The following is a 72089-nucleotide window of genomic DNA, read 5'->3' on the forward strand; positions in this document are numbered from 1 at the left end:
AGAGATATTTACAAAATATACCTCTGTAACAGCTGGACAGCTGCACAGCCATTTACTTCCTGTTTGCTTATTTGCTTCTCTTTTATTGAAACTACGCTTTTTCTTCATGTATTATATCTTGATTATGTTTTCCCTCTCCCCTCTCCTTCCATCAGTATCTATCCCCTTTCTATTTCTCATTAGAAAGCAAACAGGCATCTAAGGAATTAACATAATATAATATATTACAAAACAACCACATAGGAAAAGTACAAAACAAACAGGAGAAAAGATCACAAGAGAAGGCACAAGAAACAGAGAACCAGGTCTCATTTGTACATACAGGAATGCCATTTAAAAATCAAAACTACTGAAATGGAAGTTGTAATATACACACAAAAGATCTGTGGAATTAAAAGTTGATATAAATGAAATAAAATAAAGCATAATAAGATACAACTTTTTTAAAAGGAAAAGCCCCTTACAATTGTATAAGACAAGGGTCCTCCATTTTCTACTGGCCATGTACTGCTGGGTATGTAGCTTCCCCTTAAGAATAGGTTGTTTCCAGATATGGTGGGTTCATTTTACTCTGACAATATTTCTTGAAACAAGAAACAGCAAAGATATGCAGAGTCAGTTTCTATCTATTTTTTATAAGACGAAGCAAAAGAATGTAATTCACCTTTCAAAACATCAACCAAAGTCACATCTGAATCTCTAACAATTTTCCATATGATTATGTGTAAATATCATTGATAATCAGAGGCAGCAATTAAACTACTAGAGTTCTCTAGAGTCATAGAACTTATGGAATGTCTCAATATATTAAGGGAATTTATTGTAATGACTTAGTCTGTAGTCCAACTAACCCAACAATGGGCAGCTGTGAATGGGAAGTCTAAGAATCTAGTAGTTCCTCAGTCCCATGGGGCTAGTCTCCTCCAGCTCTTTTAGCTGCTCTCCTGTGGAAGTAGGTTCCAACAGATGTGCTGGCAAATAGGTGCAAGCAGGCAAAGAAGAGTGAACCTCCTTCTTCCAATGTCCTAATGTAGATCTCCAGCAGAATGTGTGCACCAGATTAAAGATGTGAACAACCATGTCTGGATCTGAAACTTGCTTTGTCCAAGCTGAACTTAAACTCAGAGATCTGCTTATATCAGTCTCGTGGAGTTAAAGGTGTGTACTATCTTGCCTGAGCCTAAGATGTTGATGGCTGCTATGCCTCAAGATCTTCATATCAATATCCAGGTTAGAAACCTGTCTTCCAGCTTCAACATCTGGATCACAGGTGTGCCCTGCATGTCTAGATTGTAGTTCATTACAGATGTAATCAAGTTGACAACCAGAAATAGCCATCGCAGTTAGTGTAATCAGAACACAAAGTCCCCTTTAGAACCTATTGTATATTTAAAAGTTTTATGTCATAAACGGTCATCAGTGAATTTCAGCCTGGTTGTTTGCAGCTATTAGCATTACTACAGTTCTATACTACTTCCATTGTTATCCATTAAAACATTATGTGTACTCTTTCCTCTCCTGAGGATGACTAATCTACTTTTCAATCAACAACTTTCCTATGCTAAATATCGAAAGCATTTAAGTCGTAAAAAATAATACTGTACTTTGGAATTACTTCTTTATTTTTTTTTCAGTTCTTTTAACATGCTTGATACATTTTTTTTTTAGAAAGACATATCCTGTAGGAGATACTGAATGGTTAGGTAGATAGGCAGACAGACAGATGATATGAAAAGGTATGATTTTGACAATTATAAAACCCAAGTCATCCTATAATAAGCAATCTGCAATTTGAAGGTGCAGGGATGCAACCTAAGGACCGTGGGACAAAAGAAGCCAATAATGCTACTCTTCATTGAGGATGAAGACTTGAGAGCAATGACTGTAAGTTCAGCAACACAACAAGGAGAAGATATGTGAGTTTTCATATCTAAATGAAGGGAAAAAATCTCTTTGTTCTACCTAGACTTATTCAGTTGATTTTTTTTTTTTTTGGAACCTTGTAACTTTCATGGTGAATCCTCTCCATTCAATCCATTAAGTCACACGCTAATCTCCAGAAAATTACCATCACAGAGCTACTTGAAAAAAATGATTTAGTATTTGTCTATGTACATTGTAATCAAGTAAAAACTGAAAAACATCACTGATTATTGGAAGTTTTTAATCTAGTAAGACTGACAGATGAGTCAGGTAAAGTGGTACAAGCCTTTATTACTAGTATTCAGGAGGCACAGGCAGGTGCATCTCTCTGAGTTCAAGGCCAGTCTGGTCTAGAGAGTGATTTTCTGGGATATCCACAGCTATAGAGAGAGAACCTGTCTTTAAAAAAATCTAAAAACATCTAATATACTGGCATCATCTTATTCTATTAATGGTGATGATTTTTGACTTACGTATAAGCCATTCTATTGGGGTCATTTTCTGCCTTCTCATTATTTTATTAGAACTCCATATCTATTAAATATTATGTGTAAATTTCAGAATTCAGACAATTTATTTTGCTCTGTCAATTCATTTTTTTATTTTTGTTGTAATCAAATTTGTTTTATTCTGTAATTTTTCTGAGCCAAAATTCTAAGTTTGGTTTTGTGCTCTGCTTAATGTTTTTATACAAGGAATTAGAAGAATTCTTAAATATCTTGGACCGGAAATAGATTGAGAGTCAGTTACATGTTGTTTTAAAGGTTTAGCATTTATCAAGACAGTTGACAACTAACTTAGCTTCTAGTACCTGGTGATGGGAAAGCTTCAGATAAGATGTAAAACCAACTTGTAAAATGCAGAGATCTTTCAGAATTTACTTACCCCATATACTTTCATGGTTTTCTGATTTTCTAGGAATATACTTTATGTTAGTGCAGAGGACCATAGACATTTCAATCTCCAATTTTTCATTGTGTGTTTTCTTTTCTGAGCTTGTTGCTTTTCACAACTGAAATAGTCACAACAGAGAGTTACCATTTTAAACAATTTGTCCTGTTCATTGCACAAAGCACGACGGGAATACAGCTATTTGTACTAAACAAGGTCATAATTAAAATCAAAGATGAGCTTACAAATGATTTCATCGAGGATCTCACAGTTATTTCAAATTATGCCAGTTTTCTGTATATGTGATTTTAGACGCAGCATTCAGGTAATTCCACCATTTACATTGAATGCTAATTTTATTTCCTAAACATTCATAATTCTAAAACTGTTGATTTTTAGGACTACAAATGGAAAAAGAGAATTGGCACAGGGAAATTTTTTAAACTTCCCTGAAGTTCCCTGCTTGTTATAGTTGTAATCCAATTTTCTTTTGTGAGTAGTTATACTTCAGACTATGTGATTTTTAAATCAGAAGTTACCTTTAATTTAATTGCTCTCATTCTCTTCTTATAAAACATTAATTATCAGAGATCTTTATTTCATCAGGTATACTCTACTAACATTCACTCTAAATTGTGCTTTCTCATCTATTTTTAAGGTTTAAAAATTTTTTAGACAATCTTATCAAGTTTATGTGCTAAGGACTTAATTCTTTTAAGGCTTGAGGAGGTTTAGTCATAATTTGTGGCATAGTAAAAGAATACTAAAGTTATGTACTTAGAAAATAAAAGCAATTTTATATGACATGTGTATATTAAGTATACTCTTCAATAGAAGGAATGCATGCTGAAATGCCACTAAGAAAGTCTCCTGTTATCTTTCACACCTTGTTTTCATGTCATTGTGTTGTCTACAGCCATTGGGTCACTTCAGTTGATGAATAACCTGGACTTATTGATATCTCATCAAGAAATCAATTTAGTAAAACTAGTTTTATGTCATTTCTGAAATTTTGTTCAAAATGACTGACACTCCTTCCTTGAAAATGTTCCTCACTCTTCTTGCACCATTGTTGAACTTTCAGGGAGCTACCACAACCTAGGACAATCATTTGCAGTGACTCACATGTAAGGGAATAAATCCTGACCAAAATGTCAAGTGAGTCAGTTGCAAGGTAAATGTTCTTTCTCTCATCAAAATTTGCAGTGATCCTGACCTCTTTATATACTCCTTGTTCACAATCTAATGACATGCATTGAGCCAAAGACACTTGAGTAATCTGCCAGATTCCTAGCTCTGACAAACAAGGACATAATAGTTTGCTTCAAACAACTAATTTTAAATTCACTTATAACACAGGAATAGATAACATTCTAGACAGATGACTTTCTGAATATCTATGGCAGCCCTGAATAAAAACTAGTTAAAATTATTTTTCAAATACTGTTATGTTAACTGGCAAGGGAAAAAACATATTTTACTTATGTTTTTTTATTCAGAGTTCTGTTTTGATAACTTCAGCATAACTTTAGAAAAAGTAGAAAGGTATATCTTGAATGTCTGGTGAATGGAAAACATCTCATGCTTCAAACTTGAGTTGGACCACCATTGCCAGCATGTATTTTACTTAAAAGCTCTGATAGATGGAATAGCAAATATATATGTTGAAAAACCAATATATAATATCAGGAAAATTGGTGATAGAAACCATCAAGGTGTAATTAGACTTTGAGGAGGTCATAGGTGAAAGGTTCATGTGACTAAATCAGCCTTTTTATTTTCTGAAATATGAAGAAACTCTAGTACTCTTTATCTATCAGTGCAATCATGATTTTTTAAAAAAAGGCCATTACTTGTTAGACAGGAAGAAAGGCCTCACCTAGAACCAAATCTACCATCTTCCACCTCTTCGCCTTCATGTCATCCGTAATGGTGAGAAAGAAATAATGTAGCTCTTTTCAGCCACCCAGTGATTTGTATTTTGTTAAAGCAGTTAAAACTGATTAGGGTAAGAATCTTCCATAAGTGGGAGTGGTATTACATATTTAAGCAATTTTATTTTGCTTTGAGTTACTAAGCACTGAACCCGGGGCAACTGTACTGTCACTTAACTACTTCCTTAACCTTAAGCTAATTTGAAACATGCATCTGTTCTATCCATATATGAAAATCAAAAAGCAAAGTGTCTGACTCAATACATCTTATAATGGGAATATGAAAATCAAGGAGTATTGACTAAATATAAAGCAGCTCAACTAGTAATAATACCTAGCTTCATTTCACAGAGCTGTCCACCAATGATGGAAATTTTGTCTCAAAGAATAAAATTTTAACTTCTAAATCACATATAGTTAATAATATAACCTGGTCATTGCCTAGTATATGGATCTAATCTTCATTCTAACAAGTCATCGATTCTGCTTTACATATTGGGAAACAAATACAGAATCCCTTAACTTTGCCTATAAAATGGTCTTAAATGAAAATATCTTCAAACTGATTTATTCATAAAAGTAAGCAAGTAAGAATAATATATTACAAAACATGCTAATAATATAAAAGGGTAGTTATCTTTCTGGAGTTTTATTTGGTTTTGGAAGAAAGCATAATTTAAAAGACTTGAAATCATTGCTCTACATTGGTAAATAGATGTATTATTATATTTCTTAAAATTAGAAATTAAATTGTTTTCTCTAATTTACTATGTAACACTATTGAACTGATGATTAAAGAAAATATCATCTGAAAGAAGCCCTACTATATTTTTGAAGACTATCTACCATACTTTCACAACAGCACTACTTGGCTAATCATGATTGCCTTTTTAGTTTGTTTAAAAGTAACAGAAAAAAATATAGCATAATGAACTGTTTAAACAGCACAATGCCATTTTCCCTATATTTAATCACCATGACATCAACTAGACTAAAACTATTAATGTACTGATATGTTCTAATAATTTCTTAAGAAGAATTCTCAGTGGAATATTTCAGGGTTTTTCTGGTTTCCTTCATCACTGGGTTGTTTTGGAAATAATGATACAGAGAGATTAAGGGAGAAAAGCCTCACTGTGGAAGGGCCTCCATATTCATTTGCTCCTAGATAAATCTTTCCTTGTTAATTTACATATACTCCCATTCTATTGTCTTCATTTACTGTTTCCTTCATCTGATTGTTTTTCTCTGTGTAGTTAAATTCCCAGATGTTATTGTAGAAATCCCATAAGATTTTTTTAAAATAACGACAAATAAAGGTAGACTGTAAGGCTCCACACAAAGACTATATCTGCTAAATGAGGGAGCTTCTGTATCTCATAAATTCTAAGTATATTTGTTTTTTTATTACAAGATTCTTTCATTGGCATATGCTCTAATTGCTGTTTATATTTTATATGAATTTGTTTGATATTGTTCTCCAAAAACTATAAGTACACTGGCTTTTCACCTTAAAAGTCAAGATGATTTGCAAATGAAGAAAAAACGTCATTACTTATGCTGACCAGCAGAGAGGTAGCTGAAAGTTTGGGAAAATGTTAAGACCCCTAGGATCATAGTTTTCAATATACAGTGAAGGATTACAGTTAGATGCCCTTTAAGAGAATGTGCTGTCCTAGCTGTAGAACCATTCGGAAATGATGAGAAGAAAATTTATTAGAATACCTGAGCAATTTATATCTTGCTACCATATTCCAGTCTGTACAGAGGGCATAAATCAAATGGAAATGGATCTCAGAGGTGCAAAGATCCAATTTCATTTTATAGATCAGTTTTCCTTTTTCATAGGCATCAAAAAAGGAAATATGAGCTCTCTACTAGGAACAGAGAAGTCTTATGATATTTTTATTGGCTGGAAATTCTTATCTCTATCCAACGTATCCCCGAGCTCTAATAGTTTCACCAGTTCCTGAGTAGGACCAGAGCAGCTTGCACTAGAAAGCCTGCACACATGTGATACCACTATCAGTCCTTATCTTTTCTATTGAAAAAGAGCCCAGCCTCTTGAGACCATTGGCTATGTGACATTAATTTGTGAATAGCATTCAATTTCTTGCCACACACTCTTGAGTCAGCTCTTTTACAGGCAACTGACAAATTTACATTCGCTGGATGACAAAATGATGTCAATGAGCAACAAATACCTGAGAAAACCATTTCATTTGCACCTATGTGCAGTCCCCAGATTTATGACAATTTACATGGTTGACCACAGTGTTAGCATGTTTTCCAGTTGAACTTGACTACAATTTAATAATACTTAATAATTCAGGTTTCTAAACAGCTGTTAATATTAAACTTCTTTTCAATTCTTGGTTAAGGCATATTTTTGTAACTATGACAAAACCATATAAAGTACTAGATATCATATGAGCATGTTCAAATGCAATAATTATTACTGTTACCAATGTCTCCTGCCATGACTGAGTCATGTACCATATGTTATCTAATTAACATCAACACGTAATAATAATAATATATATAAAATGTATAAAAGTGTGGGACTAAATATGTTATTAAAAACTCCCAGTGGAAGTAAGTTCTTTCAGTGTGATTGTCTTTCAATAGAGGATAAGCATGAGCTGTTTACATTGTTTCAACTGTCAATTCCAATATCTCTATTAATGAATCTTGACTTTATTATTCTAGAATACATTGAAAATAACTGAGCTACCTAAAACAATTAAGATAATTAAGATCTTAAAGTATATATATATATATTTTTTGATAAGCACAAATATTTTATGGTGCATGTAAAGGTGGGAAGAGCAGGGACAATATTGTAAAATGTTTATTATGGTAATATATTGGTGGTGTAGATAAAGCAGAGTTAATAAAACAGAGCCCTGACCTTAGATCTAAAGTGAAAAGAACACATGGGCACATGTAGTACCACTTGGAATGTGCCAAACCTAAGTTCTAAGTAAGGAAAAACACTGAGAGCAGATTGATTATCTGTCATGGGGAAATGGACATCTTAGGGAAAATGTGAATAATGTTCAGAGTCCTGGAAAATGAGTTTTGCATGACAGGGGAGGAGATGGAAATTCAAGCACACAAAAGAGCAAATTAATAGAAATAGAATCAACAGCCTGGCAAGATGACAGGCGATGCTTTACACTGACTGTATGAACTGCAGGGTAGAGTCTAGGTAGGAAAAAAGGTGAGTGTGCACCTGGAGAGGAAGTCTGACTAAGGAAAACCTCATTTGCCAAGCTGAGTAAACTGCACGTAACTGTGTAAGGAATACAGTAGCAAGACAGAGGAAATACAGTGTAGACTACAGGGTAAACTGATCAGTTCCATTCATACAATCCATTCAGTGGAATATGGTAGGAGGGAAAGCTGCAGCCCACATAGTTCTCAGGTATAATGCATAGTTCCTGTTTCTAGCAAGAGCAAAAGGTCTCTTTTCTTAGTCAAGGAAAATGTGAATGTCAATGTTGAAGTCAATAACATTTATACTTTGTACTTTCATCACATCAATGACAAATAATGATTAGGAAGACAAATGTATTAGGCTTCTTGCTTGCAGAACTACTGATTGGCTTTGAGGGCTCCCGTGACTATATTTTCAGTCTACATGAGAGGATTGCCAGCACCATCAAATTTCATATAAAAAGTACTTTCCCCACCCAACTTGATCTTTATTTCCTCCAAAGATTAATAGGAAGCTTGTCATTGTGTATTTAGAGAGTGTCTTAATTTATTTTTTCTGATGCTGTGATAAAAGATTGTGACAAAGGCAATATAGAGGGAATGTTATTTGCTCATGCTATTCCAGTTTATGCTCTGTCACTATGGGGAAGATGCAGCAGCAGGAGCTTGTGACAGCTAGTCAAATGACATCCATAATATGAAAAAGAGAAATGAATTCATGCATAATTACTAATGCTGTGATTGTTGTGCCTATTTATAGATAGGTCAGGATCACCTGACTTAGATAAAGCTACCACCCATGATGAATAGGTGTTCTCACCCTAACTAACACAGTCCAGATAATGTCCACAGACATGCCTACGGGCCACTCTGTTTAGATAATCTCTCCTCTCTGGTGAGTCTGGATTATGCCAAATTGATATTTAAACTAACTGTGGCAACTCTAACTCTTGTTAACTTGACACACGAACATACCACCTCAGTCGTCTAATTTTGTGCCTTGTTCACAGTCTTATGCTCATCTCATAGTGTCAGAAACAGTTCAACTTTCAAATCCCTTATGGTCTTTAAGATTTCTGAAACTTTAGAAGTTGAAAGTCACTCCTGCTGTGAGCTCCTGTTAGAATTGAGACTATTGCCTATGTCCAGCCTGGCACAAAATAAACATTCTCGTTTTAAAATGGAAAAATTTGATGAATAGCAAAATGTAATAAACTCAAAATCCAGCGTGGCAAATATTAAATCCTAGAGTTCCATATCCACCATTTGGAGTTTCAAAAAATGGTTGAGATGACCATTTCTCTAGGCCTGCCAACTATGGTTCATGCAGCTTCTTTTTTAGGACAATTCTGCTCCATATTTGTAGTCCTTTTTAGTGGATATTCCAAAGTCCTGGGATCTCTAATACTCTGAGGTCTCTATTGCAACTGAAGCATAACTTGCACAGCTTCAGATAATGGGTCCTCATGGCCACTCCACTAAGACTGCAACCCTGCTACACATTGCCTGGTCTCAGCTGCTCTCCATGCCTCCCTCCATCTTTTATCTTTATGCCTATGAGCTCAGGGTCTTTGTGGAAATGTGGTAAAAGTTAGCAGGCAAGATGGAGGGATCCAAGGACAACCTACAAGAAGTCCTACAGCATAAACCCTGGGACCATGGGGTTCACACTTATATACTAATGTGTGTATAAGTCGAGCAACTTTGGCATTTCGGGTCCCTGTTTCAAGAGCTGTAACACAGTAAAACGTGCATAGAAGATCCTGTTGCGCGCGTGGAACTTCTTGCTGGTGGGACATTGGGCGTGACATACCCCCCACTGGAAGACAGTTACATGATTCTGTGTATTGAAACAAAAGGAAATCATTGCTTTTTTTGAATGCAGGGCACCCCTTCATTAGACTTTGTTCCTTTAAATGAGCGAGTCTTTATAAAATGACTTCTGGTAGACAGGGTTTTGTTCTAGGGACATCCTCCCTATTGTCCCGGGAGACCACAAGATGTCTCACAGTTATGCTTACTTCATTTAAAACCACAGAGAATGTCTCTGCAGAAGCCAGAATGCTCTCTTGTTCTGATAACCATCCCATCTCTCTCAGTTCAACTTTTCGTAGGTTATCAGTACACAGGCAGAAAGAACTCACATTACTTGCCAACATATCACACTAATGGCCCCTAGCTTTCGCCTTTGAAACCACATGAGCTGTATGTATTTTTCTTGGCATTCTTATCTTCCAAGGTCCAAGAAGAATAGCTCATTAAGCTCTTCATATAACAGTCAGTGTTTTTTTTCCAGCCAAAAGTTACAAACTCTAATTCATTCCCCCCACAAACTAATTTGAAAGAATGAAAAACCAATGGTCAGGTTTTTCACAGTAACTAACTACTTCTTGGTACTGGTTTCGTTTTTAGTTTTGTTCCCAGTTACTGTATTAAAATTCCCTGTCAAAAGAAAGGGTTGGGTTCTTTTTTTTCTTTTATTCATTCTTTTTTTTTTAGTTTAATTTTGTTTTGTTTTGTTTTTTTCACAATTCTTTTTCATCACCGAGAAAAGAAATTAAAGCAACAGGAACATTTTATAGTAGGATTTTTGTTGTTGTTTTTCCTTGATATGTTCACATATGCATACAGTGTGCTTTTAACAAGTCTACCTTTATCCCTTTCAGTTCAGTCTATTTTCCTTCCACAACTACTTGGGGTGCTTCTTTGCCTAGATTTGTTTTAGATTGTTGTGGTTTGGGGAGGGGCAGGGAAAGTTGGATTAGTTTTGTTGTTATTGTTTTTATTTGTTTGTTTTTTCACAGAATCTGCTCATTGCTGCCAGTGTGTGTATGGTATGATCATCTGCTGGATCAAGGTTAACATTTCAGGAGCTGTATCTTGTAAAAAAAAAAATGATACTTTTCTCTCAGCATCGACCAACTGTCAGTATCTCTTCAGCTAAGAGTGGGATTTCATAATCAACTTTCTCCTTCATACTGTAGTTTTATCTGGATTGATTTTTTTCTGTTTGTCTAATACATTATGCCACAACCTTGGTGATGTCATATGTGCAACTTCTGGGAAAATTCTGTTGCTTTGTAGTCATCCCCATACTCTGTTAGAATCTTTCTGCTTATTTTTCTATGATGATTACTGAGCTTTTGGTAAAAGGTATAGGATAGATGTCTCACTTAGGATTAAACATTCAGGTGGTAGGACTTTAAACTAGTGAAATTACATAAATAAGAACACTATATTAGTGAATGCAAGTTTATGAGTGCTCAGCACATTTTCTCTACTCTTATACAGTCCAAGATCTCCTCTCAATCAATAGTGATGTCCACAATAGGCAGGTCTTCCCATCTCATTTAAGATAAACAAGATAATCCTCCATGGGTACAGCAAGCTTACAAGCAAACTTAATCTAAATAATCCTTCATTAAAGTTCTCTCCACAGGTAATGTATGTTAAATTGAGAATCAAACCTGACCATCACATAGGATTTAGCTTTCCGGTGTTATGATGAAACAGTTTTATTCATCCTATCCCTTACTGTGTCGAAAGAAAGAAAGAAAGAAAGAAAGAAAGAGAGAGAGAGAGAAAGAAAGAAAGGAAGGAAGAAAGAAAAGAAAACTTTGCACAGCTACTCTACAAAAAGATATGAGGGACTCTGTGTACAATACACCACTAAGCCAAATAACAGATTTCAGAATGTGTGCATTTGGCTACATTTATAGGCAGTGATTCAGACAACTGTGTCAATTGTTTAACTAAGTATTGTAATATAAAATGCAAACTACATTAATAACTATGAACCTAACACTTAACACTTCTTTTAATTATCTTTTATGCAATTACAATGAAAATAAAAATATGAATTTTAAAGGTATCACATAATGATGGTATTTCAGTTGGTGATTACTTACTTGGCAGTGAGAAAGAGATAACCTTGTCTACTGCCTATAAGATCTATGTGAATCTTTACACTGAAATTTTATTTGCAAACAATGCAAGAACTTGTTTAAAGTGCTTAAAATAGGTAAAGCCTCACTGTGGTTTCTTCTCCAAATATATCTCATATGTCTGTCTATAGATGTCTATAAATGTTGGCCATTATTACTAGGCACATTAATTAATATACACAAAATTCTTAAAGAATTTCTTCATTATATTTCTATTTTCATAACAAAAATACAAAGACCAAGAAAAGATAGAAGAAAGAGATAAAGGAAAGCAGTAAATTTGGGCTACCAACAGGTCTGAAGGGTAAGAATCCATGACTGTCATGGGAGGGATGGTGGTTGGCAGAGAAGCAAGGCATGGCTCTGGGACAGGACTGGAGAGTTTACATCTCTATCATTAGCAGGAGACAGAGAGGGCACAAAAATTAACTGAGAATAGCATGGGCTTTTGACAACTTAGAGCCAACTCACGGTGACAAAGCTCCTCTGACAAAAACACTTTCTAATTCTTCCCAGACATTTCCATCAACTAGGTATCACACAGTCAAACATAGGAGCTGATGGGGAGCCATTCCTATTCAAACCACCACAGAGACAATTTTGCAATGATCACGTGATTCTATCAGCATCATAAAACCACATGTGAATTTTTATATGCTTGATTGTGAATACATTATTACTCTTACACAGTTTAGAAAGGATAAAATTGAATTTACAAACATGTATAACAAATGGATATAAAATGGTTAGAATGCCTACCTGGCATATTCAAAGTTCTTCGTTCAATGAGTAGCACCTCTTAAACTGAGGCTGGTGGTATAATTCTGTAATCCAAGCATTTCAAAGGGAGATGCATGAAGATCAGAATTCAAAGGTCATCTTTGCTATACAGTAAATGGAAGGCCAGCCTGGGTCGTGTAAGCCTGTCTCAAAAAAAGACCTATAGAGAAAAGATACTACAATTACTAACCTATGTGCTTATAATTAAGAAGTGGAAAATGTATTTAAATTTATTCTAAGTCACTACACACACACACACACACACACACACACACACACACACACACGTGTGTGTGTGTGTGTGTGTGTGTGTGTTCATATATTGAAATAATATAGTATGATATTATGGAATTCATTATATCCATAACCCTTTTAATGAATCATAGAGGGTCTTGAAAATTACATTTTGGTGAAATAGTTCCCTTATAATGTAGAGAGCATTATTCTTGAATAAAATGTTACAAGTTGTGAGACTTTTTTTAAAGGTAGGGTACTTGACGTTGACATTTTGACAATTCGTAGACAGTGCACATTTTAAACAAAATGTGAATTTTTACATTCTTGAATATGCAAAAAGTCATTATAGAACTTAAAACTGTTTATACTACCTATCTCATTTTATTGTACAAAAATAAAAAGAAAACAAAATTGCATATGTATATACTGGCATATATATATATATATATATGAGAAATAAAAAGGCAATTAAAAGTAAACTGTAATTCTACATATACATATTGATTATATATGAAATGTTGCAAAAGTGAGGTCTCACCTGTGGGCGTAGGAGTGAGAGCATTCCTGGGAGACTAGCTCTCTCTGGGCAGGATTTGGGTATAGAGGGCTATGGGACAGACTTAGCTCCAGGAGCAGAGGCAGAACTGGAAGGATCCTGTCCCCAACTCCTCCGCAGTTCCTGTGCCCTGTGCACTCCTACTGGCCGGTCCCTCTTTAGCCAGTTATTGGAGCGAAAGTGATGGTCTCACCTGTGGACTTAGGAGATCCATCCCATATGCAGCCATCAAACACAGACACTATCGCCGATGCCAAGAAGTGCTTGCTGACAAGAGCCTGATGTGAATGTCTCCTGAGAGGCTCTGCCAGAGCATGACAAATATAGAGATGAATGCTCACAGCCAACCATTGAACTGAGAACAGGGTCGCTACTGGAGGAGTAGAGAAAGGATTGAAAGAGCTGAAGGAGTTTGCAACCCCGTAAGAACAATAACAACCAACCAGAGAGGTACCAGGGACTAAACCACCCTCCAAAAAGTACACATGGACAGACCCATGGTTCCAGTGGCATATGTAGTAGAGGATGTCATTGTCTGGCATCAATAGGAGGCGAAGCCCTTGTTCTTGTAAAGGCTCGATCCGCCAGTGTAGGGGAATGCCAAGGCAGTGAATTGGGAGTGGATGGGTGGGAGGAGGATCATCCTCATAGAAGCAGTGGGATAGGGAATGGGAGATGGGGAACTGGGGAAGGGGATAACATTTGAAATATAAATATTTAAAATATTCAATTAAAAAAAGAAATGTTGCACTGTGGTCTGAAAATTCATAAAAGTATGTACTTTTTGAAGTTAATTCATTTATTCTTAAAAATTACTTTCCTGTAATATTTATTTCTAATCTTCTCCTCTAAAGGACAATAGATCTTTTTTGCTACAAACATGATAGATCTGTGACTGATCCTAAACTATGATTCTGAAATATGCAATGTAATTCTTTGCTCTCATGAGCACTGACCATAAAAGGAGGGGGATGTGTGAAATCTTGAGTTCCTGAGTCAAGAAATGTGCCTAATAATAATTCTGTTTATGGCCACTTAGTATTCAAAGGGCAAGTTCATATGTGTAGAGACCACTTATAATTCCTGTCCCTTTCCTTTGCAATACTAGACTCTTGTCAACATTAAGAAAATTAATTGCAGATGTATTGACTTCATTTGTGAACTCGCTTAATGCACTGCTTAAGTTTAACTAATCAATCACATTTGAATTGGACACTTGGTAATGACAGCCATTAGGCACGGATCTAGGAAAAACCATGCAGCAAATGCATAGAGTGATGTAACAGGCACTTGTACTTTAAAAGTTTTTGATGTTACTAAGGGAAACTATGCCTAAGTACTGCAGTTGTACTCATACCCAACTATATATTGATGCTACATATTTAAAAATTATGTGAGCTCTTTATTTAAGAACATTTTACATTTCCTGTAAGATGTGATTTCACTTATGTGAACATAAAATATAATATTTCTAATGCATGCTTAATAATAATGCTAAACACACAGGAAATGTATACACACATACGAGAGAGAGAGAGAGAGAGAGAGAGAGAGAGAGAGAGAGAGAGAGAGAGAGAGACGCTTCATTTTTCTTGAAAAACAAAGCTGACTTCTAACAAAAACAATTTCTGGATGTGTAGTGGGGGGAAAACCAATATAATATTTCTTCTTTGAATTCTGTGTGTGGGTATTCAATAAGCAATGATGCTTATAAGGAAATTGCTTGTGAAAGATTTTTAATCTGGTATTAAAAGATGTCAATGTATGTCCCACCGAAATATAGAAAAACAGGAAATAAAAGAGAAACAGACTTCATTATGTATGCTGCTTTGTTTCCCAAGGCATTTTAATGTTTTCTTTTGGAGAAATGTTAATAATATCTGATAGACAGTACATAATACCCTTAGAAAATCTGAATACCATTATATTTCATTGAATGAAATGATCCAAACCAAGAAAAGAAACAAAAATGGTTTATACACAGTTACATACATACATATATGTACATATATATGCAATATGATAGAAAATTTTGATGGCATTTTTAGAAAATTCATAACTGTTATCATTACTATATTTTATTTTAGTTATGAAAGTAATTTACTATTTTAAGAAATTATCTTTCTGGTAATACAAGTAAAGTCTATTATGAAAATTAATGCTTTTTTGCTTTTAAATTTGATTTAGTTGAACAAATTTTATACATATATATAAGATATTGTGATTACTCTCACTCTACCATTTCAAATCTTCCACAACATGCCCAGTTCCTATCCACTCCATGCCTAACCACTATCAGATCATTTCCCAGGTTCATGACTTCGGTGTGTGTGTATATGTATATGTTAGGGGGCAGATTTGGCTTAAACAGGATGAGGCAGGTGTATAGAGGATTACAACTATACATTGGAGTCTTGTGGAACCATCAATGGGTATATAACAGAAAGCAATGTTTCCCCTTTGCCTCAATCTATCAGTAGCAAATATTTCGTCAGGGAGAGGTAGAACACTCAATTCTTTTCTTCTTCCATGCCTGACTATCGACAGGCCCACTCTTTAACAGACCTAGAACATGCATCAACAGATACTGAAAATTAGTGCTCATGGTGACTAGATTGTATCCAGAAGATGACAGTTTGTTGCTCTTTTAAAACATATATCTCTTATGTTCTTTCTGATAACATTTTAAGAATCTCAACTTTCCTCTTCTATAAATCCTCAGCTATCATTCAAAAAGGAATAAACATACAAACAAAACCCAAATCCTTACATTTACTTCATTGTGTTTTTTTCTAAAATTAAAAGAGAGCATTCATGGTTGGAATGTCTCAAATGTGAATAATATTTCAAAAATTAAAACCCTATAGCCTGTCTGTGTCTAGAGCAGTTTCCTATGACCAAATCATGAAAGCCAAGAACACTTAATGGAGTACTGAGTCCATTTACTGAAGTAAATGTCAACTGAAAATGGTTATAATGAAGCTTATGATTTACTTAATGTAGGAGAAAATTATACATGTAGAGTTAAATCTTCTATTCATATACTACTAAATCAGCTTGGTGGAAACAGCCATTTTCCATTTGCTTAGTCTAGATTTATCATGACAAAAAGAAAAAAAAGTTTGTCAAAGTAGTAAGTAGATCTTTTAGATACCTTAAAGGTAACTTTTGCAAAAAGGTTTGCTTCATTTTTGAATGTTTCATTTGTATACAAACAATCTTTTTTTTATCATTTCAACATCACCAATTTGAGTAAGTTAAATTGCTCAAGGTTTCTCCAAAACTCCCTAATGTGCAATGTCATTTAATGTCTTTTTAATAATAAGAGTATAGATAATTTTTCCAAACCTTATATTGTCCCAGACTTCTTACTAGACCTTAGACTATAACAGTGTCCTTAATACTTGATTGCATATACTTAAAGCATTTAAAAAAAAGAAATCTATTTCATGGGTCTCTTTAAAGGATGTGTATGTGTATAAATCATGTATAAATCAAAGCACTTTAAGTGGAGATGGGGGATACATAAGAGGTCCCATCTTGAGTTAGTTGTAAGATATTGAATAATGGTTCTTACAAAAATTAAATTCCTTTCAACTTCAAACGTATAAGCAAAATTTCTGAGATTTATAAGGTTTTAAATATTTGAAGACTGATATTAAGTATTTTGTAGTTTGTTCCCTGTAGACAAAGAGATGCAATTCTGTAATAAGTCTCCATGTTTTTTGTGTATTTTTATTTTGATGCACTTTATTAAAGTACAAATAAGGAAAACAATGATTTGTAGGGCAGTTTTCATAAGAATATATAAAAGCATGCAATTTAGAGTAAGACAATTCCAGTTGCCCATTATGGTCTGGGTCTTTCCTAACGTTGCTATGTGAGATAAAAATAAATAACTTGTATAGATGTTTTTAATGCCAAAATGTTGCAAGTATATCATAAAATCTGAGAGAGATACTACATTAGCATTTTAATGTTATTTTGCTTTAATAATTGTGATTTTTAAAATATTACTTTGATCCAGTACAGAAGTAGAATTATATCTGCTTACAGATGAAGACTCCAAAGTTCAGGAACCTCAGGTAATTTACAAGTAAAATTAATGAGTTTCATTGAGATTTGAAACAAAATTCTGTTCATAAGTCCTCTACTTCTCTTCCTATACCATGGTTCTCATTAGATGGATGATGCAATGTCATGTAAATGTATCACACGTATACATGGTCTTATTTCATGATCTCCTAATTTTAATAAGTTTTTATTAGTTCCATTGCCCATCATAGATCAGGTTAATTCAGTCATATTGAACATTGGCAGAGCTATAGGTCTCAATGACTAGCTTCAGTTGTAGACATACTTTAACAAGTATCTATACCTTTCAAGTTTATTGTAATACTTTCTAAAATCAAACATCACTTTGAGACATTTACCCTAAATCTCATTTGTAACACCTAAATATTATTGATTCTAGTCTTATGCTTGGGCAAAATGGAAAAGGTATCTAAATAAAGAAACCTTAGCTACTGAATAATATTCTGTAGTTATCACTTACTACATTATATTTACATTTACTTCTGTGAAAATCATTTACTGTTTGTTTTATCCATTATGCTATCAATCTACAACACATGTCCCCATGGAAGTGGGTAGATAATTAAGTACCATATGCAATGAAAGGATAAATTCGGCAAGGCTCCTCTCTTAAAAAGAATGTAAAAGAGTCTAAAGATTAAAAGAAAAGATCAAAAGGAGAATGATAGCTCTCAGGCACTAGAAAAAGGAGAATGCTCAATGAGTATGGGAAGTATAAAACAATTGAAAGATGAATAACTATGTTACTCGGGCTGTTGAGAGAAAGGGAACTCATAGAATGGATGCACATAGCAAAAGGCATGCACTGCATAGGATTCCAGAAACATCCAAGCGAAACACACCAACAATCTGTCTGCATGCTGTAGAGGCTAAGAACCTGATAGCTGTTTAGTACTTGAAGATGGTTTCCTCAACTTTTCTAATCTGATAATGAAATCCTGGAGAATCACAGGAGAGCTGCTTGGCTTTAACCCATGCTAGAAGGCTGTAGAAGCTAGGTTCCAATGCCAGCAAAATGCTCACAGCATCAACAATGGCTGCACTTGTATAGAAGCATTCACACAGAAGGAGCAAATGTGTGTGGGCCAAAGCAGCACTGCTTTTCCCTTTTCCCTAGGTGCTTTACACCTAGGCCATACTGTTGTTGGGGAAATAACCTCTCCAACCTTCCCATAACAAATGCTGCTTCATTGACCCCTGGTCTCATCAAGTTGACAAGCAAGATCAATAATCACATTAAATTTTAGAGATATGGTATAACACATAACCTATGATTAACAATAAGTGCGAATTGTTAGGGTGGATTTTAGGTCAAATTTTTTAAGATATATATTCATTAACTCACACACAGAGACAAAAAATATAGCAAAAGGAGAGGAACTTAAGACAGGTGAATACATAGGATTGCAGACTGGTACAACCATTCTGGAAATCAGTCTGGAGGTTCCTCAGAAAATTGGACATTGAACTGCCTGAGGATCCAGCTATACCTCTCTTTGGCATATACCCAAAAGATGCCCCAACATATAAAAAAGACACGTGCTCCACTATGTTCATCGCAGCCTTATTTATAATAGCCTGAAGCTGGAAAGAACCCAGATGTCCTTCAACAGAGGAATGGATACAGAAAATGTGGTACATCTACACAATGGAATATTACTCAGCTATCAAAAACAATGACTTTATGAAATTCGTAGGCAAATGGTTGGAACTGGAAAATATCACCCTGAGTGAGGTAACCCAATAACAGAAAAACACACATGGTATGTACTCATTGATAAGTGGCTATTAGCCCAAATGCTTGAATTACCCTAGATGCCTAGAACAAATGAAACTCCAGACGGATGATCAAAATGTGAATGCTTCACTCCTTCTTTAAAAGGGGAACAAGAATACCCTTGACAGGAATAGAGGGCAAGGACTTTGAAAAACACCCATTCACAGAAGGACAACACCCAATTACAAAGATCCAAAAGTGAGAGGACATGTAGACCCTGAGAATACAGCAAATACAGGAAGGCAAATGCCAGCAGCAAAACACTGAACTGAGAATAGGACCCCCGTTGAAGGAAGCAGAGAAAGAACGGGAAGAGCTTAAAGGGGCTCGAGACCCCATATGTACAACAATGTCAAGCAATCAGAGCACCGGGACTAAGCCACTATCAAAAGACTATGCATGGACTGACCCTGGAGCTCAACCTCATAGGTAGCGCGTAGATATCCCTGATAAAGAGCACCAGTGGAAGGGAAGCCCTGGGTCCTGCTAAACGAACCCCAGTGAACTAGATTGTTGGGGGGAGGGCGGCAATGGGGGAGGATGGGGAGGAACACCCATAAAGAAGGGGAGGGGGAGAGGATATTTGTCGGAAGCCAGAAGGAATAACACTACCGAAATGCATATAGAAATACTTTGTTAATAAAAAAAAAAAAAAAAGAAAAGAAAAGATGCCACTTGGATGGTACACACTGATGAGGAAGGATAAACTCAAAGAAATAATATATTTCTTTAGGATTTTAGTCCCAAAATGGAGTTTTACAATGTTAATTCATAATTTGCATTTTATCTGACTAGTAACATTTAAATACAATTATTACACTTGGGCTTAGGTAACAAACAATTGCAATAAAGCCTGACCCAATTATGAAAAACTATAAATAATAAAAGAACACTCAGATTGCTATATTAAAAATCCTTTAATATTTGAATCTTAAATTTTGTTTCTAAAAATTCATAAGCAATCATTAAAATATGTCTCTCTTGAAAAACAAAATCTTAACATAGTTATATTTAGGATCATTCAATAATCACTATCATTGTGAGCATATATTTAACTTTGACATAACCTAAATGGCTTTTGTTGTTGGTGTCAGAAGAGTCAAAGAAAAGCTAAGACTCTTCATATTCTTATTAGGACATCCTACCTTTTGTTCTCACTGACTCAAGAGTTGTCATGACGTTGCCTAAGAATATTGCACTGCGTGATGCATGAGTTTAAATAAATAGAGTAAAATTCGGTGGCAAAAATTAAAGCCTTCAGTATTTTCAAATTTGTTTTACTTTCTAACAAGATAAAAATATTATACCTAACAGGTGACATTCACAGAAGATTTCTACTTTTTAATGTGTTTACTTTTTTTCCATCTTTGTTAAATTGGGTATTTCTTATTTACATTTCGATTGTTATTCCCTTTCCTGGTTTCCAGGACAACATCCCCCTAACCACTCCCTCTCCCCTTCTATATGGGTGTTTCCCTACCGAACCTCCCCACATTAATGCCCTCCCCCTAACAATCAAATTCACTGGGGTTCAGTCTTTGCAGGACCAAGGTCTTTCCCTTTCACTGGTGCTCTTACTAGATTATTCATTGCTACCTATGCAGTAGGAGCCCAGGGTCAGTACATGTATAGTCTTTGGGTATTGGCTTAGTCCCTGGAAGCTCTGGTTGGTTGGCATTGTTGTTCATATGGGGTCTCAAGCCCCTTCAAGATCTTTCAGTCCTTTCTCTAATTCCTTCAATGGTGGTACCATTCTCAATTCAGTGGTTTGCTGCTGGCATTGACCTATGCATTTGCCATATTCTGGCTGTCTCTCAGGAGAGATCTACATCCGGTTCCTGCCAGCCTGCACTTCTTTGCTTCATCCATCTTATCTAGTTCTGTGGCTGTATATGTATGGGCCACATGTGGGGAAGGTTCTGAATGGGCATTCCTTCAGTCTCTGTCCTAAACTTTGCTTCCCTATATCCTCCCAAGGGTATTCTTGTTCCCCTTTTAAAGAAGGAGTGAAGCATCAGCATTTTGGTCATCCTTCTTGAGTTTCATGTGTTCTGTGCATCTAGGGCAATTCAAGCATTTGGGCTAATAGCCACTTATCAATGAGGGCATACCATGTGTGTTTTTCTGTGATTGGGTTACCTCACTCAGGATGATCTTTTCCAGTTCCATCCATTTGGCTATGAATTTCATAAAGTCATTATTTTTGATAGCTGAGTAGTATTCCATTGTGTAGATGTACCACATTTTCTGTATCCATTTCTCTGTTGAAGGGCATCTGGGTTCTTTCCAGCTTCTGGCTATTATAAATAAGGCTGCTATGAACATAGTGGAGCATGTGTCTTTTTTATATGTTGGGGCATCTTTTGGGTGTATGCCCAGGAGAGGTATAGCTGAATACTTAGATAGTGGAATGTCCAATTTTTTGAGGACCCTCCAGACTGATTTCCAGAGTGGTTATACCAGCTTGCAATCCTACCACCAACAGAGGAGTATTCCTTTAAACCACCCAATTTTTAGTCAGACTTTGAATATTATTGGATGATTTCATGGAATAAAATTAAAATTAACACTGAAGAAGGTAAGGAAAAATGAAGTATCAAATAAGTAAAAACACAGAGATATACCATCTTTTCTGTATTTACCTTCTGTCTTATATCACCTAGATTCTTAGGGATGCTCACCTTTAAATTATTTATTGAATCTATTTACTTTATATTTAGTTTTCCTGATGAAGAGTCTGTAAAGGATGAACAACAATATCCAACCAACCACAGTCCCCAAGGCTCCCAGGGATAAACCACCAACCAAAGAGTACACATGGAGTGACCCATGGCTCCATCCACATATGTCGCAGAGGATGGCCTTGTCAGACATCAATGGGAAGAGAAGCCCTTGGTCCTAGGAAGGGCTGTTGCCCCAGTGTAAGGGAATGCCAGGGTTGGCAGGCAGGAGTGGGTGGGTGGATGGTGGAGCACCCTCATATAAGCTGGAAGAGAGAGGATGGAATAGGGGGCTTCAGGAGAGGAAACAAGGAAAGTGGATAACATTTGAAATGTAAATAAATAAAATATCCAATGAAAAAATAATAATAATTAAAAAAAAAGAAATTTAAAGTCGTTGGACAGATGGCCTTTCCTTCAGTCTCTGCTCCATTTTTTGTCCCTGCCTTTCCTTTGGACAGTAACATGTCTGGGTTAAAAACTTTGAGATGGGTGCTTGGCTCCATCCCTAGGATGGAGAACTAGAGCCTAGGGGAGATGCATATCTACAGGAGATGGTCTCTAAAAACTCTATCTCCCCTTCACTCTCAGAAGAATTTAATGGAAGGGCCATCAGTGGACCACACCACCTGGGGATCCATCTTATTTGCAGATACCAAACTCCTCCAGCACTTGCTGTTGCCAAGAGGTACTTGCTGACAGGCACCAAGTATGGCTGTTCCCTGGGAAGTTCTGCCAGCAACTGACCAATGCAGATGTGGATGCTTGCATCCAACTGTCGAATCTGAACTTGGAACCCCTAGGTGGGAGATAGCGACAAAGACAGGGAGGGAACTGCAACCCCCATAGGAAGAAACAATATATGGGTGGGACCCACACAGTGCTTCAGGGATGGGCCGCCAACCCAGAGGTGTACAGGAAGATCTATGGCTCCAGATATAGGTAGCAGAGATGGCCTTGTCTGACATCAGTGGGAGGGGAGAGCCCCCTACCCCCAACGTCCTATGAAGGTTTGATGCCCCAGTGTAGGGATGCTGGAGCAGTCAGGGAGGAGTGTGGGTGAGTGGGGAAACATTCTCATAGAGGTGAAGGAGAGGGCAGATGGAATGTGGGTATTGTGGAGGGTTAACTGGGAAGGGATGTAGCATTTGAGATGTAAGCAAATATAATGATTAATTAAAAATAAAATATATTTAAGCTCTAAGCATTGTGGTTTTGAGCACAGAAAAAGAAATTACTCTATTGCCATAGAACAATTTAATTCTTTTAGGATAAATGAAGTCATTGAGGTAAAATCAGCAATAGTAGTTCTAATGATCAGATCAACATAATTAAGATTTTATAAGAGAGCTTTAGAAAGTTTGACAATGTCAGGCAGTGCTGATGTACACCCTTATTCCCAGGACTCAGGAGGCAGGGGCAGGCAGATCTTTGACTTTGATCCTAGACTGGTCTACAGAGTCAGTTTCAAGACAGCTAGGGCTACATAGAGAGACCCTGTCTCAAAATACAAACAAACGAACAAACAAAAATACTATAAAATTGTTTTCTTTAACTTTTCAATCTCCAAGAAACTGACTGAAGCTATATTTCATAAATTTCCTAAACATTCCTCCTTGTAGCATTGATTGACTTTTTAAGCAGCCTTATTGATATTTTATTGACATAGAATTAACTGTACCTACTTCAACATGATCACTTTAATAGAGAAGTATAGCTGTGACAAGAGTGAGCATATTTATCATTATGGCATGTCTCAAAATTAAAATGTGGGTTTTTTTCTTCTTTTTTTCCTTTCAGAGAGTCAATCACATTGTGCTTCTGTCAGTAGTTTCACTTTCCACAAATTGAAAATAAAAATGGCCTAAAGAGATAGGACAAGAAAATATAAGAAAGGAAAGATCCTCTAGGAAATTTTTCAGAGTTATGGTTTAATTTTCTCCTATACTGAAGATTAAACATGGCCACCTTGACTTGAAGAAATATTAGTTAAGATATCTGAAAGTCTAGACCAATGATTTTTTTCAGCCTTCTTAATGCTGCATCCCTTTACTATTGAGAGACCAACTCTTTTGGGTTCAGACTTAGAGAACTTAAGCTAAGGTTGAACTCAGGTTAACAGGCTGGTACCTATCACCAATTTCCAGGTCACTGCCCCCAACAGAACCTGCATCTAGCACTAGTTTCCTGGTTATTCACCAACAAACCTGCACCTCCAGGTTACAAGTCTCCCTGCCCCCCAATCCTTCATTTTCTAACAACCACCAATCAGGAGAAAATCAGAAGTTTGTGGTTTGGCTCCCAATACCTGCCAATTATAAAAATCATAATGGCCCACACACTCAGAACTGTATCAGGCTACATACCCCTTTCTTGCCTCTATAAATGCTTGCCTAAAACTAGGCTGGGGTTCTACCTTCCTGCTCTGTTAGGGTTGTCAGGGAGCCCAAGCTGGAACTTAAATAAAGAGACCCTAATGCAATTACATTGAAATTGAGTCCTTGATTGTGGTTTTGGTGTTCACGAATGTTTCCTGTCATAACACTATAGCTCTGAGTTTTCTGGTGACTCCAAGAATAAAATTATTTTTGTTTCTATATTGTAACTGTCATTTTGCTACTGTTATAAATTATAACCTAAATATCTGGTATACTAGATATCTGATATTCTACCCCTATGTGGGGGTCATCAATCACAGGTTGAGAACTACTGCTCTAGACTGTGGCAATTTGTAAGAGAATGAAAAATAAAATGCCAAACGAGGAAACCATAGATAATGGCTTAGAGAGAGTGCCCTTTCCCAACTGTGTGTACCAATGATGATAGCAAGGATAAAATATAGAAAATCAAGTGGTGTCAAATAAAAATAAACCCCTTTCTTCAGAACTTTTTCTCAAGCTTCCCCTTCTTCCTTGGTCTTGACAGAAGTCTGCTTTTCGGGGTTTCAAAATCTTCATATGACTTCCCACAGACAAGCACAGAATTTCACTGATGAAGACAAATTAGATTGGGTTGTGACTCTTCTCTATTTGGTGGAGTGTGAGTATATAAAAGGAGAGCAAAACCTTGTAGTAATACATCATTGAATTGAAGATGGGTAACACAATCAGGAAATTCTAGAGCCACAACAGTTGTTGATAACAAAGGATAAACAATAGAGGGTGGAAAATTAAGACTACTTGTGGATCTCGGTCAAGAGGAACTGGCAATATGAAGGTAGTCCATCCGTGCCCTTCCCTTCCTTATAGTACAACCACAACTGCTACCTACCTACTTTCTCTCTCTCTCTCTCTCTCTCTCTCTCTCTCTCTCTCTCTCTCTCTCTCTCTCTCTCTCTCTCTCTCTCTCTCTCTCTCTCTCTCACACACAACACACAAACACACACACAGACATGTATACACACATACATACATATATAATATATACATACATACACCTTCAAAATCCTGACACATATGTAGGAAAGGACCTTGATATTGTTATATGTGTATGTGTTCTAGGGATATATTAAAATGTGCAGAGATGCAATGGGTATAGGAAGGTAGGGACAAGTATAAAATGTGTAAATACTCCCATCTGAATTTATCCTTTACAGGGTTTATAAGATGCTACTTCATGCTGGAAGAAACTAAAGGCTTGGTGCAATACAGAAAAATCCATCCTTTTTGATAGTACTATATGAGAGTGCTGGAGGGCAGATGTGGGATGGGGTCTGGTAGAGGGGTAACTGGGAAGTAGGAATGTCATGGAATGGGGGGTTGGTGGAGGGGGTAACAGAGAAGTGGGATTTCAGGTGAGATGTAAACAAATGTAATAAAAATAATAAAAAAGTAATAGAAGGAAGTACTAAAATAATGATTTGGGGGGGTCACAAGCAAATGTTAATGAGACTGCTCTCCTGATAAATGAAAAAAATAAGTAAGATTAGTTCACTCAAGGTGGGGCAATGATCTATACTCCTCTCATAAATAAACAAAAACATTGTCTCCAGAGAAGTGTAATACAGGTAAAATCTGGCTTTTCACTAATAACCTGTCTTAGTTTTACTATTTCCTTCATACTCTAATGTTTTTGTTTCATCTCTGTTGCTCTGATAAAGCACTCTGACCAAAAGAAATTTAGGAGATAAAAGAATTTATGGAAAGACATTTCTACCTCATAGACATTGAGGGAAGTCAAGACCAAAATTCAAGCAGAAATGTAAACACTGTGAAGCAAGGTCATGGAGGACTGTTGCTTGCTGGCTTTCTTTAAGACCCATGTTCAGCTAGCTTTCTTACATAGATGAAGACCATTTGTCAAAAAGTGATACCTCCCACAGTAGAGTGTGGCTTCCTACACCAAACAACAATGAAAATAGCCTCCCACAGATCGGCACACAGTCCAATCAGCTCTCAGCAATGGAGACTTTCTTCTAAGATGACCCTAAGACATACTAAGTTGACAGTTAAAGCTAATTAGGACATCTACTGTTTTTTAACTGTCTGTGATAAAATACTCTGACTTGTTCACATTTTTCCAAATAGGTTCCTGTAATACCTGCACAAAACATAATTTAAAGAATAATTTCAAAATTACTGATTTCATGTTATGTTTCATGCTCTTAATGTCAGTACTAAGGAATACGAAGTTCAATGCCAGTCTTGTCTTCATTGAGCTCCATACCAAAATACTATTATCAAAATTGATATAATACAAAGTACAGAAGAGATGCAACTTAATCAGTTGGTGACAGACACTCCAAGAAAGACATGACTACAAGTAATGAACATATGTGTAATTACACAGAAGCTTCCTCCTGCCTTATCATAATCTTTGTCTTATGACTCACTCATTTCTTTTTACAAGTAACAACTCATTTGGTCTTTATCACTGTACAGTGGTTTGTATTTGGTAGTATTCCTATAAACAGCATCATATAGTATGCACGATATTTTATCTTTAAGTCAATACAGTGATTTGATAGTTAATTCATAATTCTATGTGTCAGCAATGCATTAATTTGGTGGTAAATTAAAAATCCATTATATAATTACAGCAATGGTTTATAGGATTTTGTCACCTACAAATAATATAAGTACTAGCATAGAATTCATGATGTAGACATAATATTTTTCCACTTGAAAATATATCTAGGTGTAAAATGACTGATTCATGTCTATTACTATGTTACCTTAAAAATTCTGTCAATTTTGCTATTTCTTTTTTTTTTCTTTTCTTTTTTTTTTTTATTATTAACTTGAATATTTCTTATATACATTTCGAGTGTTATTCCCTTTCGGTTTCCGGCAAACATCCCCTCCCCTCCCTTCCTTATGGGTGTTCCCTCCCCACCTCCCCTATTGCCGCCCCTCCCCCAGCTGTCTAGTTCACTGGGGTTCAGTCTTAGCAGGACCCAGGGCTTCCTCTTCCACTGGTGTCTTACTAGGATATTCATTGCTACCTATGAGGTCAGAGTCCAGGGTCAGTCCATGTATAGTCTTTTAGGTAGTGGCTTAGTCCCTGGAAGCTCTGGTTGCTTGGCATTGTTGTACATATGGGGTCCTTTGGCCCCTTCAAGCTCTTCCAGTTCTTTCTCTGATTCCTTCAACGGGGGTCCTATTCTCAGTTCAGTGGTTTGCTGCTGACATTCGCCTCTGTATTTGCTGTATTCTGGCTGTGTCTCTCAGGGCGATCTACACTTCTGCACTTCTTTTTGCTTCATCCATCTTATCTAATTGGGTGGCTGTATATATATGGGCCACATGGGGCAGGCTCTGAATGGGTGTCCTTCAGTCTCTGTTTTAATCTTTGCCTCTCTCTCCCTGCCAAGGGTATTCTTGTTCCCCCCTTTTAAAGAAGGAGTGAAGCATTCACATTTTGATCATCCGTCTTGAGTTTCATTTGTTCTAGGCATCTAGGGTAATTCAGGCATTTGGGCTAATAGCCACTTATCAATGAATGCATACCATGTATGTCTTTCTGTGATTGGGTTAGCTCACTCAGGATGATATTTTCCAGTTCCAACCATTTGCCTACGAATTTCATAAAGTCGTTGTTTTTTATAGCTGAGTAATATTCCATTGTGTAGATGTACCACATTTTCTGTATCCATTCCTCTGTTGAAGGGCATCTGGGTTCTTTCCAGCTTCTGGCTATTATAAATAAGGCTGCGATGAACATAGTGGAGCAATGTGTCTTTTTTATATGTTGGGGCATCTTTTGGGTATATGCCCAAGAGGTATAGCTGGATCCTCAGGCAGTTCAATGTCCAATTTTCTGAGGAACCTCAGACTGATTTCCAGAATAGTTGTACCAGTCTGCAATCCCACCAACAATGGAGGAGTGTTCCTCTTTCTCCACATCCTCGCCAGCATTTGCTGTCACCTGAGTTTTTGATCTTAGCCATTCTCACTGGTGTGAGGTGAAATCTCAGGGTTGTTTTGATTTGCATTTCCCTGATGACTAAAGATGTTGAACATTTCTTTAGGTGTTTCTCAGCCATTCGGCATTCCTCAGCTGTGAATTCTTTGTTTAGCTCTGAACCCCATTTTTTAATAGGGTTATTTGTCTCCCTGCGGTCTAACTTTTTGAGTTCTTTGTATATTTTGGATATAAGGCCTCTATCTGTTGTAGGATTGGTAAAGATCTTTTCCCAATCTGTTGGTTGCCGTTTTGTCCTAACCACAGTGTCCTTTGCCTTACAGAAGCTTTGCAGTTTTATGAGATCCCATTTGTCGATTCTTGATCTTAGAGCATAAGCCATTGGTGTTTTGTTCAGGAAATTTTTTCCAGCGCCCATGTGTTCCAGATGCTTCCCTAGTTTTTCTTCTATTAGTTTGAGTGTGTCTGGCTTGATGTGGAGGTCCTTGATCCACTTGGACTTAAGCTTTGTACAGGGTGATAAGCATGGATCGATCTGCATTCTTCTACATGTTGACCTCAGTTGAACCAGCACCATTTGCTGAAAATGCTATCTTTTTTCCATGGATGGATTTGGCTCCTTTGTCTAAAATCAAGTGACCATAGGTGTGTGGGTTCATTTCTGGGTCTTCAATTCTGTTCCATTGGTCTATCTGTCTATCTCTGTACCAATACCATGCAGTTTTTATCACTATTGCTCTGTAATACTGCTTGAGTTCAGGGATAGTGATTCCCCCTGAAGTCCTTTTATTGATGAGGATAGTTTTAGCTATCCTGGGTCTTTTGTTATTCCAGATGAATTTGCAAATTGTTCTGTCTAACTCTTTGAAGAATTGAATTGGTATTTTGATGGGGATTGCATTGAATCTGTAGATACGCTTTTTGGTAAAATGGCCATTTTACTATATTAATCCTGCCAATCCATGAGCATGGGGAGATCTTTCCACCTTCTGAGGTCTTCTTCAATTTCTTTCTTCAGTGTCTTGAAGTTCTTATTGTACAGATCTTTTACTTGCTTGGTTAAAGTCACACCGAGGTACTTTATATTATTTGGGTCTATTATGAAGGGTGTCATTAGTTTCCCTAATTTCTTTCTTGGCTTGTTTCTCTTTTGTGTAGAGGAAGGCTACTGATTTATTTGAGTTAATTTTATACCCAGCCACTTTGCTGAAGTAATTTTTATGCTTTGTTTCTACAGTGATGCTACCTAAAATTCATTAGCTCAGCATATTTGAAAATCATAACATTGAAATTAGTAGTTTCCATGCTGTACAGTAGATGTCTTAAGTAAACGTTGTCTGGCATCCTCCTTTTTTATTAATGTATTCTGTCATATATTATATCCTGACTACAGCTCCCTCTGCCTCTCTCTAGCCTCCTCTGACTCTCTAAAACTTTACTCCTGCCTATCCTTCTTCCTCGTCCAATGACAGGCCTCTTTCTATCCTGTGCCTGCCTTCACCTACATAATTACATCAACCTACAATTTCCCTTCTTCCTCTCCTCCCAGTTCATCCCGTTCCCCATCCCCATCCCCATCCACTCCTCTTCTATTTCCCTTCAGAAAAAGGCAGTCCTTCCAGGGATGTCAACCAAACATGGCATATGCAATAAAACTAATCACATGCCCTTATATTAAGACTGGACAAGGTAACTCAGGAGTAGAAAAGGGCACAAGAGTTAGAGTTAGCCTCTGTTCCCACTGTATGGGTCCCACAAAATTAACTTACATAACTATAGCATATATGCAGAGTGCCTACATTAGACACATGCATAAAAATTAAGATACTTTCCTTTTCTCATGAGTAGTGTATATAACTTCCAATGCACATATTGTTGACCATACTTACCTTGATAAGCCTTTGATTCTAAACATTTTAATAGATGCGGAATAGAGTCTTATTTACATTCTTATAAGGACTAGTGACAATCTATTATGGTGATATATCTTATTGAATCTCTTGAAAAGTTTTATATTTGGTTTCATTACTTCCTATTGATATTTGAGAGTATTTTGTATAAAAAATATTTTTATATACAAAAGTGAAAATATTTTATAACATTCCATTATAAAATAAAACATGTATTTATAAACATTCTTCATTTTATTGAAGATCATGGCTTTTTAATATAGTTTTGCAAGGAATTTAATATCTTAATTTGTACAATCAAATTTCCTATTTTCATTAATAAATTGATATTACATTTTTTCCTAATAACATATTGGCCAATGCAAGTAACAATAATAAAATCATACAGTTTACCAGAAATATTTTCAGGTTTCCTTTTTAGACTTACTAAATAGTTAAATTTTTATATATGTTATGAAGTGTCTATCAGTTTTTTGTCTTGCTTTGGCAGATGATAGTCAATGGTCATAGACTGATTATTAAGATGAATAATGATTCTCGTGTATTTTCTTTGCAAAATTATCTGAAATTAAATTTTCTTATGCCAACAAATCTCTTCTCACATTTTTTCTTGTTCTGTTGCTCTATTTCAATGCATTTAATCCAATTGCATGCTGTGTTAAATACTGTTCCTTTATAATAAATGAGTCTTGAAATAAGATAATGTTAATTCACCAAGGTTTCTCTTATTTAAAAATTGTTTTAATCTTTGCCTCTCTCTTCCCTGCCAAGGGTATTCTTTTTCCACATTTAAAGAAGGAGTGAAGCAGTCACATTTTGATCATCCGTCTTGAGTTTCATTTGTTCTAGGGATCTAGGGTAATTCAAGCATTTGGGCTAATAGCCACTTATCAATGAGTGCATACCATGTATGTCTTTCTGTGATTGGGTTAGCTCACTCAGGATGATATTTTCCAGTTCCAACCATTTGCCTACGAATTTCATAAAGTCATTGTTTTTGATAGCTGAGTAATATTCCATTGTGTAGATGTACCACATTTTCTGTATCCATTCCTCTGTTGAAGGGCATCTGGGTTCTTTCCAGCTTCTGGCTATTATCAGGGAAGAGAGAGGCAAAGATTAAAACAGAGACTGAAGGAACATCCATTCAGAGCCTGCCCCCATGTGGCCCATACATATACAGCCACCCAATTAGACAAGATGGATGAAGCAAAGAAGTGCAGACCGACAGGAGCCGGATGTAGATCGCTCCTGAGAGACACAGCCAGAATACAGCAAATACAGAGGCGAATGCCAGCAGCAAACCACTGAACTGAGAATAGGACCCCCGTAGAAAGAATCAGAGAAAGAACTGGAAGAGCTTGAAGGGCTCGAGACCCCATATGTACAACAATGCCAAGCAACCAGAGCTTCCAGGGACTAAGCCACTACCTAAAGACTATACATGGACTGACCCTGGACTCTGACCTCATAGGTAGCAATGAATATCCTAGTAAGAGCACCAGTGAAGGGAAGCCCTGGATCCTTATAAGACTGAACCCCAGTGAACTAGACTAGTGGGGGAGGCGGCAATGGGGAGGGTTGGGATGGGAACACCCATAAGGAAGGGGAGGAGGGAGGGGGATGTTTGCCCGGAAACCGGGAAAGGGAATAACACTCAAAATGTATATAAGAAATACTCAAGTTAATAAAAAAAGAAAAAAAAGGAAAAAAAATCACACAACTCCAAAAAATAAAAATAAAAATTGTTTTAGCTATTTTTAAGACAGTTTTTGAATTTCCATTTGAAAAATTTTAAGGTAGTTTTTCTACATAGCTCTTCATGTCCTGGAAGTCGATGATGTTAGGTTTAAAACCCAGGGCAAGTGGCTGAGGTGTATATTTAACTGATCAAACTAAATTGGTCACCAGGTTCTCCCTGAAATTCCTCCGTCTCTACCTGTTACAGGTACACCTTGGAAGGTACACCTGCCCCCTACCCTGCTCTCTAGCGCAGAAGGCTCTGCTGCTCTTCCTTATATAATCCAGACATTTTGGTTACAGCCCTCTCTTTGCACTGTTGAACCTTCTGCTTGCTTCTTCTAGTTCTCCTGTTTCCTTGCTCCCTAGCCCTCTCCATCTCCCCATAGGGCCAGCTCAGGCTGATCATTACCACTCTGGACTGTCCCAGATGTACCTGCCTTTACCTAAACTCTAACTTGATTTACAATAAACCGTCTTCTCCAACACAACTAGGGGCAGTTATGTTTTCCTTTTTACTTATTTATCTTTTCACTCATTTGGTGCTGAAACCTGGGACCAGTCATGGTTCCTTTCCTTTCTTTTATTATTATTTTTTTTCCAGTCAAATGTGAAACCCAGACCTCTGCCTCCTGAGTGAAGAGATTAAAGAAGTATGCCACATCTTTCAGCTCCATATGAATTTTTTTCCTTTTAAATTCTCCTTTAGAAAGTTGGTTTGATTTTAATCAGCATTCCATAAAATCCACAATAGGTGTTAAAATATCAATGAAAGATACCTGTTAATATGTCCAGATTGAGATTCTTTCTTCTCAGCATTACTTAATAGTTTTGAGGGAAGAGATATTCTTCATCTTTCCTAGACTGTATGATTATATATTTTACAGCTACAAGTAAAATTCTTCCATTCTTCCCAATATTTAAAATGTTTTTATGTTCAACACAATTTTATTTGATTTAATAAAATTTGTGTTGTATCCTGTGTCTTCCTATTATTGAATGGTTTCATTTAGAATGCATAAAAAGTTCTATTATATTGTTTCCATGCTACCCCTCAAGAACTCTCTTAGTGTTTCCTCCCACAATCCCCTCCCCTATCTCCTATTGCCTCAGGCTTTTCCACTCCTCCCCGATAAAAACTCAATATTATTCACAAATACCTAGGCCACAAACCTGCCTAGATCCCTGGCAAACTCTTGTTTTATTCCCTTTGTTCTAACCTGAGTTCAGCTACATCACTGGTTTCCTCTCTTCGTCTTCTTACATCTCAGTCCTCTGTGTTCCAGTCCAAAATTTCATCTCCCACCTGAATCTTCCAACTACAAGTCGCAACAGGATCCTGCCCTGCTTTATTGTCCATTAGACTTTTATTGACAGGTGATTCTTCCACACAGTACATATGAGATTGTCCCTATATCTCCTCCATTTAATCTAATAAGAGGCTCTTTCTCTAACATTAATAACCTATATACAATAAGAGAAATTATGAAAACTATCAGGTAAGAATTACATTCACAATGTCCAGTCCATGTGCATTTGGTAACCTTGGAGAATGTATTTTATTTCCTATCCTATCTTTTTGGATCTATAATTCTGTACCTAAAAATTTTTCTATCATAACTTACATCAACCTATAAATCTTTTTATGCCTTAAACGTTTTTTAAATTATAAACAACTTAAGATTAATTGTGAAACAGGATTGTATAAACACAAGAGGCTAATGGGGGCCAAACTTAGCCATAGCATGACGCAAAATATATTCAGTCCAGCTTCAAAAGTCCCTGTAGTCTGAACAAAGACAGGAAACATCAAGTCTAGTATTTAGGCAGAAGAAAAATTTACACAGCAAAAATATTGCCAGAATTATTTCTTAAGTGCAACAGTGTTACTGTTTTAAAATAGTTGTTACCTATAACCATCATGCCTATCTGGCAGAATTATGCTTTCCTTAAGGAGAGAACTTGGGGTTTTATGGAAGTCTAGGACTTAACTAAATCCACTTGTCCCAGAACTGCCTCCTTGAGTTGGCTGTTAGAGGTATGTTCTTAGGGGAAGGGCTGAGAAACTGGTGAATACTGCTGAACAAATTTATATTCTAGGATTGTAAATTGTGCTTATCTGTAACAGACCTAGTTTTATTTAAGGAACAGTGTTCCCTTAGCTAAATTCTAATTTGTGTGCGTTAATATATTCTAAGCAAATATATTTGTAAATCCTTGATAGCAAGAGCTCTATTACTTTGAATTTTTCTATATCACAAGGATATATCTCTTCCTTCTAGAATTAGGAAAGACAGAAATAAAGCACTAAAAAGTATTGCAAAAAAGAAAAATAATGATACACAGGTTTGTTTTTTTTTTTTTTTTTTTTTTTTACTGTGATTGACAGATTTGGTTTCAGAGTAATCCTTAACTTACAAACAAGAAACATTAACTCTCCTTCATGTTGATGGAATGATTATTCCTTAATTAAAGTGACTACATAGTTTGTTATTTAAATGAGTGTCACAGTCTATGTTACCTTTCTATTGTTGTGAAGAAAAATTAGAACCTGGGCAACTCTTGTAAAGAAAGCAATTAACTGGGTGCTTGCCTGCAGTTTCAGAGAGGTCATTATTATAATAATGGGGAGTCAGTCAGCAAACAAGAATGAATGATAGTGGAGCAGTAGTTGAGAGCTTTATATCCTGATTCCAATGTAGTGGGCAGAGGGGGGACAGGGGAGGGGAGGGAGGGACTATAGGAGGAAGGGAAGGAGGGGGACAGGGGGGAAGGATGAAGGAGGGAGGGAAGAAGACAGAGACAGACTAGATCTGGTATGAGGTTTTGAAATTTCAAAGCCTTCCCTCAGTAGCATACCTCCTCCAACAAAGTCACATCTATTTCAACAAGGCTACACCTCCTAATCCTTCCTCAACAGTCCACCTACTGAGGATCAAGGCTTTGAATACATGAACCTATGGAAATTGTTCTCATTTAAATCAACACAAAGTCCATAAGTGAGACCATATTGGCCTGTGCTTTGCTTTGTTAAAATGTATACCTCACTTTGTGGTACAGATAGGTACTGAGTCCCATTTTATTTCTTTTATTTTAAAAATTATTTTCTTTTTTGTATATGTATGTTATGCCTGCATATATGTCTGTACACTATACACTTGACTGAATTCTTGTATTCATGTAGATCTGAAGAGAGCAATGGATCCCTAAAACTAAAACAGATGGTTGTGAATTTCCAATTGTGAGCAAGAAATTGAACACAGGGCCTCTGCAAGAGCATGGAGGGCTCTAACCACTAAGAAATTTCTCCAGGTCACTTCCTCCAATTTTCAACACACACACAAAAGAGAAACTATTCTCATAGCATTGAAGGGAGCAAAGTGAAGAGGGAAATCTATAATTATATTTTAATTTCAGAAATTAAACAAATAAGGTCTCTGGCTTTTCCCTATTGATTTTGATTTCATATTATTGCTCTCCATTATAATCATATTCTCCATTTACTCTTTTCCTTGCTGTTGCTTCAGTCACTCTTATAGTTCTTCTTTCAGAGTTGAGATTGATTTGAGACCTTCTGTTCTTTCCTAATATAAAAACGTGGTGCCATAAACATCTTTACAATCACTGATTTAGCTCATTGCATCCCTGACTTGCTCTTTAAACAGACCTCTTGTATTTACTTTGAGTAATTTTTATTACTATGACTTAAAATCAGTAAACTTTTATTCTGTAATGTACAAGGTGCTATTAATCTCACTCAATATACTTTTACCACAGTCATTACAATTTTTACCTTTGAAAGTTTCACAAGTATATTTTGTGTCACCCATGTATAATAGTTTGATTTGTGAATATAAATTATCCATTCATCGTTGTTTGACAATTTTAGCATCTCTTTTCACTGTAGGTTGACTTTGATTGAATATTTTTTCCCACAGTAGTTCATAGCATCTTTTTTTCTTTATGTGCCTAATAATTTTGTTTAAATGATATATAGTGTAAAATTTATCATGTTAATTAACACCAATTTATATCCTCATGAATATTATTATTATCTTGAGAATCTTTAAAGTTCAATCTTTGGAAAAACAACTTGAACTAGCAGAAAAAAATGTTATCAATATTAGAGAGCCTAATACCATGTTCAACATCAAAAAGTGTAATGTGAAAATACTTAAATAAAAGAAACATCATACCATTTTATTTCTTTGAATAAGTAGCACTAATTTGAAGCACATCTCATATTTTACCCAACCTCACCTATTTACATTACAAAATCTATGGTTTCTAAGGTCCCCTACAATTCTCATTTAGATACCCCCAAGCTGTTGGCTGTAGGGAAGTATATTTTTAATCAGAAATTCTTTTTAGGGGAAAACAAGCTGCTTGTATATAGATATGATATCTACAAAACCTTTTTTATTTACTTTTGCTGATTTTATTGTAGCCTGTAGGTCTTATTTTTTCTTTCATAATAACTTTATTGATTAGTTGGGAAATTCACATCATGGACCTAAGCACATTCTATTCCCAGTACTCTCTAGTCTGCTCTCCACTTGTCAGAAGCCAGGTAGGTAAAGCTAATGATAGCAGGTGACCATCCTGAAGGTGGCCCACTGACCTTTGCATGGCTTATGATGGGTGATCTCTGAGAGGCAAGGTCCCAGGAGACATCATCTCAGGGTTGCTTCTGGCAGCAGATATGCCTTTCCTGTCACTCTTACATAGCCTAAGGCTTACTCGGCATTAGCCCACCTTACAGAGCAGAAGAGTACTAGAAGGGAAGAACTCAGTTCTATTTAAGATGCAGGCCACTGAGAGATTGAATGTGCTACACAGAGCATATATATAAAACAAACTGGATTCTTTCTATTCTTGTTTTTATCTTTATTTTGGGGAGAAAGGTCACCCAGGGAATGAACATGGTAGGTAGGCCTGAGAAGTGATGGTGACCGGGGTGCATGATGTGAAATTCCCTGATAATCAATAAAATGTTATGCTAGAAAAAGAAAGAGAGAGAGAATTGCTTTGGATTAGAGAAAGAGCTACCCATGAAGAGGTTAATTCCCTCACAGTCTGCTTTCAAGATTTGCAAAAGAAATTTAGAATTGTGTTCAGTCTCTGGCTGATTATTCCTCATAACTGAGGCAAAACTGTTTGTGTGGACACTATAGTGTGGCATGAATTAACAAGCTATTCATTTTCGTTGATTAGAACAGGCAGTATGTCTGTCCCTATTTGAGCACCAGTTAATTATTTTGTCATTTCTGATTTTTCCTCTAGGCCTGTCCTAGTTTCTTCTCCTGTGTGTTGTGATTAGTAATCTCCCAAATACTTCAAGGAAAAGTTCTTGCAGATCCATTGAGCCATCTATTTGTGCAGCTGTCTGTTAACTGGCTTTTTTCTGTTGATCGCTGGAAGCTGCCTTGGAGTTTTTACATCCTATCCCTCTGCAGTACCACAGAACTCTCTGAAAAATATGTAAATGAATTTAGTGTTAAGTGATCTTAAGGATCCGTATCATTCCTTGCCTAGTATCTAATGCTTGCTAGTTTGTTGTTGATTATGGATAGTGGATAACTCGAGTCCTTTATATCTATTTTATTTGCAAGCAAATATATCAGGTTTTAACAATTATCATTTTCTATGGTTAATCTTCATTTTTCATAAGCCATACAAATTATAGAAATTGTTTAGTATCAAGTACTTCTACATAGTTTTATGGAAGATAGACAACAGATCCACACCATAGGCAACATTGTCATTTCTACTTTTCTCAGGAGTTAACATTCATGATTCTATGTAACATAGGTTTTAGGTAGAAGTAATTGACCTGAGGATTACTTTAGACATGTCTGAAACCCAAGTCCTGTTCTAAATAATATTGTTATCCTTTCACAGATGTCAAAAAACACCTCATTTTTGTGTTACCACCATTAACAGAAAGGACTGTGATAATTTTAAGACATGGGAAAATATTAGTTTCTCATTTATATTTTATGCTTGAAATGTGTTTATTAAGGACAAAATAATTATCATTCCAATTATATTGTGATTTTGGTTGAAATAAAGGAATTTAAATGCCATCTTGTCAGCTGAAATGACAATAGTAGCATGTAAAGCTTCTTATCAGACAACCTTTAAAATTTGTTTTCTTTTATTGTAAAAGATACACAATCGGTAGAAGTAAGAAAATGATTGATGTTGAAGGGTGCCAGACTCAGGTAAATAATCTTGGAAAAACAAATACCATTAAACAGCTGCACACACAGCTTAGGAGCATAAGTACATTATATTTTTGCCATAAGAAATGACACAAAGCCACTTCCAGATAAAGTGGTTTGGAAGTTGGTAATTGACATTAAGCCTGTTTGATGTAAAGTTCCTGCCATATTCACTGACTGACTATTGGGATCTAGGATTTGAAGTAATGTTTCCAAAGGTCTCAGAAGAAACTTGAGAGATAGTATTGGTAAATGTGACCTAGCAGTCAAGTAGGATGTTTTCCAGCCCAGAGTCTTATACCTGGCATTTGTGTCAAAAAAATTCACAGACATTTTAACAAGAAATACAACCCACAGATACTCCTAGTTCTTTCATTTTGTGCTTGAAAGTGAGAGGTAAATGGGTGAAAAGAATTATTCCTGTCTCCAGGTTGCCCTATACACTTATGCCAGTGTTATCTTTCTTAAATCAGTACTTTGTGTAATGTCCTTGCCCACAGACATTTAAACGAGCATACAAGGATGTCTACAGGATGGCATCTGCTCCTATCTCATCTCTCATAATGAACTCATGCTTTCAAAACACTACACTTCCTGCTGTGATTGAGTATGCCCTGCTATTTGATGCCAACCTGGTTTCTTATGTCTTTGTCTTATGTGTTTTGTCTTATGTCTTTGTCTTGTGTGTTTCTCTCCATTCTGGAAAATCTATGTTCTCTCTAGTTACTAATTCATTAAGCCGCCAAAGACTGTTTATGTAAAAAATATATTTGGTACAATCATTGATCAATATATACTTCTCTTTTAATACTATTTCCTGTACTTATAGGATTTGGTATTTTTTGGAGTTTTGTCTTAAGAGTTTCTTTCTCTCTCTTTTTCTTTCTCTCTCTCTCTCTCTCTCTCTCTCTCTCTCTCTCTCTCTCTCTTCTCTTTCCTTTTCTTTGATTCCTTGTTGTCAGAAACACACTAATGCTATTTCTGTGTAATGTACTTACAAGCAGTACTGATTACCTTGTTTTCTCTTCTTGTACTTTATAAAATTCTGAATGCTTTTGTATTTGTTATTGCTACTATTCAGTTTATCATAATCCTAAAGGGTAGATGTATTATTTAATGTTTTATCAACTACACAGAAGGTATCAGTAGTAATAGAAAAAAATACGGTATTTGATTTTAAACTATGACTACCCTCTTCAAAAAACTATCCCCAATGATTTTTGATCATATATTATTTCTGAACCTTAATTTCAACATCTGTAAATTTAGAGCAAGTTCTAATTTGCTTTATCTTTCTGTGATTTAAAAAAACCATAACCAAAGGAAACTTGGATCAAAAATGATTTATTTGGCTTACATTTTCTTATCCCATTCTATCATGTTGAGGGAAGTCTCAACAGGAACTGAACCAGAGTCCATTACTTTCTAGTATCATCTCTCTGGCTTGCTCTGCTACCTTCAGTCATACTTGCCTAGAGATGGTAGCACTCATATCAATTGAGGCAATCCTACAACTGACGCTCTCTTTTCCCAGGTGTCTCTAAGTTCGTATCAAGTTGACAGTTAAAGCTTACTAGCTATAACATTCCATTCTTTATCAGCTTTGACACACTGTAATATCACTTTAAAAACTACACTCTTATATGAGTATGCACGCTTGTGCACTCGCGCACAAGCACGCATGCTCACCCCCCACACACACACCATACGCATGAACACACACAAGCATGTGCACATGGAAAAATAAATCATACTAAAAATATGCCTTTATTCTAATTTTCTCTTTCTTATTTATCCTTAAGAGTGAAGGCTAATATCATAATATAAAATTTAAAACAACACAACCTTAAAATTTCCACACTCTTTAAAGTTTTCAGTATTTTAAAAGTCTAATATGTCTTTTAAAATCTAAAGTGTCTTATCTGTAATATCCTATAAAATAAAAAATAAATTACATGTTTTCTCAATCTTAAAGGATGAACTAGGGCACAATTAGAATCAGATCAAAGAAAATGCAAAATACCAGAGGCAGAAGCTAAATGTCTTACTTCCAGCACCCATACCCAGTCTTCTGGGCCTCCTGAAAAAGTCATACTTGGCCCATTGCTGATTCGGTCATCATCAGCACACAGAATCTATGGAATAATCTTAGGCTGGCTCTACTCCACCCTGACACTATATTTGATGATTATCTCATGGCCCTGGCATCTCCAATAAGCTGGAGTCTCCACTGCAACTAAGGCTGTATCTTCACTAAAAGTTTCTCTGCAGGAATCCCAACCCTGACACATGATACCAAGCCTCAGTTGCTTTCCATGACTGACTTCATTTTTCCCAAATTTATGCTATGTAGAGACACTCTTACACATTACCCAGTCCAGCTACCAACTTCAGGTAAATTCTTGGCATCGCAGAACCACATATTAAGTGGGCTTATTCTGAGGAAATATTTTTCTAGACAATTTTACCTCAATGGTGCTCACCTTTTATTAATCTAAGCTTATATTTCAACCCCTTCTGATTAGTATCAAATGCCTCCAGTAAAGCTACATTTTACTTACAAACATTTTTTATTCAAAACATCATACAAATGGCCCTGATAAAGGCAGGCATTCTCTCTGAAACTTCATGAGACAGATCTGTAGTATCTGCAAGTTTCTCAGGTATCTTACTTATCTTTCAAGCATCCCCAGAAAAGTTTAAGTGCTGAGGACTCAATGACTTTGTGTGACAAATTCTCCACCAGCCTCCACTTTCCTTCTACAAACCTGGTCAATCATAGCAATACCCACTCTCTGACACCCATTTTGTATTATTTGCTTTTTATGGCAGTGATAAACATAGTGACCAAGGACAACTAAGAGGAGGTTTATTTGGCTTGGAAGCCATAATCCAACATTAAGGGAATCCAAGGCATGAGTTCAAGTAGAAATGGCAAAACAGGAACTAAAGCAGAGATCAAAGAGCAAAGCTATTGCCCAGCTGGCTCTCAAGTAAATGCTAAAGTACTTTTCTTTTATAGCTCAGGCAAACCTGCCTACAGTTGTGGCCTGGATCCTCCTCTATCAATTAGCAGTTAAGACAGCACCTCACATAATGCCCACAGACCAATCTGATGGAGGCAATTATTCAACAGAGGCTCCTTTTCAAAGGTGTCTATAGTTTTCTGTCAAGTTGACAGCTGAAGCTAACTGTGACAGAGAAACTCATGGAACGTTTGAGGAATATAATGCCTAGTTCATCAAGATGTAGTAAATGGTTGCTATTAAACACCTAATATTGATATAGTACTACATAATCCACATTAAATTTCACATAATAGTAAGAAAAATCATCAAATACAATAAAAATCTACCATAGGAGAAGTCTCATGATAGAATTGAGATGAAATAGATTCTGTCTTAAATAATGTTTCCCATAAGCAAATGAAAGAAATGTCTGTTCTGCTACTGATTTTCTCCTCAGAGGGATATTCCCAGGGCATTTGGAATAAGTATGCTTATGTGTATGTTAGCACATATGTGTGTGGGTTTGTATTTAATTTGGCTTGCTTCTGTTTTGCTCCCTAAAAAACAGCACTGTTCAATATAGTTTTATTTGAAGAGAATGGCAAAAATTTATGATACTGAAACACTGTGTGAAGTGAAATAACTTTGGGCTGGAATTCAGGAAATATTACACTAAAAAGGTCATGTTTTACAGCTAAAATTTACTCTGCTACAATTTTGAATAATAAATTATTCTAGAACCAACCCAGAGTTCAGTCATGTTTTTATGTGGTTACCATAGTGAATATCAAAGAACTTAAAGATTAATTACAATCCATTTAAAATAATGCTTTGGTATAAATTTGATAATTGTTACTCTACATAACATTATGAATTCTTACCAATAGCCAGGAAACTTGATGTGCTAATGCATATACATATGCCCATAAACAAAAGATGACAACCAAATTCCCTCTATGTGACTATTAATATTAAGAACCTCAAAATGTTATAAAAATAAAAATAGAAAGGGAATTTACCCATTTGAAATATTTTCCAAAACCACTGAGAAAAAAAAAGTGAATGTCTTTTAAAGTAGTAGAAACGTTTAATGAATATGAAATTGTAATTTAACTTTACACAAATGGAAATACTATTACTATAAGGTTTAGATAGCATCAGAAAACATTGATTTTGGCTGCTGTGCTTTCATTTGACTAGTTATAATTATTCTATACCCTCTAATTCCTAATTAGAAATTATCTTCTCTCTTCACAGGTACTGAATACTCCACTTTTCTTGAACCTTTCCATTAAACCTCTTCTTAAGCAAAATTCAAAATCCTATGAGTCTCGGTGTTCATGTTTTCCATTCCAAATTTATTTCATGTTCAATAAGCCATCTTTAGCTAGCACATATACAGATTGTTGCTTTTTAAAACTTTATTTTAGTCAATTATAACATTTTCCAAATAATCTTGTTATTCTAACTATTAAGGTATTTCAACTTACTGCTTAAACTCCTATTAGATAGTCAGTAAGCTCCAATTTCTCAAACAAACATTTCTGCTTGTGGTTGTTTGAATTAGAATGCCCAATAGACTTGTGTTAGAATGCTTGGCTCATAGGCTGTGGCACTATGAGAAGGTGTGGGCTTTATTAGAGTTAGGTGTGGTCTTTCTGGAGGAAATGTGTCACTGTGGGGACAGGTTTTAGATATTTTTTTCATATGAGTTTCTGTGGTCATGATGATTCTTCACAGCAATAGAATCCCTAACAAAGACAGAAGTTTTTACAAGGGACTAGGATATGGCTGTAATAAGCCTAACCATGCGTTTATTTAGAGGAATATGACCTTTGGAACTTTGGATTAGAAATGCAGTTGAAGTGAAGCTTAATGGGGCATACTAGTAGGAATGTGGAAGACAGTGGTACTGAAGGTGATTTGACCCAGCTCAAGAGGTTTTTCAGAGGAGAAAAATGTTAATATATGGTCTATAAACTGTTTTGTAATATTTTGGCAAAGAATGTGACTGCCTTTGACCTTATCTGAAAAATCTGTTTGAGACTAATTAATTGCATTAATTGTACTAGTTGCATTGGCAGAAGAAATCTTCAAAAAGCCTAGTATTAACTGTGTTGTATACTTATTAGCATTCACTCTTATGAAGTTCTGTAATGAAAAGGAGTAAGCTGGGCTGGGACAATTCATATCAACCATTATTGAAGAAAATGTTCCAACAGACATGCCCACATGCCTATCCGAAGAAGACAATTCTTCAGCCATCCTCTTCCTCCTTTTCCTCTTCTCTGTGTCTCACCCTTATGTGTGTATATGTGTGCATTTATGACTTTCTCTGACTCATCAACATCAACTACAAAAATAAACCATACACACACACACACACACACACACTGTAGGGTCGGACAAGATAACTCAACGGTTAAAAATGCATTACTGCTCTTATAGAGGACCTAATTTCTGTTTCCAGCAACAACACTGGGTAGTAACTCCAGCCCCACAAGGAAATAACTCTTCTGGTATCCACAATCTGGATTATATTTTTAACTGCTTGGCATAAGATTTTAGTGCCTTGAATCTTGCATTTTCTTGTAAATAACAGAAGAAAGTCCGCATTTGGATGCTAATAATCCATTCTTCTAATGGCAAAAGTGAAAACTACCAAGGAGGCCATGACCTGACTAAGGTCACTAGCTAGGCAAAGGCCTGACATTTACTTTTTTCCTGTTCTATATAATCTCAAAACTATTTTTAACACATTGAAGACAAATTATTTCATGTTTTTCCTTATGTAGCCACATAGAATAAATTTCTTTCCTGCTATTATTTGAGAAATTTATGATGATATAGAACAGGAAATTTCTTATGGCCTAGGTCCATTAAAAAAAAAGAAAACAAAAAACAATAACAGCAAGACATATTTTAAAATTCCATGTCTTCTGTTGGCCAATCAATGAAGGAGTAATGTAGGTCATTTACCAATTTCATTGTTTGTGCTTGATATATTGACAAGTTCCAAATTATCCAGTCTTGGAGAATTTTATGGTTTATTGGTTGTTCACAGAAAAGTAATTTTTTTCTAGTTTACTTTTTTTTTTTTTTTTTTTTTTTTGGAGCTGGGGACTGAACCCAGGGCTCTATTTTTACTTTTTATTTTTTTGAATTTAGATTATAAAATAATGAGTTTCATTATATCATTTCATATTTTATTTTTTCTATCACTTCCATCCTCTGACTCCCTGTGTTCTACTCACTTTCCTACTTCTTCCTGCATGCAGCCTCATGTCCTTTTCTTTTCTTTTTTTTTTATTTTAAATTTTTATTAGATATATTTCTTTACTTACATTTCAAATGTTATTCCCCCTTCCCGTTTCCTGTCCATAGCCCCATCCTCCCCCTCCTCCATACAGGTATTCCCCCTATACATCCCCCTTATTGCCCCCTCCCCATATTCCCCGGCACTGGGGGTCCATTACATATGCAGTTGGAGCCCTGGGTCAGTCCATGTATAGTCTTTCGGTAGTAGTTTAGTCCCTGGAAGCTCTGGTTGGTTGGCATTGTTGTTCTTATGGGGTTGTAAGCCCCTTTAACTCCTTCAATCCTTCCTCTAATTCCCCCCAAGGGAGTCCTGTTGTCATTTCAGTGGTTTGCTGCTAGCATTGACCTCTGTATTGGACATGCTCTGGCTGTGTCTCTCAGGAGAGATCTGTATCTGGTCCCTTTCAGCATGCACTTCTTAGCTTCATCAATCTTATCTAGTTTGGTGGCTGTATATATATGGGCCACATGTGGGGCAGGCTCTGAATGGCCGCTCCTTGAGTGGCTGCTCTATGGCCTGTTTTTTAACATTGTATCGGTTAACCCTCATCCTCTCCAGTGATGTCAGAAAGAGCTGTCCAGCCTCCTCTCTGGCACATGATGCTCTCCTTGAAGTAGTAATTCTTCATAGTTGATTCCAAGAGCATTATCATGTCTTCGTGCTTTCATGGGCCATGTGTGTTCCTTTTTGTATGAAATGCCTCAGCTGTTTGGTCCATTTTCTGCTCATGCTGTGTTTCTGCTGATTTTCATGATTTAAATAATATACATTCCTAGCACTGCCTATTTTTGTTTACATGTATTACTAATATTTTTCAGTTTTAAGTTGTGTTTTTTTTCTATTATCTTTTCTTTGTTGAGACTTTAATATATCGTTTCCCTCTCCCCTTTCCTCCCTCCGAACCCTCCTCCCACTCTTTCAAATTTATGACCTCTTTTTTTATTAATATACATGCATACATATGTGTTTCTAAATATGTAAATAGAACCTTCTCAGTCTGTATGCCATTTGTATGTATATTTTCAGGGCTGACTGTTCGGTATAGACAACCAATTGGTGAGCTCTTACCCTCCACAGAGAACTTCAGGCAACTTAGGAATGCTGAGGGCAGCAAAAAGTAGTCTTTTGTAAAATATACTTTGCTACTATTCTTTTTTTTTTATTATTAACTTGAGTATTTCTTATATACATTTCGAAAGTGTTATTCCCTTTCCGGTTTCCGGCAAACATCCCCCCCCCTCCCTTCCTTGTGGGTGTTCCCTCCCCACCCTCCCCCATTGCCGCCTCCCCCAACAATCTAGTTCACTGGGGTTCAGTCTTAGCAGGACCCAGGGCTTCCCTTCCACTGGTGCTCTTACTAGGATATTCATTGCTACCCTACGTCCTTTTTCTTATTCCATATATTCTATCAGAAAATCAGTATACAAGTTTTTCAAAAATAATTAGCATACTACCCACTTATGCTACTCCTGGGTATTTACTTACACATCCTTGTTTATTGCTAATATTCATAATACCTGGGAAATGCAGTCAACCAAGATGCCCAAGAGATAAACTGGTACCCGTGCACAATAGAATTTTGTTCAATCATGAAGAAAAATGAAATCAAGACATTTGTAGAAAAACAGATATAATTGAAATTAATTAAATTAAGTGAAATAACCCAGGTTCAGAGACATAAATATAATCTATACAGAACCTTTACCTCTTATATGTGTATATGTGTGTGTTTATGAGGGGACAGATATTGGTCATGAAACGAAAAACTTACAATAAGCATTGCTGGGGTAAGACAAAATACAAAAGGATAAATTTTAAATTATTGCAAGTCTTGTGTACAAAAGATAAACATGAGTAAACATCAAAGTAACCTAAGTCCTTGGAAGTTGGAGTAGTCTCACACAGAATACGATAACTCTTTCAAACTCAAAGAGTACAGGTGCCCCAACTCTCCCACAAACAAATGCCTTTCAGAAGCTTCACAGGAAATGAAAATATTTTAAATAGATCTCACAGAACAAAGACCTTCAGATTAGGACAAGAAAGTTCTTAAAGAGTTTGGAAGGTATTTAACCTGATAATTAGCATTTCAAAGGATGGTGATAGAAGAGATAGCAATCACTGGATCTGTGTAAGCTGGATATAGAGCTGTTTATTAGGTCTTCCTCTGTTCTCTGGCTGTTATGATGTCTAAAAGTCATTCACACCTCTCTTCCTTTCTTTATCCTTCAATTTTATTTTTCTATAGCTTAATTTGGTTTATATGCCTTTCTTCTTTAATGGAATATCTAAGAGATAATTTATCTGTGTTTTTCGATACTGGTTAAATTTCCTGCCTTTATTTCCTGTGATTTTAAAAAAGGCATTTGTGTTGAAATTTTATCTTTCACAAAGATAAAATCCTCTACTTTACGAAATTCATTATAAATAAAGTGAGTAAGGAATTTGGAGTCATAACTGAAGCATGTTTTGAGAACTGGAAAGGGAGCTGGTTCTGCTTCCAAATACAGCTACTGAGGCTGAACTTAGAGATATGAATCAAACCTGTAAAACACTAACTTGCCTCAACACTGAGAATAGAAACATGAGTGCCATACTGTACAGAACAAGATAACCCTTGACTTCCCCTGCCCCTAGGCTTGAAGCAGTAGAAATTATGTTCCTAGAGCTTCAATGGATTATGCAAAGCAGAAAATACTATCAAAATGCTATGCAAATAGTCCTCAACTCATTGAAATTATACTTATGATTTGTCAAATTTAGGAAAGGATGAACATAACATGATTTTAATAGTACTGTATTTTGAACTTCTAATTTTTTTTATTTCCTGAATGAACAATATATCTTACAATTGTCTCTCTTGATGTTATACAATGACATTGAGACACGGCTTCTAGTAAACCATGAAATAATAAAAGGAATCGTTACTATAATACAGTCCACTTTGTAAGTAAAAATGATTAACTGTGGCACTGGAAAGATGCCAGCAACCACATGATGGCTCTCAACCATCTGTTGTTGGATCTGATGCCCTCTACTGGTGTGCCTGAAGACAGCTACAGTGTACTCACAAATAAAATAGATTAATCTTAAAACAAAGAATAGTTAAGTGTAATACATACATTTTCAACATAAGATATCTTCACTTTATTATGGGTTTATGGGCATAAATTTTTATCATAAGCCAAAAAGCATAAGCATATACTGTTTCCTTATATATACATATTTATAATAAATTTGATATTTTAACTTGGGATACTAAAAATTAATTATAACAAATAATAAAGTGGAATGCTTTAATTATATAAATCATGCAAATGTGATCCTTTTCCACATATTTTATTATGGAAACTTGACTTTCTTGTGATGATATGAGAGGAGATTATCCCAGCACAATGAGATTAAGTGTATCAGTGAAGTAGGTTCTGTGACATAGCATAACGTTATTACCTAGGGTATATGTTAAGAAAAGCCCTCTAGTTTGCAGAATAACTGAAATAGCTAGTAAATGACCACTGGATGAGTAGCATATAAAATATTGATAGATAATATAAAGGGATGACTACTAATGACTTAGGTTAAGATCATATAAAATGTCATCACACTTCTCAGAAAAACACACACACACACATAATTTCAAGCTTAAGAATTCTTCATTTCTGAGTAGTTCTGAGTAATAATATTTTCAGACCATACCTAAAAATTGGTAGCTGAAATGAAAGAAAAAACTGTAGATATGAGGCATGTGTGTATACTCATGGGCATATGCATTTGTGGGTGCATGCATGCATGCACATGCACATGTGTATATGTTTGTATGTGTGTGTATGTATATATGCATGTATGTATGTATGTATGATTGTAGTGAACTTACATAGGGGATAATCTTCCTACAAGAAGCCTAGTTTTGTGATACTTGTGTTTGGACAGAAGTATCCTGAATACATTGAATTATAAGACAAGCTATTATCATTACACTTAGCTGCCCATGAACTCTTGATGGTAAGAGACTTTTGATGAAGATACTGTTTGGTTTCAGACATAGGACAAAGAACTGAAGTGAATATTTTACATACCTTTCCAGTTCTCAAGACTTGCTTCAGTTATGACTCCAGATTCCTTACTCACTTTATTTATAATGAATTTCATAAAGGAGAGAATTTTATCTTTGTGAAATATATAATTTCAACACAAATGCCTTTTTTAAAATCACAGGAAATAAAGGCAGGAAATTTAACCAGTATCGAAAATATTTTACCAACAAGGCAGGCTGAGGCCAAAGCTGGGGTTCCCAAACTCCTGGAGACACAGACACCACTGGGAACCACAAGGAGTTAGGAATGGGGGCCGAAGCACACCTGGCTTCCGGGTTCTCCCAGTATCCCTCGGTCCCTACATAACATATTCTGCCCCCAACCCTAAACATGGCAGCCTAGGAGTTTGGCTTCCCTTCCCTCAGAGGCTCCTCCCTGTATAATCAAACATTTTGTGCTGTCTTCTTTTTCTTCTTTTTTTTCTTCTTCCTTTTTCTCCTCCTCCTCCTTCTTCCTCTTCTCCTTCTCCTCTTCCTCCCCCTCCTTCCTCTGCCCCTCTGTGCACACACTCATTTCTTTCTTTCTCCCTCCCCTCCCCTCCCCCTTTTTCTCATGACAATTTCCCTGGGTTTGATCCTTGGGACCAGTGAACTTGCAAAAGAGCAGCTTTCCTTTAAACCTGCCTTTAATATAATCTAATCTGGCTTGAAATGGCTTATTTCACAGAGAGCAGACAAATAACCTATCAGATGGCAAATAAATCTTTGTTTTAGATTGCATGACACCCATCTTCTCAACATTTGTTGGAGATCCCAACACTATTGAATTAACATCCCCATTCATAGACTGAAATTGAACAAACGGTTTATGCCATGGCTGTAACCACAGATAAAATGACGCTATATTAGAGGTACTCCCCAAAACAAAGGCCTGGTCTTTGTTCAGATAGAGCTAACTCTGGCATGGCACGACTCAGCAGAGAGAGCCCAGAAGGTCCTAGACCTGAATAGGAAGTAGCAGGGGTAAATACTCATGGAGTCCAAAGAAATGGTGTATCCAGTATGGGTCTGAGTGAGTGAACTCATCTCAGGCAGACAAAAGGCAGAGACTCTAGGCTTCATTCCATTCTCTAGGTGCCAGGGTCATAGAACCCTGACACTCAGTCATGGGTGGCAGAACACAGCCTAAGATAGGGGCCCCAGACTGGTTAACAAGCAAGGCAGGCTGAGGCCAAAGCTGGGGTTCCCAAACTCCTGGAGACACAGACACCACTGGGAACCACAAGGAGTTAGGAATGGGGCCAAAGGCCAGCTATGGGAAATACAGAGTAGCTCAACAGAGTGTCTAGAGCTGAGAGAGCCCTTCTGTGGGAAACATAGGTGTTGTGGCTCTGTATGAAGAAGCCCTCCTCCTCCCCTCCCCCTGGCGGTTTCTTGATGAGAGAGACAGCCCTTGCTTGTCCAAACTTTATTCATAGTGAAGAATAGATGCCTACAACTTACTCAGGGTGGGACAGAGATTGAATACCTTTTGCAGGAAAAAATGTCTGGGAAGGGATGCTTATTGGCTAAAACCTCAGAACTGGCCCATCTAGATACCTCATTAGTATGACAAATGTGTTCTATGGTACATGACTAGTTGTCACAGTGCTCATCTCGGGTATTGTGGTTCCATGCTCCAGGACAGGAACTTGGTCAGGAGCAAATTCAAATGTCTACCATTCTCAATTATGATATTTGCCAGGGTTTCTTAATCTGCTCAACCTTTCCAGTTTTTCTGTCTGGGGACATGGTTGCACTTGTCCCAACAATCCAGCAGGAAGGAAGGGACAGAAGTGGTCTCCACATTGCCAGGAAAGACCAAAGCCATCAGGCTGGGAACTCAACTTCTCCCAATTTCGCCACCATTTGATAGGTTATTTCTCTGTTGTTGGTGAAATGAGACAAATTAAGCCAGATTAGACTAAAGGCAGGATTATTGGGAAGCTGCTCTCCAGTGGGGTAGTTCACCAGCTCTAAGGACCAAGACAAGAGAAGTCACCATGGGAAAAAGGGGTGTGTGTATAGGAGACGGAGAAAGAAAGGGAGAAGGGGGTGTGTACAAGCAGAGAAAGAAGAGAAAAAGAGGAAGAAGAGGATGGGGAAGAGGAAAGAGCAAAATGTTTTGATTACATAAAGAGGAGCCTCGGGGGAAGGGCAGCCTAGCCCCTAGCTGGAAAGTTCAGAGAGTGGAGGTAGGATATGCCAAGTAGGAACTGAGGGATACTGGGAGAACCTGGAAGCTAGGTCTGCTTTGGTATGTAAAATATGCACCTCAGTCCCTTGTTCCATGTTCAAAGCCAAACAGATACTAAACGCATTGATAACTGGACATGTAGGAATGTCATTTGTTACTAACAAAGAAGCTTCGTTTCTTCTGACTAGTTTCTATGACACCAAAATGTGCAATGTGGGATGATGTGGCGGGGAAAGGCATTAGCAGTGTTACCTAGCAGTGAATCATGTGAACTAAAATAATGGCTCATTGTCAAGATATGTCCACTGGTGAGAGAGGGGCACAAAAAATGTGCAAGCTACTACACACTTTCTAGCTGGATTTAAGCTTGCTTCATAGAAAGAAACATGTCTCGGAAGGCAAATTTGACTAAGAACCATGCTTGGGGTACCTGCAGCCCACAATGAGATGAACCTCTATTATTATTGTATTAAATAGATGTAGTATCAAATCGTACTCTAAATTCACATTATTTTACCCATAAATTACTGGGAATTCAGACCTTATCAAAGCAGTTCTTTGTGTAAGAGATAGTAGCTAACAGAGACATTTACAGTTTATCATGTATTGTCTCTTTGGAAAGGACAGACTGATGAGGGAATCAAGAGTAAGGGAAGGATAAAGGAAAGTGAGAGTAGAAGAAAAATATGGAAATGAAGGCGGGTGTGGAGAAGAAAGAGTAAGCAAAAGGAAGAGGACTCTTAATTTTTTTAAGAGTCCAGAAAATGGGCAATTCACTGTAAAAGCGGCAGTGTTAAAGAATATAAAGCATGGAACTCTATGATTAGCTTGAAGAATCCCCCTGCCTGTCAACACACACACAGGCCAACACACACACAGACACACACAGACACACACACACACACACACACACACACACACACACACACTCACACATCTGACATAAGACAAAGTCCTATCCTAACCTATTGCATTGTAGCATAGTAGATGAATGTGATACTGCTTAGGTCATTTTGGGGAGGAGTGCTTATTATAAAGGGAAAGAATTTGCATCTACAGAAAAGGTGAGGTCTCTCTCTCTGTCAAGAAAGATGGTAGGAATCTCTGAATTCTTTTGATACTGCTGTTCTTTACTTCACCATACCGTGCTCCTGTCAGCCCATGCACGACCCAACTATTACTGTATATGCTTGATTATTACTGGAATCTTGGGAAGCTGAGGAATTGGAATTTTTTCCTCTGAGGAGTGGCATGAGTTCACCAGATGGTAGACACCCAGACCTTTCCAAATATCAGGTAAGGACACAGAAATGAGAGTGTAAATTTTATATCTAATAAAGTGAATCACATTCCCTCCTAGTTCTGTCAATTTGGCCCCATTTTGGTTCCCCAGGTCAGAATGTCCTAATGTGCTACTTCCACACTTCCATTTGTGTATTCTGGGAAACATGGCTTCACATCAGAAGACTGAGAGATCTGGCTAAAGATCTAGGGTAAAACATCCAGAGAATACCTGAACTTCTTCCAACCACAAATGCAGAAGGCACTCAACCCATCTTGCTTCAGAAGATGTTTCTAGGAAGCCCATGTAATTTCTAGTGGTAGTTTGTGCAAATTTTTCAGGTGTTTGGCACAAATGAAGCCTTTCAAGAGGGGTTGCATTGGGGTTGGGGATTTAGCTCAGTGGTAGAGAGCTTGCCTAGCAAGCGCAAGGCCCTGGGTTCGGTCCCCAGCTCCGATAAAAAAGAAAAAAAACAAAAAAACAAAAAAACAAAAACAAAAACATACAAACAAAAAAAAAAACCAAAGAGGGGTTGCATCAGCTATTTGTCTGCTTCTGTGATAAAATACCATGACTGAGGCAACTCATAGAATAAAAAGATTACTTAGGATTTAGGGATCCAGAGTGATAAGAGTGCATCCTGGCAGGGAATCCTGGCAGCAGGCACAGTGTCAGGAAGAGCTGAAGAATCATGTCTTGAATTGCAAGCATTAAACTGAGCTCAAACTGAGAATAGCATGTGGCTTGGAAACCTCAAAGTCTGCCTGCAATAACACTTCCACCAGCAAGGCCACATATTTCGTAAGCCTTCCCAACAGTGCCACAACTGAAACCAAGTATTCAAATGGCACAGTCTATGAGGAATAGGCTTAGCCAATTCACTACAGGTGCTTAGACCTGGATTAGCTGAGAAAACATCTTAGCATTGTGTATTATTTAAGGAAAGACTGTAAATGAGATTTAAATGTAGACTTCAACAGCACAGAGCTAAGGATTTGGTCCTGGCTATGTTCTCCTAGTAGACCTTCAGATCCTCAGTACAGGTCATTGGAATTTTTTTTAAATCCATACGATGAAACCCTCAAAAAGAAAATCACCTTTATTTAGCACAATGAGTGAAGTGTAAGCCCTGTTAGGAGTCCACAGGAGTGTTTGAGAAAGACCTAAATTATAAGTTTTCCCTCCAGAAGAAATTAGTCAATTCAGCCAAATTAAAAGTAAAAAGAGCAGGTTTATTTAAGAATGGGCTCCCCATCGATTCACCAGTCTCAGGAGACTAAACCAGAATAAATCTTAGGCAGACTATGGCCTGAGAATCTCTTATAGATTGGTGGGATGGGGGCTTGGGTAGCTTGTGACTTCAGGTGAGGAGGTTGGAACACCTGTCAGGAATGTCAGGAAGGTGAGACTGGGCCTTTTTTGTTTTTTTATTTTTTATTTTTATTTTTTGTATATGTGCCTTTTTAAGAGGCTTTCTGAGTTGGTGGAGTTGGAAGGACAAGGAGGAAATAAAATTTGCTGAACTAGTGAGGCAAGCCAGGAACTTCAACCTAATACTAAGCGTAACTCCCAACCCAAAGTACAGAGAGTGTCCCAATGGTGTCCATCATCCTCTCCATATAATGCCTCAGAGAACATATTTAGTTCTGTAAAACTTAGCTGCCTTCTTCTTACAGACCCTCTGGGAGTTAGAACCTTGATATGAAGGACTGACAGCAAGTAAGCAGAGGAAGTTTAATTACATTTTCAGAGAGAAGCTTTCTAAGTATTTCTGACCACCAATGAAAAAAAACTATGGTACTAAAAATGGCACATCTTCACAGAAGCAGATGTGACAATAATCCAGTTTTGTTATGAGAAACCTTAGTTGAGCTCATTAAGTTAAGTAACCTTATGTGTCACCAACTTACTTTCCTCTATTATTGTCAGGGATATGAGTTCCTTTCCTGAGAGTTTTGCTTCAGGCCAGCAAAGTGGTGACAATGTGGCTCTGTCTAACAAAACAAGAACACCTATGAATAAATATTGAGGTGACTTTCAAACTGCAGAAATCTCAAAATCTAACTCCGTACTGTATCTCAACAATGAAATATTCAAGGCTGTGATTGAAGTCTCTAACCAAGGAACTCATTCATTTATAGGGAAATCAGAACCTGTAAACTGAAGATAATATTCTGAGATACTTTACCTAACATTAGCAGAACAGAAGAGGCTTAAAAAGTCCCACAAGCCAAGGTGAGATGCCTAACTTCAATGGATATTTTCCTAGTTTGGTTTGTCACTATGGTAAAACATTCTGACCACAATCAGTTTGAGAGGGGTGGAGAGATAATTCAGAGGTTAAGAGCACTGGCTGTTCTTCCAGAGTACATAGGTTTAATTTCTAGCACCTTCATTGTACATCATAACTGGCTCATGGAGTCTGGCTTTTTTAGACACTGCACACATAATTACGCAGAGATATATATGTAGTCATAACTCTCGTATAATAATAATAATAATAATAATAATAATAATAATAATAATAATAATAATAATAAATTTCACATCAATGTAAGGAAGGAATGGGTTTGTTTGTCTTAAAGGTTCTTTCTTCTCGGCTGATTCTAGGATATATCAAGTTCACAGTGAAAGCTAGCTAGGAAAAGTACCAAGGGTCCTTCTTGTATTACAAACAGAGGAGATGGAGACTCTATAGCACTGAACACTCTCACACCTGTAGTCAATCCTGGAGCCTCAGAATTTACTAACTAGAGGCATTTCAGTGCTGTGTGGCACATGTATTTCTTCTGTGACAGTTAACTTTAGGTTTAAATGGATATTATTAGGGTTCGTATTGGGATAGATTTTTTTTAAGTCTGGAATAGAAAATTGCTCTGGGCATTTGTCTTTGGATCATGGTAAAAGCAGAAGTGAATCTCTACCTAGGTCAAATATAGCTGGTATGCTGTGCTCTTAGCCTGGTGCAGCTAAACCTAGTGCATCAACTAAATCTCGTGTGCAAAATGCCAGCAATTCCAGGTTCCTGGAAAATAGGATGTTACTCCTTTGAAGTTGTGCATATAAGCTTTACGGCTGGCCCTCATTTTCTGCCCTGAACATCCAGATTCCAGTTTCTTGAAAGACTACTTAATTAGGTTATGTTGAGTATTACTTGAGCAAATTAAATCAAGAGCTAAAACATTAGTAGAGGATAAATGAACAAAAATAATGTTTTATATGAAGAAAACTGAGAAATTCAATTAAAAGGTGACATATTAAAGGAACTTTGAGTTGAATTGCTTTCTACTGGATATGACATACACAAATTCTATAATACACTCTGCGAGAGGAAATAGGCATAGTTATTCACACCTCTGATCTGAGCCATGAGGTAGAAGGCTTGCCACAAACTTTACTGTAGAGAGAATATTTAAGAAACAGTGTTCTCTGAAATGTTCTGAACAGCCCAAATAGAAGTGCATATTTAGGAGACAAAGTGGTAGGCTCTTAAGTTAATAACATATTGAAAAGAACTGCCACATCTCCTAAGCACTCTCCATTTCTTTTAGAGCATGCACTTCTTTTTATACATGCATTCGGGAAGGTCTACCACAGAAAGAGTGTAAGACTTAACACTTTATAAGTTTCTGAAGAAACATATGGGTAGTAAGTGTCCCTTTAGGAAGAAAGATATGGCTTCAATTAATTAAGCCTCATAGTTCCATACCTCATATCCTCAGGCAACGTTTCTGCCTGTTACTTTCTCATAACCCCAGAATGTGCCTCAGGTAACACAAAGAAGGTCTCTGGCCAAGTTAGTAAATATCTAAGTAGAAAAGCTATCTGCCATAGTTTGTATGTATGCTGTTGAAGGGAGTACCAAAACAGCGATGTTATGGTGAGAACTTGGTTAGAGGAATAAATTACAATCCATTTGTAAACTTGGAGTTTTCTAGAGCTCTGGAAAGTTGTCCAAAGCTTTCAGAGGTAGCCTACCTAACAGAACTAGTTTATTGAAAGCATGCCTTTAAGGGATTGAAGGATATATTTTTCTCCTGTTCCTTATTCTCCCCACTTTCTCTGTTTCTTAGTCTCTATTAAGTCAACCACTCTTCTATCATGTATTTCTTGAAATAGTGTTTGCTCTGCCCCACTCCATTCAATAGAGATGGGCCAAGTGCCTGGGATGACTAATCTTGTTTGTAAATTAAACTGGATCTGGATCAACTGAAAGGCTAGCTACAGACATTTCTGTGAGGGATTTTCTTGGTCACATTATTTGAAGTGCAAAAGAGTCACCTTAAATGTGCTCCCTTCTAATGGGAACCCAGATAAAAAAGGATATGGGAAAAAGAGACATCAATTTCCTATGTTTGTCTTTGTTCTTGTTGGCAAGTTCATCCACCCATTTGTTATCACTGCCTCACTTCTTCGTTGATGGCAGAATCAGACTCTTTGGACATTCAACATAAACTAAAGGCCAGCATCTCTCAAAGACTCTTCTGGGTCCTTAGCAGCAGATTGGGAATGGTGTAACATCCAGACTTTTGAAGTGAGCAAATACAAGATTTTTTATTTTTCTAGTGTGAGATGGTACTTGTTGGACTATTCAAGATATATCATCTACATCAATTTAGTAAATTCCCTTTGTAATGCATGTTCATCTTACTGGTTTAATTCCTCTAAAGAACACTGACTAATACAGTGATCATAAACTACAATCTCTGAGCCAAAATAATATTCCTCTTTACAGTTTGGTTATTTAGACATTTGGTCTCAGCAACAGACATCTGGCTAACAAAGTAACAGTGAAAATTCACTGTATTTTGGAGACTGAATGTGTTTTTCCCTTAATCCTCATGTCCTGAGCCCCTGAGAACTGACCAGATGCAAATAGCTCTTTTCAGGCCACACAAATCCTTAGTTTCTCTTTTATCCAACTCTGGAATCTGAGCTGCTATTAGATAATGATGTGTAGCTTTCTATGAAAAGCTATGTCCTGCCTTCTGAAAAAAATAAATCAGTAAAGAAATAAATACAGAACTGCTGCCTATGAATATAGCCTATGCACTGGTCCTTTGAATATATTATCCTTCATTCTGGTTCCTTTGAGATATGAATGTTCCCTCTAAACAACAAGTTTTGTAAACACTTGTAAACTATCTTCAATACAGTATGAAAGTGTTTTACAAATTCTCTGAGTCTGATTTTCCACATGATCTCATTTTAAAATGTAGCTGTAAAGTCAAAGAGGGCTTTCTAAATCATTCTTACATTTGCAGGAAGTTCCATAGGATTTATTATTTGAAATAAGCCACTGGTTATATACACAGATAAGTTGAGTGCCTGTAAGTGTTCTAAGACCACTGCTTCCCCCAGAGGAAGATGGGAATACCACAGGAATCACTATGTTTGTAAGCACTTTCATAATAGCAGGCCTCTTCAGTTAAAAGGGATTTTTAAAATGAGGTTTTACCATGAGGTACAAAATATTTCTTTGTGGAGTATGTCAGTTCTGCTGATCAAACAAATAAACAGTCACAGAACAATGGAGCTCTCCTAGGTTGCAGAATACTAAAGGCACCTGTGCACATTTTCAGGCAGTTCTGTCATGTGGCAGGTAGCACACACTCCAGGTAAGATATTTATCAGACTTCAAAAGGCAGTAGAAAATTCTCAGCCTACAGGGATTGTGAAGGTTATTAAAAGGACACTGCAGAAAATTGCCATTGGGTGGAGAAGGCTGAACATCTTCTGCAAAGACTGACAGTATTATTTTAAAACTATATGTGCTTCTTTATTGAAAATCACCAGTCAAATAACAGACCCTTGAGAAGACTGAATGATTTTGAGGTCACACAGGACTCCCCAGAAGCATTTCAAATAAGTTAAGGCAGATCTTGATATAACAAATCATAGGTACTTATTACTGTAAAATTACCATGTACTCGTTTATGTGAGACAGTTAAAGAAGCTAACCACACCCTGTATACTTCTCCTTCAGGATGATTTATGCCCAAGCTTTTACTTTTGTGTAGCAGCAAAAGTGGTGACTATGTTACAGAGAGTGGAGCCAAAACATGTAAAATACAGAAGCATCTTGGATTCCTTAGTCCTCTGAACACTGATATGTCCTAGATACTGCTTTAATGTGCAATAACAAAATACCATGCACTGCATGCTGAAACAAGAAAAGTGTACTATCTCACAGTTCTGGAGGAGAGAAATCCAAGATCAAAATGCTGGCAAGATTGTTCCATTAAATTGAATAATATGTATCTAGATAGTCTTGGTTTACTCAAGAATAATAATAAAACATATTGACAAATCTGAGTAAAGTCTCTGCTTACTGATTCATTTATTCAGCAAACATTAGTTGGATATTTTCTTTTTGGAAAGCACTGTGTTATTGGGGTGGGGTACATTGAAAAGTAAGATCCATAACTGTCCAGAGAATAAGTCTAGGAGCAGCTTTTATATAATAGAGATGGATGACTTCCAAACATAATGTAAAGAAGGAAAGAAGGGACACTTGAGGAAGAGAAGTTCACATTGTCAACATCCAAATGCAAACTTCCAGCCAATGAACATTAGGGCTTTGGGGAAACCACAATTCTTTTTGTGGGGTAAATTCTATATTAAACTATGGAGATTGCTATGAGTGAGATTCTTGGTGAGCCTTAGACAAAAGATAAAAGCCTAGAAGGAAAATTGCTCTGAGCAGCTCTCTTGGGATTCCTCATAAACCAGACATAACTCCCCAGCTGCTGCTTGAGTGAACAGTGACTTGGGGTACAATCTTACTCCAGATGAAATCAGTGCATGTAGTAAGTGTTCTATCTTCAAGGGCTGCAAAGAACGCTAGGAATCCCTTGGGTTTCTGTCCACAATCCACAGGTGCATTATTGTTCTTTCTAGCCTGGGAGAACCAGGATGCACTACAATACAATGAAATAAGCAGCCGCTGATCATCAGCATTTGAGCAGAAAATATCTTAAATCCTGAAAATGATATTCTAAGGTAGGTAAAATTATATAGACAGAATAAAATGCTATTGGTTGCTTAGAGTGAAAGGAAAATGGAGAGAACTTAATACATGAACATTAGAGAAAATTTAAAAGTTAACTAACCTGAACATGATAGTCATCTGTAACCTGCAAGGGTAACATGGATATTATTTCAAAAATACCATATTCAGTTCACACACATGCACATGCACAAGATTTTTTAAAACAAATCAAACAAAATCATATGTGAAGACTATGATATGGTGAACACAAGATCTCATAGTATATATAAAAAACTGTCGGGACTATTCTGACCCTGTGATCAGACTTTAGAGATCCTAATGATTAAAAAACAAACATGCACAAAACACACACACACACACACACACACACACACACACACACACACACATTGATCTTGGAAAACAGAGAGTGGTAATAACTCTGAGAAAATTGGCCTCAAAATCCACCCTTTTTCTCCAGATCTGCATAACTTCAATCACAAGTGAACAGTTTTGAAAAACTTTATTGGGATCTCAGAGATAGGAAAATTGGGTATGAGTACACCTCTTACTCTAAAAACCAGATAGTACACTGTAATCTGTATTAACAGTTCCCCCATGGAAGCTTCTTACCAGAGGCTCTTAGAAATCGGTGAGAACTTTGGTGTGAGAGTTTATACAAGATAGCAGAAAAAGCCTAGGTACTGCCAGGAGTCAGCAGAGAGTACAAAACTTGAACACACAAAAAAGAAATTAATCATCTAAAACAGGTACTCCACCATTCCCAATTACACATACTTTAGTGTCAGCTTTAGGACCTGGGTGTCACTAGCTAGATGTTTTGGAGAAATATTCTCATTCTTCTACATGTTCATATGGACCAAGCCAAGGAGGACAGGATGATTTGGTAGCATGATAATACTTCCTGAACAGAAGACTTAGTGTTATGGTTGGGCCCTGGTTATTTCTCCCACTCCCATGCTCCCTGAAATAAGACTTAGAGTCAATATACATTTACAAATACCTTGACCATATACCTAGGCTCTTCTCTGCCTAGATACAACTTGACACCCCATTTATTTTAACCTGCATTTTGTCACACGACTGGTTACCTGTGCCCAGGTACCATGTGTCCTACTCATCATATTATGTGGCAAATCTTCCTGTCTCCTTCTCACCCAGAGTTCTTTTTGTCTTCTGATATTCCACCTTCTACTTCCTGCTTAAGCCATAGGCCAAAGGCTTATAATTGACAGGTGATACATTCATAAAATACATAAGATGTTCTCTGTACAGTTGCCTCTTTTTAATATAAACTATAATACTTCTGCATATTCAACTTCATTTAAATTCCCTTCATTTACTATATGCAATATTTTCAATCCATCATGTAGGTGACATGTCCCTAGGTCAAGAAGTCCCAATATTCCCATCAAGACCACGTTGAAGGAAATCAGTTGCTTAAGGTAGTGTTGACATCTTAATTTATGTTATTCTCTATAAATTTTTGATTGTGGGAGGCATGCAGCCTTGCTTTCTGCTCCCTGAGTAGGAGGACTTTGCCAGCTCCATTGAACAGCAGGGACTTTTAGCAGCCCCTAGATTAAGTTGCATCTCCAAGGCAGCATAGAGCAGCACCTGGGAAGCCCCCAGGCTAGTGTTGAGCCTGCTGTGTGTGTGCTTCTTTGTCTATTTACTTGTTTGATTTTTCAGTTTGTGGATTACATCTGTGTCTAGGCTCACACTATGAACCCTAGAATCATGTGTGGCCAAATCAGCATTTATTTTAGCCCTTTCCAGAGCCCTTCACAGCTTTTTGTGCTGCTTGGAGAAAAGCCAACTTTGTGAAGGAACCATTTATTCCACCCTCCTAGTCTTTAAAGTACAACTGGTTTTCTTTTTTCTTTTTTTTTTTAATTCAGAATCTGAAATTATTATTTTATGTGAGTTTTTGCCCCATTTTGGGCACTGATATTGTGATTGTTTGAATATAGTTGGGTATATGTGGCCTTGGAGGAAGTGTGTCATCATGCATGTGAGCTTTAAGCCCCTCATTCTAGCTACCTAGAAGTCACTCTTCTCCTAGCAGCCTTTAGATGAAGATGTAGAAATCTCAGCTCTTCCTGCACCATGCCTGCCTAGATGCTGTCTTGCTCGTGCCTTGATGATAATGGACTAAACCTCTGAACCTGTAAACCAGCCCCAATGGTGTCTATTCACAGCAGTAAAACCCTAAGACAAATATATTGTGGTTGGGCCCTGGTTATTCATTTCAGCCCCATGTTTCTAGATATAACACTCAGACTCAAAATGTATTTACAAATACTTTGGCCACATAACTAGGCTCTTCTCTGAATACAAATGACTTAAAACATCCCATTTAGGCTACATTTTGCCACGTGCTTGGTTAACTCTGCTCAGGTACCATGCATTACATCTTTCCAGCAAATCTCCCTGTCTCCTTTTCTCTCAGAAGCCACTGTAGGCCCCCGATGTACTTTTTCTTCTATAAGTTGACTTGGTCCTTATGACTCTTTTCATTAATAGAAAAGTAATTAAGACCATATGAAGCAAAATATCTTCTTTATAGCAAAGAACACCATCATTCTGTCAAAGTGGCAACCTACAGAAAAGGAAAATGTCTTTGCCAATTATATATCCGGTTCAAGGACAGTATCTAGAACATATAAATAATTAAATAAAAAAGACAGAACATCAAGAAAACATGTAACCTAATTTTAAAATGAAGTGCAGAACAAAATAGAGTTTTCAAAAGGGAATCACAAATGACTAACCAACATTAGGAATTTCAGCATCCTTAGCCATCAGGGAAAAGCAAATAAAATATGAAATTTCATCTTACCTCAGTCAGAATGAACAAGATTAATAAAACAAATGATAATATATACTGATGAATATATGGAAAAATTATCTGTTGCTGGTAAAAGTTCACACTGCTAGCAACATTCTTGAAGTCACTGTGAAAGTTCTTCAAAAAGCTAAAAATTGACCTACTTCTAGATCCAGCTCTACCAATCTTGACACATATGTAAAAGACCCTATAGCATACTATGGAGATATTTGCTTATCCAAGTTTATTGTTGCTCTATTCATAGGTAATAGCCAGAAATTTGAAACACCCTAATTTTCCATAAACTGAAAAATATATAGTAAAAAAATGTGACACATTTATATAAATGGAATGTTACTTATTAGCTCTGACAAACTTATGAAGTTTGAATGGAAAATTGATGAAGTTGAAATAAATCATAGTGAATGGGGTAAGACACAAAGTTAAATTTTATATATTTTACAGGGAGAAGTTAAATATTAAGCTTTCATAATTTAAAACCACACAGAAGTTATATACCTAGTAAATGATCAAGGGGTAGTGGAATCTCCTACAAAAGGGGAAATAGAATAGAGTGGTATGGAGAAGTAAAGGGAAATTTGGGGGATTAAATAAGGATGAGGATGGGAGAGAAGAGCAATGGGAAATATAGGGAAGGACAACTAACATTAAAAGCTATTTAATAAAACACATGGAAATCTTCTACTGTAGAAGCTTTCTAAAAAGTATTCATGTACTAAAGGAATCTTAAATAGACTCACAATATAATGAGGGAGAGGATAAATCAACTAAATATCTTATATTACTAAATATAAGATTCTAACTTTCAGTGCCAAGAATGGGTTACATTTGTTGAGTCCTTCACCAAAGAGGTTCTATAAATGTCTCTAAACGTTACAGGGTTCTTTAAGGCTACTGATTACTCTATATAGTAAGGTAAGGATATATTGTTGAAGATACCAATAACTACATCATCAAACATGGGGAAATTGAGCTGGTGCCCAGCAAGAAGGTTCACCCCAATTGAATTACCTTCATGGTACTTGAAGGAATATTTCATGTTAACAGAGAAGAAAAATAGTCATCAATATCACACAGCTACAAACCCTGTGACTTACAACAGTAACCAGCTACAAGATATATTGATGGCACAAATGTTATGAAAACAACCAATCACCTTTTGATTGAACTTAAGTCTAACACCTTGAGATGGAACCAATCCCTGATAGTGTTAAAGTGGCTAAGAACCTGAAATTAGATAGGTCTTAGGCTCTAGAGAAAAGCATACAACTATAATTCTGCTAAATTAACATGACAATAAAATTACTCTCAGTGTCACATTTCAATACCCATAGATCAGTTAGTTCATTGTTAAGCTCTCACCAGAGAAGCAGTTTCTTGAAGTAGAAGGTAATTAACCAGAAGTCCCATAGCTGGACAAGGTACAGAAAGATAGAAACTTTGGAATACTCAGTCCTAAATGAAGTCTCTTTCTCAAACCCCTACACCCAAGGCTCAGATATCTATGCAGAAGAGAGAGAAAAAACCCATAAGAGCCAGAGGATGGATAACTCCTAGGAAGCAGCATCTTCCAGCACAATATATGAAATAAGAGTTTATAAGTAAGACCCATACAGGATCAAACCAAATGACATCTTGGATGGAGAAGAAAAGGTGAACACAGATTATCATACCTAACCAAAAATCTAATTAAAATTTATATCTACCAAGAAAATAAAAATCTGTTTTCTAAATGGTGGATCATTGGCCATACTAACCATAACACAGGGCAATTCACATACATAGTAGTTGAACAAAACAAAACTGATGCCATGTTTCTTTGCACATTCTTTTGTCTAATTGGTTTTTTTTTGTTGTTGTTTGTTTTTATTTTTTAAAAAGTATGTTGAGAAGTTCTAGAAACACAGCATAAAGTTCTGTGACTAGAGAGATGGGGAATATCATGGTGGTGTAGGCAGAGGAGAAGGAATAAGATCAAAATATATTGATTCAGTATCAGACCGTATCCAAAGTCAGGTCAAGAACACGGAGTTGAAAAGGAATTGCATTCTGTTCAAATAGAGGGAATACTAGTAACCTTGGCCTCTGCCTGGCACCCTTTTGGAAATTGGTGTGCTCCTGTATAGCACTTGTTCCAGAACTACATCTGGAGATTCTGGCATGTAAATGGGGCCAATGTGCTTTCATATTACCTAGACCTGAGTAGTTATCGAGGGAAGAGTATAAAAGTGTTCCCACAACAAATAGGGGATGCTAGAGATTGGCATCCACCTAAATTCTGTTATGGAGCACCTGGGGCCTTTCGTAGCTTGCTTTTTTTTTTTTTCTTTAATTCATGTCCTTCTTCGGGCAAAAACTGTTTTTGTTTTTGTTTGCTTGGTTGGTTTTGTTTTGTTTTGTGACATGCCTAGGACCTAGTTTCAGAGGCAGAATCGTGACTTTGAAGTCTCAAGGGGTGCTGCCTAATGGAGGGAAGAGTGATTTTTCTTTTACCAGAGGAATAGACAGGAATCACAACAGCAACTGGTGAAGTGAGCATATAACACCTTAACTGACATTTGCCATTGGCACAGGTGGCCAGGGTAGTGTGGGTACCTGACAAATAGTACAGTCTAAGCGTCCTGGCACTTTCGGTGAGTGGAGCTGGAAATTAGTCAGCAAGGGAGAACTTGGCCTTTAGAATAGTGATGGGGTAAGAGGCCTAAAGGACCCTTGGAAAGGAAAAACATCTTTCTGCATGGACACTAAGAAGGAAGTTGTAGGGACCCCACTGTCCAGGCCATTAACAAGGTGTTGTTATCATTAACAAAGCATGTTGACTGGGGTTGGCAGTGGAGGGCATTCAGGTAGCCACCCAGAGTAAAGAAGAGTAAAACTTTAGTGAGGAATGCATTAGGTCAATCAAAAAAAAAAAAAAAAAAACCCACACACCATTACTCAACAACACAACCCATCAAAACAAAAAAAACACAAACAAAAAAAACAAACAAAAAAAACAGGTTCTGAAAGCAACCTGGAAGTGAGTAACAAGATAGGAAGTGAGTAGAGGAGCAAAGGAAGGCTGAGGAAGAAGGAAATTTCCACTCTGCAATTGCACAGGGGCACTAGAATCCTAGCTGTGTAGGCCCACCTAGCTGTGTGGGCTTTATTCAGAGGTTCCTGTGCCATTGTAGCACTAGGAGGCAGGCAAAGCACTTTTGATGGGGTGGAAAGGAGATACCCAAGTGAGCTTTGGCTTCTGGAGTACCATACGGAGGGAAGAGCTGGACATGAGGTTCCAGTGTCATGTGAGGGATGTTTGAGGTGAAAGATCTTTCCATTCAGCCCCAAATGTAGGAGGCGCTAGTGTCCTGGCTGTGCAGGGAGTTTAATACAGGCTGAGCAGTGTTTGTGGTGGCTTTTTCTGGATGCGCACCACAATTCGAGCAATCAGAAAGAGGTAAGGGTTTCTGTGACTGCAGTAGGAGGGCAGGCAGAAACAGAAGTCCAAAAGTTTCAGATAGTTCTTTCCTGACCAATGGGGAGGGATCAGAACAGTGGATCCAGTTTTGCAGTCCCACATGGAAACAAGTTGTGTTAAAGTTCAGGCTTCCCAGGCTATTTATCTGTGAGGAACAAGAGACTGTCCTGCCTCATACCTGCTTCCCTGTTTCTCTGAAGCCAGAGGAGAACAGTCAGGATATTTTGTGTGCGTGTGCGTGTGCGTGTGCGTGTGCGTGTGCGTGTGCGTGTGCGTGTGCGTGTGCGTGTGCGTGTGCGTGTGCGTGTGCGTGTGCGTGTGCGTGTGCGTGTGCGTGTGGTGGTAGGTTAGTCTGAAACAAAAAAAAATTCTACAATGTCTGTTGTTTTCAGTAAGAACACGAGAGACCGGAGGAAAAGCAGGGGGAATAATTGCGGAATGTGAGGTCACTTTCCACTCTGCTATTATATTGGAGTACTAGAATCCTAGAGGTACAGGCCCAGTGGTGGGCCAGTGCCCCTTGGGACTTATACTCAGGTATCCATGCTATTGTGAGACTGTTAGGGTGGCGATTCTTTTTTGTAAGGGGTCAAGGACAGGTAACCTAGTGAATTGTGTACTGTGTAATACTGACTAGGGAGAGGAGCTGGAGATGAGGGATTAATGTCTAATGGGACATCTTGTGGAGAAAGACTTTTTACTTAGTCACAGACATAGGGGGCGCTAGAGTCCAGGCAGAGCAGACACTTTAATGAGAGGGAGCAATGTCTGGTAGCTTATACTGGATTCCCAGTGCCATTGGGACATCTGAAAATGGTGAGACCTTTTGTGATTACAACGGTATGAGGCCAATCAAAAAAGTCTGGAAGTTGTGGCTACTTGATTGCTTACCAAGGAGGAGGGAGCAGAGAGGTCAAGGGAAATGGAAAGGAGACTTAACACTCCCCATAGAAACAAGTGGAGCTAAAGTCCAAGGTGCCCAGGGTGTTTACCCTGTGAGGAGGCAGACACTGTCCTTGCTCCAATTCCCTTTCCTCAGTCCCTTAGGCCTAACGATAAAGGTGAAGATTTTATTTGTACATTGTGATAATAAGTTAGCAGCAAAAACAAAGATCTAGAAATTTTGCTATGGTAGTATGAACCGGGGAGGTGGGTAGGAGGGCAAGAAGTACTGAAGAACAAAGTGAGAGGATTTTTTTCCATTCTGATACTGTATATGGAAGCTAGAATAAAAAATGCTCAGACCCAGTGTGTGTACAGTGACTCTTGGGTCTTATAATGTGTCCCCTGTGTGTTGGGAGTCCTATAAAGACAGTGAAGTTTTTTGTGCTGGGGTGGTATACTGATCACAAAGTGAGTTCTTCGGGTAGAATACTGAGTATATGTGTGTGTTGTGGGCGGGGCTGGAGGTTACTGGTTGGGGCCACGTGGGAGATCTTGCTGAAAAAGAGCTTTTCATTCAGCCCCAGAGGTAGGGGGCGCTAGAGTCCAGGCTCCGGAGTCGGTTACCCAGAGGGAGCCTTATCTGTGGTGGTTTGTAGTGGATGCCCAGCGACATCAGTAATCGGAAAATGGTGAGCTATTTTGTGATTGTAGCAGGAGGCCAGTGAGAAAGAAAACTCTGGGAAGGTTAGCTTAGTTCTTTCTTCATCAAAAAGGAGGGAGCTTAAGGGTGGATCCAGTTTTCTAGTCCCCCAGAAAATGGGTGGGTTAAACTGCAGTAATTCCAGGCTATTTATCTATGAGTAACCAGAGACTGTCTCATACCTGCTTCCCTGTGTCCATGAGAAAGACTGAGAATGATGAGGTTTCTTAAATGAGTGAGAGTAGGTTCGTCTGCAAAAAAATCGAAGTTCCGGAATTTCTGCTGCTTTTACTGGGAACCTGGGAGACCTGAAGGGAATCGAGGGAATGTTATGGAACTTGAGGTTACTTTCCTTCCACTCTGCAATTGTATAGGGGCAGTAGAATCCTAGCTGAGCATACACAGTGGTAGACCAGTTCCTCTGGGGACATATACTGGGTCTCCTGTCCTTTGGTAGCCCTATAAGGGTGGTGAAGATTTTTTGAGCTAGTGTGGTATGCAAATTACGAAATCAGTTCTAACGGAAAAAATACTGAATGGTGGGGAGAAGTTGGAAGGGGGACTGGACGTCAGAGTTGTGGACGCTTGGAGGATCTTGCAGAGAAAGAACTTTGCACTTGACTCCTCAGTTAGGGGGCGCTAGAGTTCAGGCTGCACGGACCCTTTACCCAGATGGTGCAGTGTCTGTGGTGGCTTGTACTGGATGCCCAGCGCCACCTACAAATCTGAAAATGGTGAGGTATTTTGCGATTGCAGTGGGCGGGGGCCAGTGAGACAAAAAAGTCTGGAATTTGTACTTAGGTCAGTGCTGATCAAGGAGGAAGGAGCAGACAGGTGGATGCTGGTGAAATAGTTAAGAGTCTTGCACTCGACATAGAGACAGGTAGAGCTAAAGTCCGAGGTGCCCAGGGTGTTTACCCTGTGAGGAGCAAAACACTGTCCTTGCTCCAACTCCCTTCCCTCTGTCCCCTAGGCAAACTGATAAGGATGAAGATTTTATTTTTACATTGTGGCAATAGGTTAGCAGCATGAACTAAGTTCCAGAAATTCTGCTGTGGTCAGTAGGAACCAGGGAGGTGGGTAGGAAGGCAAGAAATGCTGATGAAGGTGAGGGAACTTTCTACTCAGCCATTGTAAAGGGACCTAGAATAATATGTGTGCAGTCCCAGTGAGTGACTAGTGACTCTTGGGGCATATACTGGGGCTCAGGTGCCTTGCCAGCCTTATAAGGATGGTGTGGGTTTCTGAGCTGGGGTGGGATGGGAATCCAAAATGAGTTCTAGAAAGATTACTGTGTGTGGGGGGGGGTATTCTGGGGAGCTCCCTAGAAGTTAGAAATAGGGTCACTTTGAAAATCTTGCAGAGAAGGAGCTTTGCATTAAGATACAGAGGTAGGGGGGGATGAGTGTCCAGGCTACACAGAGAGCCTTTACCCAGTGGGAACAGTGGCTTGTCCTGGCTGCCCAGCGCCATTTCCATGGAGTAATGTGAACTGGTAAGGCTTTTTGTGATTGCAGCAGGAGGCCATTGAGAAAGGAAATTCTGGAGGTTTAGACTTTTTCTTTCTTGAACAAAGAGTAGGGAGCCAAGGGACAGTTTTCCAGTGCCCTATAGAAAAAGGTGGGGCTAAAGTCCAGGCTTCCCAGGCTGTTTATCTGTGAGGAACCTGAGATTGTCCTGCCTCATACCTGCTGTCCTGTGTCTGTGAGGAGGACTGAGAAATATGAAGATTCTGCTGTGTGTGAAGAAGGTTAGTCTGCAAAAAATTTGACGTTCTGGAATTTCTGCTGTTTTCAGTAAGAATGTGGGTGATTGGTAGGGAAGCAAGGGATTATTCAGGAAGGTAAGGTCACTTTCCACTCCCCATAGAAACAAGTGGAGCTAAAGTCTGAGGTGCACAGGGTGTTGACCCTGTGGGGATCCAGACACTGTCCTTGCTCCAACTCCCTTCCCTCCGTCCCCTAGGGAAACTGATAAGGGTGAAATTTTTATTTTTTCTTTGTAGCAATAGGATAGCAGCAAACACAAAGTTCTGGGAATTCTACTGTGGTCAGTTGGAACCGGGGAGGTGAATAGGAGGTCAGGAAATACTGAGGAAAGTGAGGGAACTGTCTTCTCTGCTACTGTATAGGGAAGCCAGAATAATAAATGCTCAGACCCCGTGTGTGACCAGTGAGTGACTCTTCGTTCTTATACTGTGGCTCCTGTGCCTTGGTAGCCCTATAAGGATGGTGAAGGTTTTTGTGCTGGGGTGGTATGCTGATCACAAAGTGAGTTCTGACTGGTTGACTGCTGAGTGGGTTTGTGTTGTGGAGCACCTGGACTTGAGGGATTGGGGCTTCTTGGGAGATCTTGGTGAGACAGAGCTTTTCATTGTGCCCCACAGTTAGGAGGAGCTAGAGTCCAGCCTGCACAGTCTCTTTACCCACAGGTAGCTGTGTCTGTGGTAGCTTGTACTGGCTGCCCAGAGCAATTCAGATAATCTGGTAATGGTGAAGCTTTCTGTGACTGATGTGGGGGCCAGGCCCAAAGAGAAGTCTTGTCGTTTATGGTAGTTCTTTCCTGACCAATGAGGAGGGAGCAGAGTACTGGATCCACTTTTCCAGTCCCCAAAAGAAACAGGAGGGGCTAAAGTCCAGATTCCCAGGCTGTTTATCTGAGGAACCAGAGACTGTCCTGCCTCATGCCTGCTTCCCTGTGTCTGTGAGAAAAGGACTGAGAAGGGTGAGGGTTCTTACTTGCCAGTGAAAGTAGGTTAGTTTGCAAAGAAGAAGTTCTGGAATTTCTGTTGCTTTCAGTAGGCATTGGGGAGGTGGGTAAGGAAGCAAAGGAATATTGAGGAATGTGAGGTTACTTTACACTCTGCAATTGTATAGGAGCACTAGAAACCTAGCTGTGAATGTCCAGTGGTAGGTCAGTGGCCCTTGGGTTTATACTCTGGTCCCTGTGCTGTTGTGGTACACTATAAGTGTGGAGATTCTTTTTGTGATGGGGTCGTAGGCAGGTCATCTAGTGAGTTGTGTAGTGTGTAATACTGACTGGTGTGAGGAGCTGAAGATCCGGTATTGGTGTCTGTTGGGAGATCTTCCAGGTTGATCAACAATATGTGCAGTTAGTGTGGTGGTTTTTACTAGATGCCCAGAAAAATTCTAGTAATCTGAAAATAGTTTTCGTCAAGTTCTTTGTCATGCCTGACATAAAGAGAAGTCTGGAAATTTAGGTTTATTGAGTACTGGCTAAGGAGGAGGGAACACATAGGTGGATCCTAGGTAAATAGAGTCTTTCTGTCCCCCATGGAAATGTATGGAGCTAAAGTCCAAGTTTCTTAGGCTGTTTACTCTCTGAGAGCCAGAGAATGTCCTAGCTTGTACCTGTTTCCCTGTGTCACAGAGGCTGATTCAGAAAGGTGAGGATTTTTGTGAGTGTGGCAGTAAGTCAGCCAAAACCTATTTCTGAAAGGTCTTTTCTTTTCACTATGAACCAGAGATGTGGGTAGGGGAGCAAGGAAATATGGAGGACCATGAAGGAACTTCCCACTCTGCTTTGTATAGCCATGATGCCAGAATCCTATTTCTTCAGGCTCAGTTAAATGGGCCTTGGGTTTTAAATAGGAGTCCCAGAGCCTTGGGAGCCCTCTAAGGATGATGAAGCATTTGTGCTTGGGTGGATTGCAGATCACAAAGTGAGTTCTTCTGATACAATATGGAGTTTAGGGGCAGGCTGGAGGTTCCCGGTCCGGGCCACGTGGCGGTAATTATTGTGACCTTTCCATTCAGTCCCAGAGGTAGGGGGCGCCAGAGGCCCGGCAGTACAGGCCGTTTACCTAGAGGGCAGTGTGTATGTGCGTGGAGCGGGGGGTTGGGAGTGTGGACGGCGGTTGTACTGGATGCCCTGCTTCATCAGGAAATTGAAAGTGGTGAGGCTTTTTATGATGGCAGTATGAGTAGGCCAGTCAGAAAGAAAGGTCTAGAAGCTTTGGCTCCTTTAGTGAAGACTAAGTGGGGGGAGGGGCAGACAGTTGGCTGCTGCGGAAACAGAAGGAAGTCTCCGGAAACAGGTGGAATTAAGTCCGAGGTTTCGGGGCTGTGATGAACCAGAGACTGTGGTTGTTTCCATTGGCTTCCCCGTGTAATTTGGCCCACTCTTAAGGGTGAGGAGTTTTTTGAGTGTGGCAGTAATTTACCCAGCAGAAACGAACTTCCGGAATTTGTTCTGTTGTCAACAAGTACCAGGGAGATGGGGAGGGGAGAAGGAAATATTGAGAAGGTGAAGGAATTTTCTCCTTTGACATGGTACGGCTCTATCACCCTAGCTGTCCAGACTCAGTGAGTGACCAGTAGCTCTTGGGGCTTATACTGGGGTTCCTGTGCCATAAGAATGTGTTCATAAGAATGGTGAACTTTTTTGTGCTGGGATAGTATGCAGACCACAAAGTGAGTTCTTGTGGTAGAATATGGTGTGTGGATATGGACTGGCTGTTCTGTGTTGGGGCCGCATAGTGGATCATGTGGAGTAAATGCTTTCAATTCAGCCTCAGCGTAGGAGGCGCTAGAGTCCAGACAGCCCAGACCCTTTACCCAGAGGGGACAGTGTGTGTGGTGGCTTGAACTGGATGCCCAGCGCCATCTACAAATCTGAAAATGGTGAGGCTTTTTGTGATTGGAGTGGGATGAGGCCAGTCAGAAAGAAAAGTCTGGAAGTTTCAGCGTGGCGTGGGAGCAGACAGGTGGATGCTGGGGAAATGGAAATGAGGCTCCCACTCCATGTAAAATAATGTGGGGCCAAAGACCAGTCTTCCTGTGTTGTTTATGTTGTGATGATCCAGTAACTGTCCTGGCGTCTACTGGATCCCCTGTGTCACTGAGGCTGCCTTAGAAAGGTGAAGATTTGGGGGCCAGGGGCGGCAGCATGGGTCGGGGTGGGGGGTTCGTCAATAGTTTACTGAGAAAAAAAAGTTCAAAGACTTCTGCTGTTATCACTGTCAATCACT

This window comes from Rattus rattus, chromosome X (genome assembly GCF_011064425.1).
Source record: "Rattus rattus isolate New Zealand chromosome X, Rrattus_CSIRO_v1, whole genome shotgun sequence".
Classification (NCBI taxonomy): Eukaryota; Metazoa; Chordata; class Mammalia; order Rodentia; family Muridae; genus Rattus; species Rattus rattus.